This window comes from Vicia villosa, linkage group LG1, assembly GCF_029867415.1.
Source record: "Vicia villosa cultivar HV-30 ecotype Madison, WI linkage group LG1, Vvil1.0, whole genome shotgun sequence".
Classification (NCBI taxonomy): domain Eukaryota; kingdom Viridiplantae; phylum Streptophyta; class Magnoliopsida; order Fabales; family Fabaceae; genus Vicia; species Vicia villosa.
The window spans coordinates 242386228-242458316 of NC_081180.1; the positions used below are offsets into that span (position 1 = coordinate 242386228).

The 72089-nt window shown below is 35.1% G+C and overlaps 5 protein-coding genes and 1 pseudogene across 5 annotated transcripts; 1 reads left to right on the forward strand and 5 right to left on the reverse strand.

Annotated features, from left to right (window-relative positions):
- Nucleotides 1–28404: 28404 nt before the first annotated feature.
- On the reverse strand, nucleotides 28405–28926 carry LOC131645039 (basic form of pathogenesis-related protein 1-like). The gene has a single exon (XM_058915695.1). The coding sequence runs from the start codon at nucleotides 28909–28911 to the stop codon at nucleotides 28405–28407; it is 507 nt and encodes a 168-aa protein (XP_058771678.1). The 5' UTR covers nucleotides 28912–28926.
- Nucleotides 28927–30260: 1334 nt separating this feature from the next.
- LOC131597823 (uncharacterized) lies at nucleotides 30261–31388 on the reverse strand. The gene is made up of 3 exons (XM_058870489.1): nucleotides 31244–31388; nucleotides 30974–31147; nucleotides 30261–30760 (listed from the first exon to the last, which is right to left on the reverse strand). The coding sequence occupies exons 1-3, from the start codon at nucleotides 31386–31388 to the stop codon at nucleotides 30261–30263; spliced, it is 819 nt and encodes a 272-aa protein (XP_058726472.1).
- A 3814-nt stretch (nucleotides 31389–35202) lies between these two features.
- Nucleotides 35203–35804, reverse strand: LOC131645038 (pathogenesis-related protein 1-like). The gene has a single exon (XM_058915694.1). The coding sequence runs from the start codon at nucleotides 35790–35792 to the stop codon at nucleotides 35283–35285; it is 510 nt and encodes a 169-aa protein (XP_058771677.1). The 5' UTR covers nucleotides 35793–35804; the 3' UTR covers nucleotides 35203–35282.
- A 2732-nt stretch (nucleotides 35805–38536) lies between these two features.
- Nucleotides 38537–39505, forward strand: LOC131597830 (probable LRR receptor-like serine/threonine-protein kinase At1g53430). The gene is made up of 2 exons (XM_058870497.1): nucleotides 38537–38947; nucleotides 39035–39505. The coding sequence occupies exons 1-2, from the start codon at nucleotides 38537–38539 to the stop codon at nucleotides 39242–39244; spliced, it is 621 nt and encodes a 206-aa protein (XP_058726480.1). The 3' UTR covers nucleotides 39245–39505.
- A 1499-nt stretch (nucleotides 39506–41004) lies between these two features.
- On the reverse strand, nucleotides 41005–41521 carry LOC131624655 (pathogenesis-related protein 1-like; annotated as a pseudogene).
- A 29182-nt stretch (nucleotides 41522–70703) lies between these two features.
- On the reverse strand, nucleotides 70704–71210 carry LOC131597838 (pathogenesis-related protein 1-like). Its single transcript, XM_058870505.1, has one exon. The coding sequence runs from the start codon at nucleotides 71208–71210 to the stop codon at nucleotides 70704–70706; it is 507 nt and encodes a 168-aa protein (XP_058726488.1).
- Between the last annotated feature and the right edge of the window lie 879 nt (nucleotides 71211–72089).

Sequence of the window (72089 nt, forward strand, 5' to 3'; positions counted from 1 at the left end):
TGAGAAGAAAGCTTTTGAGCCGGTGGTTCAAGCCAACCCTAAGGATGATTTAGGGGTTGGAGGGAACAAGGAGGATAATTTTATTCTTCTACCAAACACCACTTCAGTAACACCTCCCCAGGTTGTTAATGGTTGGAATGATACAGATAAAGCTATTGTGGTTAACACAATAGTGGTTAACTCTCAGTCCTCGGAAGGGAGTGAAACAAAAGAATTTGTTAATGCCACTCAGGTGATGGAAATAGTTCTTGAAACTCAGGAAGAACAACTTAGGAGTGAGGCAGTAAAAAAATTCTTGGATGAATCTTGGGATAACATGAATGGATCTACTAGTGAGGAAGATCAGAGCTCAGATTTCCTACCTGAAAAGGACATTCAGGTGGTTTCCAGGAAAAGAAGAAGTAAGAAGAACAAAGTTGTTAGTAAAACTAGATTGAGGTCTAGTAAAAAAAACCTAACTTTATGAGGACCCTTTTCTGGAACATCAGAGTGGTGGCAAACAAAGCTTCGAGGCTTGCCCTTAGAAGACTGATCCAAAAACATTCTCCATGTTTTGTGTTTATTGTTGAGCCTTGGATGAACTTTGAGAATTTCCCTCAAAGATGGCTCAACAGGTTTGATTTAAAGTTTTTATCATCTAACTATAGAGCAGATCTTTTACCTAACATTTGGTGCTTTTGTAAGAGCAATCTAAATCCCTTCATTCTTTGCAAAGATGAATAACATGTCTCCTTTACTGTCAATATTTCTAACATTAACCTTGGCTTTTCTGTGATCTATGCCTCCACAAGCTACATACAAAGAAGACATCTTTGGAACAAACTTGGCATTGCTTCTCCAGGAACACCTTAGTGCTTCATTGAAGACTTCAATGCTATTATTAGCAATGATGAGTAGAAAGGCAGATGTACTCTTGCTAAGACTCCCTGATTTCTTTAATTGGTCTGACTCCAATCACTTTATTCACTTACCAACAATTGGTAATCAATTCACCTGGAACAATGGTAGGAAGGGCACTCATTTAACTGAAAAAGAATGGATAGAGTTGTTTGCACATTATACTTTCTTGATGTTTGTAGCTGTAATACGGTGAATTGACTTTTAAAGAAATGTCGCGGTAAGCAAGAGTCGCCATCGCCTTTTATTTTATCCAATTTTAGGAAAGGCTATAAGAACAGGAAAAAAAACCTTTTTTGAAAGAGATTGAGTTCGGGGGGTAAGTTATGCAAAGGGAAGGTGTAAGGCACCCTTTGCATCCATGGTTTTCCATGGGCTCTTAATTGCTTAGCTCACTTTGTTTTCAAAATGTTTGAATTTGTTTGAAAGGTAGGGTGTGAATAGAAAAGATTTCGAAGAAGAACTTTAGCTTGTAAATAAGCGTAGTCTTTTTGAATTTGATTTTGAAAAAGAGTGGGAAAAGCAATTTGAATTTTAGAGCAAGCAATTAGTAGCAACTACCTTAAGTTTGAAAAATTGTTCTTTTAGTCTTTCGGGGGAAAGGATCTATCCATACCATGAGAGGGCAGGAAGTCTTTCAATTGGATGTTTGAAGGGTCATCGAGATTATCGTTCGCCATAAGACTGTCCCTGCCATAACGAGGGCAGGTAGTCTAAGGGAAGGATGTAATAGTCATTTTATCTTTTTAGGCATCATGCGAGGATACCTTAGCAATTGGGAAAAATCATCTTTTATAAGGCAACCTCGAGGGAGTTTCAATAACTTTGAAGGCAACAGGCAACATTGCTTTAGGTATCCTCGGAATCGAGGGACTTGACTATTTTTAGGCAACAAAATTAAGGCAACAAGGAAACAACATAAGGCAACAGGCAACCAAAGGGATTACCCTAAAGGTGTGTGGATGCACAATCATGTGGTTAACTTCGATGACATTTATCTTGTAATTAAGTGACCTACGTTCGATTAATTATCTTGCACTCCCTAATTTACTAACCACAACAGAAAAGTAAAAACAGTTAAAATCCTACGCTATTACAATAAACACCTGCGGGGAAGGGGAATGAAAGCATAAAATAAAAGGGAACAATAATGAATTTTAAAATCTTTATCTTGAGCCTTGATCTCCCTTGAACCTTCGATTGACTCTGAACATCTGAGAATCAAACAGAAAATAATAGGGATGAGTGTAGGAGAAGTTCCTTAACCGATGAAGTAAACCCTAATTGAACCTGTAAGGCAAAAGTAAAAATAAAATTTAAATAAGAAAAGGATCGGAACTTAGCTTTTTGATTGGCATGGCGCGTAATCGGAAGATCTTGAGATAACCCTGAAAATTAGGCACAAAGAAGAGAAGTGTGAGTGCAATAAAGATTCATTAACTATTGGTATAAACCCTATTTTATCCCCAAAAGGCAAATAAAATAAATGAATGGGGTTGAACAAACCCTAAAAGGTTAATGAAATCGAAAGTTCGCCCAGATAGATAAGCCAAAATAAAATTTAATAATTATAGGGTTAATGGGCAACATCTACCAATAATGGATTTTTTTAGGGGAAAACAGTGATTAGTAGTCATGTTGAAAAATAGCTAGAATAAAATCAGGGTTTAAAGCAATTGGTTTCAAACATAAAAAGTGAATAATTTTAATATATTTGAGAGTTTAGGAAAATCGAACGTTCGATTAAATAAATAAATTAAAGAGTTCTGAAAATATTTATTTAACAAATAAAAGATTTAAGTAAAATGATACTTGAAAAAAACAAATAAGTAAAAGAGTTTATATAATAAAATAAAATAAAAATTGAAAAATTCTTAGCTTTTGATTCCATGTGGTTGGTCTGTGAGGCTCCATGGTGAGACTGCGTGCTTGGCGCGTTGGATATGATATGGCCATGATCCAATGGTGATGATAAGAGGGCGTACGATAACAGAGTGTATGTTGTAACACCCTTCTAAACCCCCGCGACAATTAAAATAAAAATCAGAGTAAACATAAAGCAAGGGTGCCACAATTAATAAAAATAATGAAAACCATAAGTCATTCGTCATGCTTTATTAGGAACGATTCACAAAATTATCAAAATACATCATCGACACAGCGGAATTTCATTCAACGGTATCGTAAGACATCACCAAAACATAAACCAAACGATACATAATCCAAAACAATAAAATAGAGTATCATAAGTAACTCTTAAGTCTATCGTTCCCCAGTGTTACAAATCAGAGCATGACTCGACACGGACTACGGACTAGCCTATGAGCTATCCTCACCAAATCAAGATGCCGCTACTCCTTAATCTGAAAATATCAACATGTAAGGGTGAGTCTCATTCGAATTAACAAGTATTATACAGTCATAAGTAATGAAACATCATAGCATTATCATTCACCCAATCACGACATGTATTCAGATTCATAACAACTGATCAAGCACCAAACACAAACACATCACCAAGTATAATGCACAATGGTTTGATCATACTATGTTATCATGCACATGAATGACTGAAACTATGCATGTGGTACCATACATGGGCTAAACCCATCCAACTGATCTTTCATCATTTAGATACAGTCCAACCGGCACAAATTCCACACAATGGGAATTATGCCCACCATCTGATCCACAACGTCACCGGGATCCATCACCAAAATGCATATGAATGAATGTTCACATATGACATACTTATAACATCTCCGATCCGATGCTTCGCATCGTCTCATTACAACTCACCATTTCATCACCAATAAGCATGCACATGTATTGACAATCATTCAGTCATATCATATATAATCATGTCAAAACACCACCCAATCAATTGAAATTCAAGTGGCTACACCACCACAACAACAACACATTGTTACATTCACACATATATGTACACAATGATATAGTCCATTAATTAAATTAAGTCACCATTTAAAATCAAATAGGACTACTATCCATTTCATCAACTCATCACATAAAATTTTAAATTAGCTTTGCAACACTCAAAACGGCGCTCAAAACGGATATACGGTTTGAAAGTTATGCCCTTTAGAAAATCTGTCAAAAATTTGCTGCCATGCGTCGACGCAAACCCCCCTTCAGGTCGACGCATTGGTTTTCTGTCACCCTCGGGTATGCGCACGCTGACCTTATAGGTCGACACATGCTGTCACCCAGGTCGACGCAAACTGATACTTAGGTCGACGCATTCATCGCAGATGCAGAATTTTTCTGCGATTTCAACAAGTTTCTCCTCCCAATTTCATCCAAATCGCACCAAAATAGTATCATACCAAAAACATCATCAAATAACATATTATAACACAAATATGACACGTTTAGAAGTCATTTAACACCAAACCACTCATCAAATTCATCAATTGCATCAAATCAACATTAACACCCTAAATCCCCAAAAACCAAAACATGCAATCGAATCAAACAACAATCCTAATCAGCTCACTACCCCTGATTATATAATAATCACTAACCCGAAGAGTCCCCCCTTACCTCTTGAGTCGAAACTTCGAAGGTCCTCTTCTTCCTTTTCTTCTCCTTTTTACGTATCTTCTCTGTTTCTCAGACTTGCTCTTTTGCCTCTAATCTCTTCTTTTTCCAATTTCCCTTATTTTATGAAAAATATAAAATATCTCAATAAGGCTTACATAGTTAACACCTCCCTTTTGCTAACCACTACACTAAGCCCAATTGTTTATTTTCTACAATATTCTTCAATAATTCGCCAAAAATGCCAATTAATCCAATTAAATAATTTAAAATTCAATTAAATTAAATAATGGAATATGGGGTGTTACAACTCTCCCCCACTAAAAGAGTTTTCGTCCTCGAAAACATACCTCAAACGAAGAGTTCGGGATAGGAGTCCTTCATCTGACTCTCCAGCTCCCAAGTAACATTCCCACCTGCTGCTCCTCCCCAAGCCACTCGGACTAAAGCTATTTCCTTACCACGCAGTTGCTTTAACTTCCGATCCTCAATTCTCATAGGCAAGGCTTCAACTGTCAAATTTTCTTTCACTTGCACATCGTCCACTTGGATTACATGGGACGGATCTGCAATGTATTTCCTCAATTGAGACACATGAAATACGTCATGTAAGTTCGCAAGTGTCGGTGGTAAAGCAATACGATAGGCTACCTCTCCTACTCTTTCCGTAATCTGAAACGGACCAATAAAACGCGGCGTCAACTTCCTTGACTTTAGTGCTCGACCAACACCCGTCGTAGGAGTCACTCTCAGAAACACATGATCTCCCTCTTGAAATTCAAGTGTCCTCCGCCTCTTATCATGATAGCTTTTTTGAAGACTCTGAGAAGCTTTCATCTTCTCCTGAATCATCCTAATCTTTTCTGTCTTCTCTTGAACAATCTCTGGTCCAATCACCGCACTTTCACCTGATTCATACCAACACAATGGTGTCCTACACCTCCTACCATACAAAGCTTCAAACGGAGCCATACCAATACTCGAATGGTAACTATTGTTGTATGTAAATTCAATCAACGGCAAATAACTATCCCATGTACCACCTTTTTCCAATACACAGGCACGCAACAGATCTTCCATTGATTGAATCGTCCTTTCAGTTTGACCATCAGTCTGCGGGTAATAAGCAGAACTCAGCCTCAACTTAGTACCCAAAGCCTTCTGCAAACCTTCCCAGAATCTAGATGTAAACCTAGGATCTCTATCTGACACAATACTCGAAGGAATACCATGTAGACTCACTATTTTCTCAATATACAACTGAGCCAACTTCTCCATAGGATAATCCATTCTCATCGGTATGAAGTGAGCAGACTTCGTCAATCTATCTACAATAACACAAATGGCTTCACAGTTCTTAGTTGTTCTCGGCAAACCAGAAACAAAGTCCATCGATATACTATCCCACTTCCATTCAGGAATAAACAAAGGTTGCATAGCTCCATACGACTTCTGATGTTCGATCTTTGACTTCTGATAAGTCAAACAAGAATAAACAAATTCAGCTATCTCCTTTTTCATTCCCGGCCACCAGAATAATTTCTTCAAGTCATGATACATCTTGGTAGTACCAGGATGAATACTCAATCCACTACGATGTCCTTCTTCCAAAATACTCTTCCTTAGTTCGGCAACATCAGGAACACAAACACGGTCTCCAAACCTCATTATGCCATTCTCATCAATTCTGAAATCACCTCCTTTGTCTTGGTTAATCAAAGTCAACCTGTCTACCATCTCAACATCAGTTTTCTGACCCTCTCGAATTTCTTCAAGGATCCCACTTGTCAACTTTAGCATACCCAATTTAATGCTATTAGGAGTACCTTCACATACTAAACTCAAATCTCGAAATTGCTTAATCAAATCCAATTCTCGCACCATCAGCATAGACATATGTAAGGACTTCCTACTCAAAGCATCAGCAACCACGTTTGCCTTACCAGGGTGGTAGTTCAGACCGAAATCATAGTCTTTCAGAAACTCTAACCATCTTCTCTGCCTCATATTAAGCTCTTTTTGATCGAAGAGATACTTCAGGCTCTTATGATCACTGAATACCTTAAATCGAGAACCATAAAGATAATGTCTCCACAGCTTCAACACAAACACCACAGCCGCCAATTCCAAATCATGAGTCGGATAATTCCTTTCATGAATCTTCAACTGTCTTGAAGCATAAGCCACTACCTGCTTATCTTGCATCAACACACCACCTAGACCCATCAGTGAAGCATCACAATACACATTGAAAGACTTCGCTGGATTAGGCAAAATTAAAATCGGAGCACTCGTCAATCTCTTCTTCAATTCTCGAAAACCCTTTTCACATTCTGAATCCCATACAAATACTTATCCTTTCCTTGTTAGCTTAGTCATTGGCAACGCCAACTTCGAATATCCTTCAATGAACTTTCTATAGTAACCTGCCAGACCAAGAAAACTACGAATCTCTGAAGCATTCTTCGGAGTCTCCCATTGGGATACCGCTTTTACCTTCGTTGGATCCACCGCGATACCATTCTTCGAAATTACATGGCCAAGAAAACTTACTTCCTCTAACCAGAATTCACATTTAGACAATTTCGCATACAGCTTCTTCTCCTTCAACAACTCCAATACCACTCTTAAATGATCTGCATGTTCTTCATCACTCTTCGAGTAAATTAGAATGTCATCATGTAGCAACCTGCCCTAAAAATTAAAGATTTAGAGTCGCCACCTATTCTGAAGGGCGAATAGGAAACCCTACGCAGTTTAGAGATTCGGGGTAATTTATTATAATCAGGTCGAGGGAAGGTATTAGGCACCCTCAACCCTTTCCTATTAGCTTTGAATCTAAGGTAGAGGTTTATGGCTAAAATATTGAATTAGGGGAAAAATTGAGATTTTAGGGAGGGGGACTCGCCTTGGTTATCCAAGTGCCTACGTATCTCCTTATGGAGAATCAGAGTCAACGTAGTTCGGGCTCAGGATTGTACGCCTTAGAATTTGATATGAATGTGTTGACGGTATTTTGAATTACCGTCGTAGTTTTAGAAGTTGTGATTTGAAAGGCATTTTGAATTGCCTGATTGAAAAGGATGAAAATCCGTAGTATCGCGGTTTAGTGTGTTTTAGGTTTGGGCGTACAACCCTGATTTGATATGGCACCGTTAGATGCGATGACCAATATATTTGGTCAGTATAGCTAACGGATTAAGGGGCATTGCTGGTTACTCAGATCGATAGATTGATCGTCGCGGGCAGCAAATTAGATGTGTTTTAATTTTGTGTATTTTTTATCTCTCGTCTAATGCGACTAATAGGTTTAGTCGGGTCGAGGAGAGAATTGATTAAAGAATTAATGTTCTTTGCCAAATGGCAATGGGATTGGGTAAACCCTTTATATTTTGATAAACCTTTTTTATAGGGTTTTTATGATTTTTTTAACAATTAAGACGATTAAAATCAATTAACTCGAATAATCGAGATCATCAAAATAATCGGAAAAATATTATAATCCTAAGTATATTATCCTAGCCTAATCCTAATTTAATTTCATTATTAATCTAGCTAAAATTAATTAATTAAACCTAACTAATCACATTTAATTTAAATAATAATAATAATAAAAAAATAAAAGGAACCTGGTTTCAATCGTGTATGGTCGCCTTGTGGAGGTGCATGGTGAGCCTAAGCTTTGTGTGCGTTAGATCTGGATCAGAGGAGATCTTATGGCTAATAAGTGAGGACACGTGGTGAGCACGTAGGATGGGGAGCGCTGAATCCTTTTGGAGATCATAGCATGTAAATTTCGTAAAAATAAATGTTTGGGCTGGGGTTCGAACAAAGCCCCTCTCGATGCACATCTCCACTGGTTAACCACTGAGCCATTTTCCTCATTTGATAAAAATAAAACAAAGACTCAATAAATAAAATAGAAGAGAGTAATAGAACCAGTCAACGTGGGCCCCTATGCTTCCTGCGCAGCCAATCAGAAAGAGAGGGAGGATCCGGATTTGTTGACTGTCCATTTACGATTCACCACGCGTCCTCCATGGCCCCAGGTGCTGTTCATCGTCCCTCCCAACCACATGCCTAGGATTTGCTGCACCATGCCTTCGATTTTGCTACGACGAGATTACCAGTTTCCGTAGCTAATCCCTAAAAGAACAAAGACATTCAAAACGTGTTAATCAAATAACCCAGCGTGCCCAGACCTTGTAATTCCGACGCCACGAATCCAATGGTGTAGTCTTTATGGATTAAAACAGCCTTGAACTGTGAGAACGATGAACCATCCTTGTTATGCCCTAGCCATGGCAAATCTTCACCCTTGCGTTAAACCTTCCATGTAATGACTTCATTCGACTCTAAACACCATCACAAACTCAAATATACTGTTAGCATGAATTAAAACACCATGATATGCAAGTAATAGAAATCAAAATATAAGTGAAGATGATGAACACGGGATACTCATCTCAGACACTACCAGGCTTGGTTCTTGCTTCAGTCCCATCCCTTGGCATCTCAGGGGTAAATTAGAATGTCTGTTAGAGATGGTAAATGGCTGCCACCCCCAAAACGAAAGTTTTTATCTTTTATGTCATTTTTGGATTTTGGAGGAAGCCTCAAGGCTAGGATTTCGTCCCCCCCCTCTGCTGCTGACTATTTTTAGCATATATATGTGTATTTTAGGGTTTCTATGGGTTTGGACTATCACTTACCAAGAGAAAAGAAAATTTGAATAAATAACATGTTTTTTTTCCTTATTTTTTCTCTAATATTTCTCTACCATCAACCCAAACAAATTTCAATGATATTATGATCATGACTTGCTTGAAAAATAATTCTTGTGCATTCTTTAAAATATCTCCATCATTTTATCTAATTTAAATTGAATTTAATTGACTAAAATTCAATATAAAAGAAATAACAATAATAAAAAATGGAAGAATGGATTTAGAGGTCTTTATATGTGTCATGGAGGTGTTTGAAATATGTGAGAGACCTTGAGATCCATTTAGGCCTTGGGGATTCAAAATCCTTTGATGAAATGCAAACCCTAACTTTGACACCCTCGATTAGGATATTGTTGCTTGAGAAGAACCCTTGAGCCTTGAGCCATTGCAGATGCATAGTGGAGGGTAAATTTTGGGGTATGACACATCAATGAACACTACCACGAACTTGTCAAGATACGGGTGAAATATCCTGATCATATACTCCATGAAAACACCAGGTGCATTAGTAACACCAAATGGCATAACAGAATATTCATAGTGTCCATACCTTGTTCGGAATGCCGTTTTCTGAATATCTTCCGCCTTCACACGAATTTGGTGATATCCAGACCTTAGATCAATCTTGCTAAACACACAAGCTCCAACCAACTGATCCATCAAATCATCAATCCTTGGCAACGGGTATCGGTTCTTGATCGTTACCTTGTTCAATTGTCTATAATCGACACATAGTCTCATTGACCCTTCTTTCTTCTTAACCAACAGTACCGGTGCACCCCACGGTGACACACTAGGACGAATAAACTTCTTTTCCAACAATTCCTCTAATTGTTTCTTCAGTTCAGCCAATTCCGATGCCGACATGCGATACGGTGCCATCGACACAGGACTAGTTCCAAGAATCAATTCTATAGTGAACTCCACTTCTCTTTCAGGTGGTAACTCACTAACATCTTCTGGAAATACTTCCGGATACTCATTCACTACTCGTAGTTCACCAGTATTATCGCCCCCTTTTACTTCCATTGAAGATCACAACATAAATACCACCGCTCCATCATTGACAGCCAAATTCATCTGTTTGACCGACATAGTCAAATCCTCAACACTAACCTCTTCAGGAAAGATAACCGTCTTTGTAAAACAATTGATATGAACTCGATTAAATTGCAACCAGTTCATCCCCAAAATGACGTCAAGTTGTTCAAGTGGAAGGCACACTAAGTCCATTCCAAAATTTCTACCAAATATGTCAACAGGACAGTTCAAACAAGCATAAGAAGTGGTCACTGAACCCGACGCAGGAGTGTCAATAACCATGCTTCTATTTATGCAAGATATCTCTAAATTTAACCTCTTAGCACAATCCAATGAAATAAACGAGTGAGTCGCACCAGTATCAATAATCGCAATCAAAGGTGTGTCATGTATGAAACACGTACCTTTAATCAATCTATCCTCTGGAGTAGTTTCTGATCCCGGCAAGGCAAAAACCTTTCATCCAAACTGATCCTTCTTTCGCTTGGTGCATTGCGGACTGATATGGCCTTCTTCGCCACAGTTGTAGCAAGTCACAGTCCTCATTCTGCAGTCAGAAGCAATATGACCTGCCTTACCACAGTTGAAGCACTTCTTCTCCCCACTCTTACACTCGTTCCTTTTATGCCCAGGTTCACCACAGTTGTAGCACCTAACGGGAGCACCAGAATCTCCCCCACTAGGCCTCTTCCAATCCCCAGCTCTAGGATTTCCTCTACCATATTGCTTACCTCTATCCATAGGCTTCTTACCTTTCTTGTCAACCAACTCGCGAGAGTGAGATGACTTCAGCTTAAGGTTATCCTCTTCGAAGATCCTACTACAGTCCACCAAGTCGACAAATCGCCGAATTCTCTGGTACCTGATTCCTTTCTTGATCTCATCGCACCATTCTCAAACTTGATGCACTTTGAGAATTCACTAGCTTCATCATTATTGTAGTGAACGTAGTACTTCGCCAACTCAACAAATTTCGAAGCATACTCTGGTACCGTCATGTTACCTTGAGTCAGCTCCAGAAATTCAATTTCTTTCCTGCCTCGAACGTCTTCAGGAAAATACCTCCTCAGGAACTCTCTCTTAAACACAGCCCAAGAAATGGCTACACCATCAGCATCCAGTTCAGCTCTAGTAGCCATCCACCAGTCATCAGCCTCTTCGGACAACATGTGAGTACCATACCTCACTTTCAGATTCTCAGCACAATCGATGACTCTGAAAATCCTCTTGACCTCCTTAAGCCACTTTTGAGCACCTTCAGGATCATGCGTGCCCTTGAACAATGTAGGATTGTTCCCCTGAAAGCTGTTCAACTGCCTGTCAGCACCAATCCCAGCTCCATTGGCATTCCCTCCCAGCACACCAGCAATCATGCCCAGAGCCTCTGCAATAGCATCATCGTTCCTTCCACCTCTGCCAGCCATTGTTCTGCTTATTCACAAAACAATTCCGTTAGAACAAAAGTATCGACAGTGATACACACACTAGTCGCATACAGGAAATAGTAACAAGACTCTGGTCACAACGACCGACTATGCTCTGATACCACTATTGTAACACCCTTCTAAACCCCCGCGACAATAAAATAAAAATCAGAGTAAACATAAAGCAAGGGTGCCACAATTAATAAAAATAATGAAAACCATAAGTCATTCGTCATGCTTTATTAGGAACGATTCACAAAATTATCAAAATACATCATCGACACAGCGGAATTTCATTCAACGGTATCGTAAGACATCACCAAAACATAAACCAAACGATACATAATCCAAAACAATATAATAGAGTATCATAAGTAACTCTTAAGTCTATCGTTCCCCAGTGTTACAAATCAGAGCATGACTCGACACGGACTACGGACTAGCCTATGAGCTATCCTCACCAAATCAAGATGCCGCTACTCCTTAATCTGAAAATATCAACATGTAAGGGTGAGTCTCATTCGAATTAACAAGTATTATACAGTCATAAGTAATGAAACATCATAGCATTATCATTCACCCAATCACGACATGTATTCAGATTCATAACAACTGATCAAGCACCAAACACAAACACATCACAAAGTATAATGCACAATCGTTTGATCATACTATGTTATCATGCATATGAATGACTGACACTATGCATGTGGTACCATACATGGGCTAAACCCATCCAACTGATCTTTCATCATTTAGATACAGTCCAACCGGCACAAATTCCATACAATGAGAATTATGCCCACCATCTGATCCACAACGTCACCGGGATCCATCACCAAAATGCATATGAATGAATGTTCACATATGACATACTTATAACATCACCGATCCGATGCTTCGCATCGTCTCATTACAACTCACCATTTCATCACCAATAAGCATGCACATGTATTGACAATCATTCAGTCATATCACATATAATCATGTCAAAACACCACCCAATCAATTGAAATTCAAGTGGCTACACCACCACAACAACAACACATTGTTACATTCACACATATATGTACACAATGATATAGTCCATTAATTAAATTAAATCACCATTTAAAATCAAATAGGACTACTATCCATTTCATCAACTCATCACATAAAGATTTAAATTAGCTTCGCAGCGCTCAAAACGGCGCTCAAAACGAATATACGGTTTGAAAGTTATGCCCTTTAGAAAATCTATCAAAAATTTGATGCCATGCGTCGACGCAAACCCCCCTTCAGGTCGACGCATTGGTTTTCTGTCACCCTCGGGTATGCGCACGCTGACCCTATAGGTCGACGCATGCTGTCACCCAGGTCGACGCAAACTGATACTTAGGTCGACGCATCCTGACGCTTAGGTCGACGCATTCATCGCAGATGCAGAATTTTTCTGCGATTTCAACAAGTTTCTCCTCCTAATTTCATCCAAATCGCACCAAAACAGTATCATACCAAAAACATCATCAAATAACATATTATAACACAAATATAACACGTTTAGAAGTCATTTAACACCAAACCACTCATCAAATTCATCAATTGCATCAAATCAACATTAACACCCTAAATCCCCAAAAACCCCAAAAACCAAAACATGCAATCGAATCAAATAACAATCCTAATCAGCTCACTACCCCTGATTATATAATAATCACTAACCCGAAGAGTCCCCCCTTACCTCTTGAGTCAAAACTTCGAAGGTCCTCTTCTTCCTCTTCTTCTCCTTTTTACGTATCTTCTCTGTTTCTCAGACTTGCTCTTTTGTCTCTAATCTCTTTTTTTTTTTTTTTTCTAATTTCCCTTATTTTATGAAAAATATAAAATATCTCAATAAGGCTTACATAGTTAACACCTCCCTTTTGCTAACCACTACACTAAGCCAAATTGTTTATTTTCTACAATATTCTTCAATAATTCGCCAAAAATGCCAATTAATCCAATTAAATAAAATAATGGAATATGGGGTGTTACATATGTCAAGCGTACTGGATCTGCAAGGCACTTTAGGTAATAAAAATTAAATTCGCAGGCATGGTTCGAACCGTGAACCCTTAAGTCCCAAAACTCTCCCTCTCACCACCTGTACTGTGTGTTTTAATTGTTATAATATACACCTGCAACAAATAAATAAAAAAACGTGAATGGTGGTAGTCAAAAGGCAAACGCGCGTGGGCCCCATAGTCTGCACAGACAGCCAGTAGTTATTGGAGAGAGGAAGTTCGTCTTTGACTGGCCAATAGCATGATTTGGTGGGGTCACACAAACAGCCAAATGGTCCTCGCCGGTCAACCGCCATGCTCCACCTTCTTCTCCGGCGAGATTGATTTCGCAGCCTGCAAAACACTCAAAATAAATACGAAAACCAGACCCTACCCCCCTATTTCGGACCCTGCGAATCCAATGATGCAATCCTTTTAACCTGAAAAAGCCTCTAACCATGGATACGAAGCTCGACCAGAATTATGCCCTAACAATGGTGAGTTATGTTCATGACGTTAAATCTTCGTTGTGATGGTTCTAACCTGCTCTAAATAAAGCCAAGAACTCATACAAATCATTAGCTTCCATTTAAATGCAACGGAACATCAAAAACGAAAACTCAAGGGTACTTAAAAAATATGAACATGGAATGAATGCTTCATACGTTATGACCTTTACCTGTTGGTGCACCCTTACCTATTTGCACCTCAGGAGTCGAATGGAAACGCTGGAAGGGCTTGAAAGTGATTGCAAAAGGAATTCTCACGTGCCCTAGTTCTCTTGATTTTTCTTTACTTGCAAACCCTATTATGCTTGGCCAAAAAATCGTCCTTGAAGAGCTGAATGTCTTATGAATATATAGGGGAACAAATTAGGGTGAATCTTGGACTTGAATCTTGAGTTTTTATGAATTGGAGATTTGAGAAAATTTGATTGAAAATTTGATTAGAAACTTTCTATTTTAGCTTCAATCTTGATTCAATCTCTCTTGCCACAATTTTGGTCCATATAGTTGACATATTGATTATTGGATTTGATTGGAAAATCAATCTTTGATTTTAAACAAATTATTTCATTTTATATAACTTATTAATATTTAATTGAATTAAAATCCCAATAAATAAAATAAATATTATAAACATGAAATAATTGGTCCAAGAACCTTCAAATAGTCCACAAGCACGTTTGATACCCATTATTCTAGGCCCATTAGTCAAAAAAACGAAATTGTGCAATTAGGGTTTTGTGTTTTTCTTGAAAATCGACCAACTTCTGAGCTTCGTATCTAGTTCAATTTTTATCATATGAACATGTTGTAGGACTTTTTGGAAATCTTAAAGAGTCCTCTAAAAGCTACTTTGGAACACATTTTGCATTTGAAGATTTTATCTTGAAGATATGGCTCCTGGAAGAAAACAGCTTTTTGCGAGCTTCTAGAAGGACCTGTAATGTTTTGACTTATATCTCATATGCGGAAGCATTTCTTGACCTTGAGCCCAACATCAAAGTTGTAGAGAATGAAATTTCCTTGAGAATAGGCTTTGGTTGGGGAATTTTTGATAAAGTTTGAGAGAGATATGATCAGTCAAAGTTGGGTTGACTTTCTCCTATGAAAACCCTAATTTAGAAACTTTTGGAATTGTTGATTTCTGATCTTTCCTTGATGAACCATGATCAATTATTGATCAAATGGTGAATGATACTTCAATATGAGGATGTTGACAAAAAATCAGGAGTTTTAACTGTACTTTGACCACAATTGATTTTTAAGTTAAACTAGTCGACTATTGACTTTCTGAGCAATTGATTGATCAATCTTTTGACTTAAGACCTGAAACTTGTCATGGAGGTAGTGTGGGATATCATAGACCATGTGGGATACCTTGGAGTCTTTTGATCCATTTGATTTTTCTCAGAACAACAAAACCCTAATTCCTTGAACCTTGTTTAGGAGGGGTGTCTTTGAGCCATGTGCCTTGACTTTGAATCTGAATAAGAAAATGGTATGGGCAAATTTTGGGGTATGACAGTAGCAATGTGGTGTGCAATACTCTCACTAAGCTTAGATCAGACCACTACCCTATTTTACTATCTTGTAATTTTGACAAAATTTGCTATGTTTCACAATTCAAATTTATGAAAATGTGGACCTTTGATGATGACTGTCACAAGGTCATCAAAGAGGCCTGGAACACTAACATTGTTGGTTGTCCTATGTACATTCTTGACAGGAAACTTAGAATCCTTAAAGCCAAGCTAAAGGATTGAAATAAGCACAACTTTGGGAATGTGAAGGCTAAGGTGCTAGAGACTGAAGCAAAGCTAAAGTTGCTGCAAGATGAGATTTCTAGGGCTGGTTATTCTGATAGTCTTCAGACTCAGGAAGCTCATGCTCAGAATGACTTGGACCTGGCTCTAAATTTGGAAGAAGAATTTTGGAAAGAAAAGGCCAGGATCCAATGGAATACTAAAAGGGATAGAAACACAATTTTTTTTCACACTTAAGCAAAAATTAGAAGGAAAACTAACACAATATCTTCTCTTATAATCAATGATTCTATTGTTACTGACAGGAACACAATGGAGAATCATATTGTCAATCACTTTCATATAGTGTTTAATAATAATGCTGTTGTGCAGGATAATGACATGATTCAGGAGGTCATTCCCAATCTGGTCACTGATCAGGCCAATGCTATCCTTACCATGGTTCCAAATGCTGAGGAGATAAAAAATGATGTGTTTAGTCTGAAGGCAGATTCTGCTCTAGGGCCTGATGGTTTGGGTGGTTTCTTCTTCCATCATTATTGGGAAGTTATAAAAACTAATGTAGTTAATGCAGTGATTCAATTTTTCTTGCAAGGCTGGATTCCTAACAACTACAATGCTAACACCATAGTTTTGATTCCCAAGATCAATGAGGCTGCCTCTATTTCTGACTATAGACCCATTGTCCTGGCCAACTTCAAATTCAAGACCATTTCAAAAATCCTGGCTGACAGGCTTGCTTCCCTTATTCCCTCTTTAATTTCAAAACAGCAAAATGGCTTCATTTCTGGTAGAAATATTAGGAATATCACTTGTCTTACCTCTGAAGCTATTAACCTCTTAAATAATAAGAGCTTCAGTGGGAATGTTGCCCTAAAAATTGACATATATAAGGATTTTGACACTATTAGATGGCCTTTTATCCTTAAAACACTAAGTTGTTTTGGATTTAATGATACTTTTTGTAATTGAATTTCTGTCATTCTGAACTCTGCTACCATTTCCATTGGCATTAATGGAAAACAAGCTGGTTATTTCAAATGTTCAAATGGGGTTAGACAAGGTGATCCCTTGTTTCCCTTGATTTTTTGTCTTGATGAAGAGGTTCTAAGCAAAGGTCTTTCAAGGCTTGTGCACACTGATAAAGTTAATCTAGTGAAAGCATCAAGAAACTGTTTTATGGATTCTCATATTATGTTTGCTGATGATGTTATGATATTTTGTAGAGGTGACCATAAGTCTTTAACTGCTATATCTTCCTGGCTAGATGACTATGCTTCTTGTTCAGGCCAATTTTGCAATAAAGCTAAATCCCTCATTTATGCTGGAGGGATGTCTAGTTCTAGGAACAAATGTCTTGCTGATCTTATTGGTTTCAAATTGGCTACCCCTCCTTTTATATACCTTGGGGTTCCAATATTTATAGGCAGAGCTAAAGCTATTCGTTTTCAAATTTTTGCAGATAGAGTTAGATTAAAATTGGCTGCTTGGAAAGCTTATCTCCTCACCATGGCTGGAAGAGTCCAACTTGTTAAAGCAGTTATCCTGAGCATGTTGGTGCATTTCCTTTCTATCTACAGTTGGCCAATAAGCATTATCAAAGACATTGAGAGGTGGATGAGGAATTTTATTTGGAGTGGGAACATGGACAAAAGGAAATGGTAACTGTGAAATGGAGAACCTGCTGCAAGAGTATTAAAGAAGGAGGTCTTGGCATAAAGTCTATCAGAACCTTCAATGAAGCAACAAACTTGCATCTGTGTTGTAGCTTTATGAATGAGGCTTGCAACTAGGCTCATATCCTTGCTGCCAGAGTAAAGAGAAACAAAGGCCTCATTACCTACTCTATTAAATCCTCCCTTGGGAGCAGTTTTAAGGATAAATACACCATTGTCAAAGATAATTGTCAATGGATTATTGGTAAAGGAACTAAAGTCAATTTCTAGATGGACAATTGGCTGGGAGATTCACTTTCCCAGAAATAAAATATACCTGATATCTATCATAGTCATCTCTCCACTAAAGTTTGTGACTGGTTGGATGATGGTGCATGGCTAATTCCTGCAAACATTCAAACTGCCTTCCCCAATCTTTTGCCTCTAATCACCAAGACTTTTCCTCACTTTGTGGATTATGAAGATTCTCTTGTCTGGACCAGTGCTGCTGATGGTATGCTCTCTATCAAAGTTGCCTATGATTTTATTTTGAAACCTATGGTGTCTGCTTCATGGTCCTCCTTTTCTTGGGACTGTTGTATTCCTCCATCTCATGCTATGCTAGTTTGGAGATACTTACATAATAAACTTCCTTCTGATGATAATTTGAAATCTCGGGGCTGCTTCCTTCATCAATGTGTTTGATTTTTATGAACGCTCCAAAAACTGCTCACCACATTTTCTTTGAGTGCTCCTTTTCCAAACTGCTCTGGAATTGGTTATCCAACAAGATTTATTGTCCTCCTTTGGCTTCGATAGAGGACTGTTTTTCTATTTTGAATGAAAATTGGTCTCCTCAAGCAAAGCTCACTGTTACATCTTGCTTCACAACCATGTTTCATCAAATTTGGAAGACTAGGAATTTGGCTAGATTTGAAGATAAGTATAATCTCGTGGGAAGGTCTCAAGCCGACTATTGTTTTTCAAGTCAAACTAACTGTCAGCAACATATCTAAAGCTTCAAACTCTGACATGAATAGTTTCCTTGTCCTTAAAGCTTTTGACATTGCTGTGAACTCTCGGCCTCCAAAAAGGTGTATTGAAGTGTTTTGGTCCCCTCCCCCAATGAGATGGATAAAGTGTAACGTTGACGGCCTCTCAAAAGGTTCCCCTATGACAAGTTCTTGTGGCGGTATTTTCACAAACGACAAAGCCGGTCATATGGGAAGCTTTTGTGCATATCTCCATGAAGGAAATTCTATTGCTGCGGAACTTTTGGCGACTGTTAAGGCTATTGAAATAATTTTAAATCAATGTCACTACTGCAGAAATACTTGTTAACTCAAATAAAATTTAACTCATAGGTCGTTTTTGCACTCGACTTACGAATAGGCATTATAACAAATACTTACAAATTATGACGTGTTAAATCAAACTTTTACATGACTTAACAAATAATTGTAAGCTCATTGCATAGATCAAATTTTGGTTGATGATAGATATTTAGATGTATTCAACATGAACATTCAAGTATATATCTATTTTTTATTTAAATATTCATGTTTGTCTATTGACATTGAATTCTGTCAAAAACAAAATATTTTATTATTGAATTAGGGATCTCCGGTTCTCTTTTACTATTATTTTTCATATTTTCAATTAATTAACTAATTTATTTAAATAATTTATTTTCAATTTTATAGTAACAAATCAGGATGCCATATTTCTTATTTGTTTTTTAAGAGGCATTTCTCTTTTGTTCAATTAACCACAATAAAAAAAAAGTAATATTACAATATATTAAACAACACAAAAAGTTAAAATCTTGATCTCAAATTTTATGATTGTATTTATATATTTTCATGTAAAAGAAAGTTCAACAATTGATTTGAGGTTAAATTTGTTGGAAATTATTAATAATAAATAATATTTAATCACTATGGGTGTGTTTTAAAATGACAAGAAAATATATATGTGAAGTTTGTATTTTGAATATGAAAATAGGCAACACTTCGTGAAGTGTTGCAATAGAAAGTTTGTGATTTGAATCAGAAATAGACAACACTTCGTAAAGTGTTGCAGAATGTGAAACAATACAACCTTTGAAAACTGTTGTTGTAGGCGAAACAATCCAACGGATGAAAAATGTTGTTGTAGGCGAAATAGTGCAAAAGTGTTGTTGAAAGTAGGGGTGGCAAAACAGGCCAGGCCCGCCAGGTCGGCCCGTTTGACCCGCCATTTTGGGCGGGCTGAGCTGAGGTTTTCGGCTCGGTATCTTAAGTTGGCCCGCTCCGCCTAACCCGCTTAAAAAATCGGGCCGATGCGGGGCGGATTTTGCCCGCGGGTTTTTTTGTTAAAAAAATTATTTTTTATTTAGAATTAAAACAACTTTAACTATAAAAACAACACTCTTCTCTTAGTATTATATTGATTGAATTGTATTCTAAATTATTATACATACAAATTGAATTATAATTGTAACATTCTTTCTATAACTTTCTAATACATGTGTTGATTGGAAAAGCTTGAAATAAAAGAATAGTTGTATAACATGCATAATTATTAAGTTGTTAATACATTAGCTCACATATTTTCTTTAGAAATAGATGTTGATTTTAAGAAAAGGAGGGATTTGATGAGTTTATAAGTGTGACAAATTTTGGATTTAACTATTATGGAATCGCTTAATACAAAAGTTTATATGAATTAATTAGTGAGAAAATTAGGTGTTGATATTTTATGCACTACTATTTTATGCACCGTGATGTATTATGCGGTGTAATTGTTATTACTGTCTGTTTTATGTAAATTCTTAATTGGGTTTTTTAGTAGTTAGTTTTTAAATAGGATTAAAGTGATATGTATTATTTATTTATTTATTGATTTTGATACGCTTTTTATTGTGGTTGAGTTTACTTTGTAATTTTTTTTGTTATAATTGATCTTTATTTGTTTTATTTTTTGAACTGTTTGGACTTAAGATATGTTGAAGTTCTATTGTGCGTTTTAAAAAAAAATATTTTATCGACCTTTTTGGTTATAATTATTTTTTTTAAATTATGTGGTAAATCAAATTGTAAAATAAAAAATAAATAAAAACTGGCGGGTCGGCCTCGTTAGTAAACGGGGCGGGCATGACTTTTGAGCTCGAACACCTAAGTAGGCCCGTCCCGCCCCACCTCGCTTTTGGACGGGCTTAAATGGGGCGGACCTAAGCGGGTCGGGCCGCCCGCTTTGCCACCCCTAGCTGAAAGTGTGTGTTTCATCAAGGGTCGCAACCTTATGAAACTACACTACTTTAGCCTATAAATTGAACATTCTGGATTCAGAAAAACAAATATCTGATAAGTCTATCATCTTCACTAAAATTTCATACACACTTCGCTACATCCGAGTTTTCGTCGGTCTTACGCAAACTCGACAAAAGGCTGAATTATCCTGGGTATTCTTGCGTTCCAACTCTAAGACAATATAGAGTGCTTGAAATACTTATAAGGAAAGTGATTTCGTTCACAATTTAGCCTCGAACCATTTGACTAAATTAATTTTCTAACAATCTTATAAGTAGTTCAAATAATGACAATCGAGACTTTCGTATCAAAAATTGTCATCATGAATATTCGGGTACATTTTTATTATTTCTCATAAAAAATTAGAGCATGTGATACTAGTGCATCGATTATCGTTAATACAAATTTTTACTCATGATTAATTTACACGAACAAAAGTTTAAATTGTAGTATAAATTTGATATGTATATATCATTCGTATTTTGTATTCATTTTGGTTTGTTGTGTACTATTCAGGTTGGAGAATCCTTAATTCTCCCTTTTATATAATTCCTTCTTTAAAAAAAACTATTACAAAGGAAACCACTATAAAGCATTTAGTGCATATATATGTTAATAAAAATTGTACGTGAACAGTTTATATATATATGAACACAGTAAATACAAGAATTTTCAGAAAAATATTGCATGAACAGGAACATATCATAATATGCTAGCAGTACTGTGTAAGAATTTGAAACATTGTTATAGCATTATCATATATACATGATGTACTCTGATGTCCCTTTTCTTTGATTATATGATGAAGTATTGTTACTGAATCATAAATCTTTTCCATCAATGGTTTGCATTTCATAAAATTACATCTTAATGGTTGAAGATATATATGTGTAGAATGATAATTTGTTACTGTACCGCAATATATATCATTCTACTGTATCGCAAGTTTTTTTTTTTGGTGTGTTGTATTGATTACTTAAATTTTAATTTCTAACGTTAACATATTTTTTTAAATGTTCAAGTAGCATTAAGGCTTTAGAAACCAATATCAGTATGAATTAGAAACAACTGCATCTGTTAATAGTGAAAATGTATACGAAACAATATATACTTGCACAATCAATGACATTTAATTTATGAAATTAAAGTGTATTACTCGATTAAATTTATTAAAGTTTATGATTTCAAATCATATAATTAAATTTTGATTTGGATTCTATGTGAATAACATGTTTGTGTTTAATGAGACTTATTATTATAAGACATATAAAGATGATACAAAGATGGATCAAGACTAATATATAGACTTATAAATTTAGAGTCTAATATATGTGGAATTCTTTCTTAACCTTATCGCAGAGGATAATGATTTGAGTTTCCAACTAATGAAGAACCCTGTGAGGAAGATTTTCATGAATTGTTGAAACACAAACCGTGTAACACCATTCTAAAACTCCCGCGGAATATCAAATAAATTCAGAGTAAAACATAAACAAGGGAATTACACCTCCAAAATATTTAGAACATTAAATCATGTCATGCCTTATGAGGAACTTCAAAACACCTTATTCAGTAATCATGTTAACACAGCGGAAAATACTTCAAAACTGAATAACATAAAACATCGGTATTCAACACCAAGACTTCACCGATTTAAAACCAACAAAACATTATCCCAATATAGGGAAAATAATCCATCAAACAACTCTAAAATAAATGTCCTCCAGTGTTACAAGACCAGAGCATGACACCGACACAACCGAACTAACGAAATGACTCTACGAGTTATCCTCACCAAGCACAAGCCGCTACTTCTTAATATGAAAAATATCAACAGTAAGGGTGAGTCTCATTCGCAATTAACAGATATTATAATCTCATAAATAATGAAATATCATGCATATTATTTCCTCAATTGCAATATATTCAGATTTACAACCAACATACATCGATCACAATAAATAAATCAATCACATAACATTATAACATTGGACATCTTCCTTCATGTTATAATAATATACATATGCAATGTACTAACACTATGCATGTGGTACCAACATGGGATTAATCCATCAGACCGATCTAAATATCACCGAGATACGGCCCTACCGACACAAATTCCACACAATGGGAATTATGTCCTCCACTGATCCAAAACATCACTGGGATTCAGTCACCAAAATGATCTATGAATGAATGCACTCATATAACATACTTACAACATCACCGATCTGATGAACGACATCGTCTCATCATAACTCACCATTATCATCACCAATAAAGTATGTACATGTCTCAGCATCATTCAAAACAAATCAATCATCACCACAATAATCACAATAGTATCCTCATCATATTACCACATTGTTACATTCATCAATATATGCACACAATGTATAAACTCACCAAAACCAATACCGATTAAAATGAAACATCATTATCATAACCAATTCACCAACATAACACCGAATAGTGAATTCATATTTTAACACCATTCAACAATCTTGTAATACTTACATCACACCAAACACATCACCAACATAGCAAATACATTGCCGCAACGCCACCGCATAAATACATTTATCACTTATGCATACAAGTATAATTCACCACCACAAATATCGGGTTTGTAAAATCAAATCGAGCTACTGCTCTTTAAGCTATTTTATTAGATAGAAAATTAAATCATCTTTCCAACGCACAAAACGGCGCTCAAAACGGACTTACGGTTCGAAAGTTATGAGTTTTAGAAAATAAAATATTTTTCCAAAAAGCTACAGCATAGCGGGTTACGAAAATAGTGTAACGGGTTACGCCTGAAAAAAATAATTTATTTTTCAAAAATGCTTAAACATAACGAGTTACGAAAATAGCGTAACCAGTTACGGTCACGAAAATGTTAATTTTCTTAAAAAAACCTTCAGCGTATCGGGTTACGAAAATAGCGTAACCGGTTACGAAATCGAAAAATGCAAAATTTGGAACGAAACACTCGGCGTAACTGATTACGTAACCGATTACGACCCTTCTGCAACAGGAACTTCACTTTTTGACAGCATTTCAACCCCTCAACTCAATCCAATCCATACAAGTTCGATTATAACACGATTTCAGAGCAAATTTCAGAGATTTCACACAAGGTTACCAAGCAACAAATCTATTTCACATCACCAATCATCCAACAACATTCATTTGCATAAAATCTATAAATTTGAGCCCTAACATCAAACCCCAAAACATAGCATACATCCCAATCGAAACAAATAATACACAATCAATTCTATCACCTATGAACCGATAATAGATATTAATTGGAAGAGTCTCCACTTACCTCAAAGGTCGATCTTGGGTTCTTCCTCTTCTTCGCTCTTCTTCAGCTTTCACGTTCTCTGCTTCCTTCTCTTTTGGCTCTTTTGCTTCTAACTCACAAATTTCCTCTTTTTCCTTATTTTATGAAAAATAAAATTCACTTTAGTAAGGGCCTACACTTAGCACCCCCCCCCTTTTACTACACACGACCTCAAGCCCAATGACCTCATTTTCCATAATTCTCCAATAAATCCAATAAAATGACAAATAATCCCAATAAATAATTTAAATTCTAATTAAATCAAATAAGAGAAAATATGGGGTGTTACAATCTGAACTTAGGATAAGCAAGAGAGCCCAAAAGGCTAAGGATCTACAATTGAACAAGGTTCGATTGTCGGCATATTTCTTATATGAAGTAAAAGGAAATAGTGAGAATTTTGTTCGAAAGATTCCTATTATTCTTCAAGTGGAAGATGATCCTAATATTTTCAATGAAGATGTAACTTCATGGGATTTCTCTTAGAATAATATTATCCAAGACGAAATGAATTCAATAATGTCAAACCACACTTGGGAACTTGTCGATATACCTAAAGGAGAAAAATCATTGGATGTAAATGAATGTTTAGAAGGAAGTATCGTAGTGATACACTAAACACCTGCAATGATAGATTAGTATCCGAGGGTTTTAGAAAAAAAAAAAGGTGTTGATTATTTCAACACATATGCACTAGAAGCAATCAAAATGAAAATTAGAGTTTCCTTTGCACAAGTTTCATTTCATGATCCTTTAGTTCATCAAATATATGTCAAAATGACATTCCTAAATTGATATCTCGATAAGGAGATTTGCATCGGAAAACCATAAGGTTATGTGTTTCCTGATGATGAATAAAATGTGTGGAAATTTGTTAAATACTTGTATGGGATTAAAACAAGCATCGAAACAATGACATTAAAAAAGTTTGACTTTGTCATTACAATATTTACCAATTAAGTGGAGACACCCACTTAGAGGAAGACTTTTCAATCCTATCAAAACAAGAATTCAAAGAGTTTGTCATCATTAAAAAGGGGGAGATTGTGAAGAATACATCTTATATCTAGTTTTGATGAAGACAAACACTGTCAAAGAAGAAAATGATCAAAAGTGTCATGCACATCAATGATGAAGTTGATCATGAAGATTGAACAAAGAAGTCCAAAACAAGATTTGAGAGAAGTGAACATAACTAAGGTACTCATTGCAATTCATACTGTTTACTTTAAATTGCTCATAATTTTATCTCTCACTTCTTTTAAAAACCTTCTTGCATCATCATGCATGATTATTTAAAAACCTTCTTCATCTAATTCTTGTGATAAGTGTTTGTACACAAAGTTGTGTAAGAATATTCTGATATTCCTTTGTCTCTATGTTGATTACATTTTGATCATTATCAACCAGATGAATGGAATCTTAGAAACAAAGAGATTTCTAGCTTCCACATTCAAGATGAAAAATATTGAAATAATGGACACTCTTTTCGATCAAAGTAAAGCGAAAGAGTGGGGGTTAAAAACATAGTCAAACATACTATATTGAGTAAACTTCCACATTAAAGATGAAAGATCTTAGACTAGTTGACATTCTTTTTGGGATCAAAGTAATGCGAAAATAGTGGGGGTTATGAACTTAGTCAAATACACTTTGTTGAGAAAGTTCTTGATAAGTTCAAACTGTCACATTTCAAGAAAGTGAATATTCAATTTGATCTTAGTGTTAAAAAGGTGGAAGAGTCATGGCCATATTAGAATACACAAGTGAAATTGGTTTTCTAATGCAATATACTATATCCGACATAACAGTTGCAATTAGTAAATGAGTAGATTTACTAGCAATCCAAATACCATCACAAAGATATTTCATTACCTTTTAAAACCAGAATTTTGATCTTCATTATGGTATGTTTCCTACCATATTAAAAGGATATACCAATAATATTTGGATATCGAGTGTTGGAGATCATAAATTTATAAATTTGTAGATATTTACACTAGCAGGGATCTAATTTCTTAGACGAGCAAGAAATAAACATGTATCACTTTCTAAACCATGGAATCAAAGTTTGTGGCTCTCGCTTCCGCTGGTCAAGAATTTGAATGGTTGAGGGACCTTAAGTTGGAAGTTTCATTGGCTAAAGACAATTTTTCAAAGGTGTTGACATATTGCGATTGTCAGGCCATTTTAGTTAGAGCATTCAACAAAGTATATAATGGAAAGTATAGGTACTAAGGTCTTAGATATTCTTTCTTTAGAAAATTGATTAAAGATATAATCATTTCACCCACATATATACGATCGATCTATAATTTGGGAAATTCATTTACTAAGCTACTGGCCAGAGACTTAGTAAAAACAACCTCGAGAGGTATGAGGTTGAAACTCCTTGAGCAAGAGTTCCGACAGCGGCGACAACCCAATATTACGTTAACAGAATATTAACCTCAAGATTCAATGGGTAACAACAAGTTGTTGATTTGGACAATTGTCAAACATTTCGTGGTAATGTTGACCTTAAAACAAGGATTGAGTTTTATTTCAAACTATTAATGAAGTTCAATACCGAGGGTACGTGTCTCATGGAAAAAGACACAATGTGAACTTCACCTATGTGAATTTCGAGATGGTGCCATCTCAAAGTGAGAGTTGGAGTTTATCTCATGAAAAATTCATGAAACAGGATTGCATATGGCCATAAATAAGTACTAGGCGAGAAATGTAGGCGAAGAACCCCTAAAGAATGTGTGTAAGGTAACGCCGGTCTATTCACATGGATGAATGGTTTAAAAGCATTTCTACCTAACATTCCGATTAGACTTTGCGTTGTCCTTACTAAGGTTAAGTTTTAAATCGAAAGATACTTAACTGTATTAACATTCTTTGTTTCCTTTTTCTGGAATTGATCTTGTCATGATTAGAACAAGTAGGGGATTGTTGAAAATATTAATAATTAATAATATTTAATCACCATGGGTGTGTTTCAAAATGACAAGAAAATATCTATGTGAATTTTTATTTTGAATATGAAAAGGCAACACTTCGTGAAGTGTTGCAATAGGCAGTTTGTAATTTGAATCAGAAATAGGCAACACTTCGTGAAGTGCTGCAGAATGTGAAACAATACAACCTTTGAGAACTGTTGCTGGAGGCGAAACAGTGCAACAGTTGAAAAATGTTGTTGTAGGCGAAACAGTGCAAAAGTGTTGCTGAAAGTGTGTCTCATCAAGGGTCACAATCTTATGAAACAACCCCCACTTTAGCCTATACATTGAAATTTTGGATTTAGAAAAACAAATATCAGATAAGCTTATCATCTTCACTAAAATTCCAGACACTCTTCGCTACATGCGAGTTTTCGTCGATCTTACGCAAACTCGACAAAAGGCTGAATTATCCTAGGTATTCTTGCGTTCCAACTCTAAGACAATATAGAGAGTGGTTGAAATACTTATAAAAAAACTGATTCCGTTCAAGATTTAACTTCAAACCATTTGATTGAAATTAATTTTCTAACAAAATTCAATTTTAGTATAAAATTATATCTCTCACAAAAAGTTAAAATCAATAAAATAATCATAATGAGAATATCAAGTTTATTAAAAATAAAAAGCTTCTAAATACTTAGGATTTTAGCTATTGATGAAATTATCTTTTTGTAAAGGAAAATATCTTTTCGAATTACCAAATTTCAATGCTAAACATTCTATATAAATATATCACTAGAGCTTCAACAATTTTCACTAAATACTTACAGTTCCATTCAGAATTTTGAAACAGATAAACAAAATGAGTTCATTTTCTGTATTAAAAGGACACAACCCCGTAAGAAAGGTGGACAGAACGCCATAAACATCATTTTCATTAAATATAAACACTTTTTGTTATGAATATATCAACACATCATTAATACCATTGACGTTATTCTTTTACACTAAGAATATTGTAAATATCATTCAAACTACAATTTTCTAGAATTTAATATAGTTCCTCTTAGTTGTCTAGCTATCATAAATTTATGTTTGGTTTGAAATTTATTTCTTCTTTAAAGTATTTTTCGGTTTTTTTGTAATAGGGTTAGAATACCTTGAACTATTTGAATAAATTTTTGTCTAATGAAAAATTAAATATATCGTGAGAAAATCATAATACAAGGAAATGAATAACTTAATATGGTAATTGGCCAACAATGTTACCGGGTGGATCATAATTGCAAGTAACAAACGTTCCTCCATTATCACATCTCACTTTGCCACATCCAACATGTTGTGAATCTCTCCAAACCACTTGAGTATAATGAAGGCATTCACCACCAACACAAGAGTTACTATTATAATCATAGTTGGTTTTCTCATCCACCCATAATTTCACTGCCTCTATGCCACTCAAACCCCCCTTGCTCACCGCAAGATTCTCGCCAAAATACTCACCGTATCGACCACCACTACCGGAGGGGATCAACTTACAATCCTTCCGTCGATTAGCATAATTTTGTGCGAAAGCAGCGAGATTGTTGTCCCATACAATATTTGGAATTCGAACATTGATATCAATTTTTGATCTTGCTGCATTGTGGGAGTTTACGTAATCTGCTGGTGAATCTTGGGCATGTGCAATGTGACTATCAACAATGAATATTAAGGCCAAGATATACAATAGAGAAAATGAACCCATTTTGGTAGCTAGGTGTTTGATAAAAAAATATTAGGGTTCTTGTCATGCAAATATATAGGGTATTTGAGAAGGTTGTTCTTTAGGTCAAGAAAAAAGGAAAAAGACATAGGTTAATGTTTTCTTGATTAAAATTTTTTTCCCAACCTCTGTATTTGCTTTGTTAAGGTGTTTCCCATGTCACAATTAAGTTACATTTGGTGATGAATGTTACCAATTGGATTTAAGTTACGGATTATTAAAAAAATATTAATTTAAAGTTAAAACAGTTTAGAGATATTTTCTTATAAATTTAACAAAAATTGGCGTTATTATTGTTTTTTTTTTTTCAAAAGGCAATTGGATTAAAGAAATCGCACTAGGGATGCAACCCTTACAACAATATTACACTGATTTGAAACAATCAAGAGGAGCCATGTACCAATCAAAGAAACTAGATGATGGAGAATACATGTCCTTACTAGCTAACCAACTCCAAGAACAGGGCCGGCCCAATCAATGCAGAGGCCCTGTTTTAATTTTAAAAATGAGCCCAATTTTAAAATATAAATAAAATTATAATAATTAAAAAAGACAAATAAAAAATACAATTATAATTATTTTGAGTTTTGATCTATCTCTATTTTTGTATACATTGAGTTTTTATCATCGCATTTTTTTGATTTATTGAATTTTTAATATAACATTTTATTTATTTTGATTAATATTTATGGAAAAAAATTAGATCTTTCAAAATTTGGGGCCTCCTAAAATTTGGGGCCCTGTGCTGTAGCACTTCTTGCACATGCACAGGGCCAGCCCTGTCCAAGAATAAAACATAACATTGAAAAACACGACATCGAAACTATAATGGCCTTGCTAAAAAATGATGGTGTCCCTCATACGCCAAAGACTCCACGAGGTAGCTATCCAAATAGTGTTTATCCTTCTCCTATCATTTAGCGATTTTGTTGGTGCACAAAGAATAAAGATGGTGACAAAGAGAATAATAGAATAACGGCGCAAAAGAGATGAGAGAATAAATGTTGTATTCTACTTGCGTTGTTTTTAAATGACAGCTACTACAAGGCTATTTATAAGAAAAGAAAATCTTGCCACATAAGCCCTAACAGACTAAACTTAGTGAACAAGTTTAGGGTACAAACAGTACAGTACTACAAAATACTAAAGTACCCTTACTACTAAACAGCTAAGCTAATGGGACCCAGACAACATCTTCTGGTCAATATTATCTTCTGAGTAACCATCAGAAGATCAGCCCACATCAGAATATCAGAAGCATCTTCTTCTGATTAACAACAACTTCTGAATATTGAATTACTCTTCAATACCATCCCTTAATTCATATTCAGCTAGCCAAAATCTACAACACCAACTCCATCCCTCAAACGGATAAGGTGTTCAGTCTTGACATCCTTCATCATAACATCTGCAAGTTTCTTCTGGTTGCTACAGTGTGCAACTTCTGATACTCCATTTAAAAATGCAGATTTCTCCTTGAAAACCCATCTAACGTTGATGGTTTTCTTCTCCTTTGGAAGCTTAGTTAACTTCCAAGTTTTGTTTCCTTCTAAAGCCTCAAGTTCTTCTTTTATGGCATTCAGCCAGCCTTTCTTCTTGAGTGCTTCTTCAATACCCAATAGTTCAGAATCTCCTTCTGATTCTAGAACCATATCTCCTTCTGGATTTTCTTCAGAAGTTTGATTACCACCAGAAGTTCCACCTTTAGAAGTTGGATCGCCTTCAGAAGCTCTGCCTTCAGAAGTTCCAACTTCATAATCTTTTCTTTCAGAATCATGACCACCGTCAGAAGCTGGACTACCTTCAGAAGCTCCGCCTTCAGAAGTTCCACCTTCAACGTCATGATTAACACCAAAAACATGATCATCTCTAGAAGCTTGTCCTCCAGAACCTATGTCTTCAGAGTTTTCCCTTCCAGAAGCATGACCACCACCAGATTCCTGATCATTATCAAAATCTGGATTAGAATCAGATTCACCATCTGACTCATCTTCAGAGTCTCCAGAAGATTCTTCATCTTCTGACTCTAACTCTTCTTCAGAACTTTCAAGTTCTGACTCATCATCAGAAGCAGAATCTTCTTCAGATTCTGACTCATCTTCTGATTCTCCTTCAGACTCAGAATCACCTTCGGATTCTGACTTGTCTTCAGCTTCAGAGTCATCTTCTAACTCTGACTCATCTTCAGAAACCTCAGATTCTGACTCTTCTTCAGAATCTTCAAAGTCATCTTCTGATTCTGAATCATATAAAAATACTCCTTCAGAATATTCAGAGTTATCTTCTTCCCCTTCAGCATCAGAAAATGACAAACTCACAGGTTCCTCATCAGATTCATAAGCCATTAATAGCACAGGTTCATCATCAGAATCTCCTCTGGCTATTTTTGCTTCTTCTTTGTTTGACCAACAATCTTTAGCAAAGTGGCCAAACCTATTACAACAGTAACACTGAACCATTCTCTTGTCATACTTCTCCTTTCCCTTCTGATGTTTCTCCTCATCAGAATAGAAGACTTCTGACTTCTGCGACCTACCATGTTTTTTCAGCTTCTGGTCCTTCTTGACAAAAGAAGCCTTCAGAGCCTGCTCAACTTCCCTCTCAGAAGTTCTTTCAGTCAGACGCAACTCTTACGCCTCTAGACTACTTTGCAGCTCTTCTATTCTCATGGTTTCTAGATCTTTAGAATGTTCAATGGATACAACAATATAATCAAATTGAGGAGTAAGTGACCTCAATATCTTCTCTATGATTACTTGTTCAGAAAGAGTTTCTCCACAAGCCTTCATCTCATTAGTGATCACAATCACTCTAGAGATATACTCAGAGACTTTCTCATTGTTCTTCATGTTGAGATTCTCATATTGCTTTCTCAGGGATTGAAGCTTCACCTTCTTCACTGATACGTCACCACCGTAACACCTGACCAGTATATCCCACGCCTCCTTTGACGTCATAGAATCAGCAATCTTCTCAAACACATTCACATCCACACACTGATGGATGAAGAACAACGCCTTTTGGTCTCTCTTCTTCGTCTCTCTCTGCGCTTCTCTTTGTTCTTCCGTTGCATCCGCTGCAACCGGAATATACCCTCCAGTGACAAGATCTAGAACATCTTGAGCACCAAATAATACACGCATTTGAATCATCCATCTATTCCAGTTTTTACCATCAAGAACTGGAAGTTTGGTATTCAAGTTGCTTCCACTCATCTTTAAACTTGTGCAGATAAAAAACTGATTTCACTCACACTCACACAGTGTTTCCCAACCCACAAACAATCAAGAAAAATGTGATTCAACACAACTTTGTTTCCCCGAAACAAAATCAATCACACAGTCACACAAACTCACGTTCACTCGTGTTTCCCTGTGTTTGGAACCGGAGCTCTAGATACCAATTGTTGGTGCACAAAGAATAAAGATGGTGACAAAGAGAATAATAGAATAACGGCGCAAAAGAGATGAGAGAATAAATGTTGTATTCTACTTGCGTTGTTTTTAAATGACAGCTACTACAAGGCTATTTATAAGAAAAGAAAATCTTGCCACATAAGCCCTAACAGACTAAACTTAGTGAACAAGTTTAGGGTACAAACAGTACAGTACTACAAAATACTAAAGTACCCTTACTACTAAACAGCTAAGCTAATGGGACCCAGACAGCATCTTCTGGTCAATACTATCTTCTGAGTAACCATCAGAAGATCAGCCCACATCAGAATATCAGAAGCATCTTCTTCTGATTAACAACAACTTCTGAATATTGAATTACTCTTCAATAGATTTCACCTTAGATTGTAAGGTTCCAAAATCCATGAATTCCTCCAACGTAATAACGAAAGCGTTTCCCACCCACGAATGGATCCTACTCCACATCGTTTTGGATAAGTTGCAAAGAAAGAACAAATGAGCCAACGATTCCGGGTGATTCCCGCAAAACACACACAAAGGGTCGGAAGAGATAAGAGCGATACCCCTTGATAACAATAAATCCTTTACCGGAAGCCTTGCTATCAATAGCCTCCATGCGAAGAATTGAATCTTAGGAGGAATTAACAGCTTCCACATATCGGTCAGCAATTATTGTTTGTGTATATATATAGTAATAAAAATTATCATTTTGAAAATCTACTAAATAAAAAAAATATTTTTATTTGATATAGTTTTTTGGATGTTTTTTCTTCATATTTTAAACTTTTGAAATTGTAGCCTATGGATATAAACTTAAGTAATTCTTTTAAAGGAAATATAATTTTTGAAAAAATTTCTAACAAACAAAACTTTGATTTTAACTTGTTTAGAAATTTTTTTAATATAGTTTTTTTTTTTTTCTAAATTGATTCTAACTTGAGAGAAAATATGATGTTTTTGTTTTCTCTAGTTAATTTATAGCCTGAAATTAATGGTATAAATCGCTTTTAAGGTGAATCTATCCATAACAACCCACTAGGGGCTGATAGTTGTTTGATTGATTTTTTTGTTTTTTTGAATAGCAAAACAAGCAAGGAAAAGTTGATAAAATAACAGAAACAATGCTCAGAAAATAACTAAAATAGCAGGAAAAAAAAAAAAAAAACAAAGATAGAAAGAAAGTAGAAACACCAACAAAAATTCAAACTCAAAATAAGCAGGGGCTTAACGATGGGCTTTATTGAGAGATAATTCGAATCGTTGCCTATTGTTTCTTCAGTACTTTAATAATCTTTGGTTTCTTAAGTCTTGTAGGGTCAATAATCAATGACTTTTGTCAAAAGTCTTTGCAATGAGATACATATTAAAAGTTGAAAAGCCTTTGTTCATACAGAAAACCATTTGTTCTAAATGAAACCTGAGTTCTTTTGTCCCAAACTCTAACAGTATAATAAAAAGGGGCTTCACTGAATTGTTATTTTGAGAAGGTTTTTAAAAAAATTTAAAATCAGTATTAAAGTAATTTATGGCTGACAATGTTGTTTCTAGAAGTTTGGACCACTATTAGAAATACACGATTTTTATGTGGAATTCCGACAGATTATAGCAAAATAAGAAAAGTACAAAAATCGGGATGATGCATGTATAAGCATGTCAAAAGGTAGGGTTGATGCTCTAATTAGAAAAATACACTCAACCTCAACTTCATCTCTTATATCCCAGATGCACTTCTTCTACAAGGTTGAAAAAAAGTTAGTAGATAATTAAAACAAGAAAGTAATTAACACAATAGTTACTTAAGATGAATGCATTCTACCTAAAATTTAAAATCTATCCTTATCCTTTTTCACAAGTTATCCAAATGTTTTCCAATTTTTTTTATATAAATCTTGAATTACTTCCTTTATGCTTGTTACAGCAAGCCTACTCAACAAAAATGGTAACATGTATACTTAAAATATATAAAAGAAACTGATGAGTTTCCTTCAGACATAATAACCCATCTTCCATCTATCTTCAAATACTCATTTTCCATCCCATCCACACTCTCCTCCTCCAAGTAATCTCTTTCTCATAGGTTTGTTCAATTTCTTCATACCTCTGTTGATCTAAAACGAATTTTTTTATGTTATTATGTTATGTTAGTCAAAAGTCTTTGCATGAGATACTTTTTAAAAGTTGACAATATTATAATTTTAATTCGATAATGATCAATTGAACATACATACAACATATCATTTAGTGTGAAAACCAGATAATCATACAAACATATATATAATTAAAGTATCTCCAAATTGATATTAGAAATACTTGGATCCATTGAAAAAAAACCTTTTGACGGTAATTCTTAAATTAGAAAAAAAAAATAAAAGCAAGAAACGCATATTTAAAATTGAAAAAATGACTCGCTTTTCAAGTATTACAGATATCAATTGAAAATAAAACTTAAATTCTAAGTTTTACAGATCTAAAATTGAAAACAAATTCATTTACATATTTGAAATTACAAAATGCAAGCAAACTCGGATCTATATGGATCTATATGTATCTGAGATTTTAGAAAACTCGGATCTAAAAGTTCAGATCTATAAACATCAAATTTCAAAATTTTAGATCCGAGTATTTCTCAAAAGTAATCCAATTGTTTATCTCATTTTGAAAAAAATTGGATGAATAGAAGAAAAATAATGTATATATTTGCTATCTCATATGTTTGTCTATCAAGATCAATGGAACTTATTATTTTGGAAATTAATAAAGAGCATCCACATGAATATGAAAGCATGGTTGATAATTTTAATTTATGAAATTGACTTAAAAAAATACCACAAATAATGTGAGTTGACATGATCATTGTTTTATTATCTGGAGACATTACAACACACAACTTAGTATAAGTTATAAATAAATGATGATGATGAGCAAATAATGAAACCCTTAGTATGGTGATTCACTACCACCGGTGGCAGGAGGTGTATAAATGCAAGCAACGAGTGTGCCTCCATTATCACATCTCACTTTAGCACATCCAAGTTCTAGTGATTTAGACCAAACCACCTGGATATAATGACGACATTCTCCACGGTGACATGTGTTTCCATAGTGATCATAATATGGTTTTTCATCCACCCACAATTTCACTGCATCCGCACCACTTATGTTCTTCGTGCTCACCGCGATATTCTTTCCGTAAGCGAATATATCACCCTTACCAACGGACACGTCCACCTTACAGTCTTTGTGTTGATTAACATAGTCCTGGGCAGCTTCAGCAGCAGTGGCATTCCAAAGAATATTTGGAATACTGAAACCGTCAAGTGCTACTGCTGATCTTGCTGCGTTGTGGGCGTTCACGTAATCGTCTGCGGAGTCTTGGCCATGTGCAACTTCACTACTACCAATAATAAGTACTAAACTTAAGATACACAATACATAAAATGAACCCATTTTGATTGTCAATATAAAATTTCTAAGTGTTTGGTGAAAATTGTTGATGCTCTAGTCATGTTTTTATATTGATTTTTTTGGTAACATAAACTTCTTTATTTACATCAATAAAATAATATATAGAAAGAATATTATTATTAAGGTTATATTATATGAGTAATGCTAACGAGTGCCCTAGGGACACTGGTTAAGAGATTAAAAAGATAAGTTAAGCATTTTTTAATAAAATAAAAAGATATGTTTTTACCCAAAATATATGTATTAAATGCATTGAAAATATAAATAATTAACTTTTTTTAAAAGAAGATTTGGTGTATTCAATGCATTGAATCTAAAATATTTTCTTAATTTGGAATGTTTAACCAGTACTCCTGGGACACTTGTTAGCATAACCCGTATATTTAGATAATTGGAATATTAATTAAAACTTTATTCGAATATGGAATATGGAATATGAAATTTGAATTAGAATATATACCTACTAAATATACATTAATTTAATATTTGGAATATATTTTATATATAAATTCATAATTGTCTTTAAATTAAATTAATGTTTTGAATTGAATTTTCAAAACAAATTAAATGTTTTACCGTGTATTCATTATAATTTTTTAAATACTTGTAGATTTTACCAAAAAACATGTAATAATCTTATATATAAACAATACAAATTAGATAATTAATTAAATAAATATTTTAATTGGGACACTCGTTAGCATAACCCGGATATTTAGATAATTGGAATATTAATTAAAACTTTATTCGAATATGGAATATGGAATATGAAATTTGAATTAGAATATATACCTACTAAATATACATTAATTTAATATTTGGAATATATTTTATATATAAATTCATAATTGTCTTTAAATTAAATTAATGTTTTGAATTGAATTTTCAAAACAAATTAAATGTTTTACCGTGTATTCATTATAATTTTTTAAATACTTGTAGATTTTACCAAAAAACATTTAATAATCTTATATATAAACAATACAAATTAGATAATTAATTAAATAAATATTTTATTATAATTACTATATTTTATTAAAAAAATTATTATTTAAAATAAAAAAAAAAAGGTTATGAACTATTGAAAATAAAATATAAGTTTTTTTGGTAATGGTAGTTGTTTTTTATACCATTTTCAATCAAGAAAGATGAAAAAAACATGAAACAAATAATCTTTTCAAAATAAAAAATGCTTTTCAACGTCATAAATATTAACTTACAAAAAGTAATTACCAAAAATATTAAAAACAAAAAATTTGGTTCCAAAATTGTTCGGTGATGGCCCGTTTTATCTTGATATTCTTTTATGGTAGATTTTTAACTGGAAACCTTCTCACCGGACAAGTGCCTGCCTTCACAAAGAAAACTAACTTGGACATGTGAGTCATCTTTCTAATAGCATTTGTAGATCGATGCGGTTGCAGAGGCTACCACATTAGTAATGCTGCTGCATTCGTGGTTGCAGACTGCATTTTAAAACATTGACTACATATTGTTAGCTGAAGATTTCGTTTTGCAAACATGGTCCTTCGAAGGATAAAAAATCGAAGGAAGGATGGTTACTGATGACCATCTTTGAAGATAAAAATGGCTCCTGATGGCCATGCTTCGAGAACGAAGATTTCTAAGTTATAACGAAGATAATGAATGCTAAAGCTAGTAGGAGTGTATATCTTCGAGACTTAGACAAATTTTACGAAATATGTTAAGTACTGATGCTTAGTGTATTTCCGTGGTATTTTAATGTTAAGTTATATTGCCACGCGTCGAAGGAGGATTCGGGCGGGAGGATTTGAAATTCGAAGAAGTTTTCATAACTGCCCAGAGACAGATGGCTTTCCGAGGATTCTCATGAGAAACGTGGCATTAGATTAGCGTAGGACCGTTAAGGTCGAAACTAGTATAAATAAGGGTTCTAATGTTAGGATTCAGTGTGTATATTACTCAAGTATCAAGTGTTAAAGAGAAAGAGTTCGCTGAGAAATGTACGTATGACACCACCATTTTAATACATGTGTATTTTCCCTTTATTTTCAAGTACCTTTCAATATTATTGCATTCCATTTACTTCTTGCCATTTACGTTTTCATACTCATTATTTTCATGTCATTTATCTTTGAAGTATTTAAGATTTCTGCACTTTTACAGTTTGTCTCATATTTTATCTTGACTTACCTTTCGCTGAAGTTATACTCACGTGTATAACGAAGTGATTGCTAATTTTGTTTGTTTCGATGAAGTAATTTTTATTGACAAGATGAATCGTAGATATGGTTCGAATGACCATCAAAAACAATCTTTTTGACTATGTCCTAGGATCAATCTAGTCGATCCTGCGAGTAACCAAATCATATTTATTATAGTTTGGAAGACTAGCGGTTGTTTACCGGAAATCACCGTAAACACATATATTAAAATTTTAGGTTACTTTATTAGACCATATTGTTGCAATATTATGATATTCTGAATAAAAATTTTATGATTGATATATAAAGATCTTTCATACAATAACATCAGCATCATCAAAGGGAGTCAAAATGAAAATGGGTAAGAATATTTTCATTTGTACGTTCATTTGCTTGTAAGTTACTTGATAACTTTCTTGACACCATTTTGGCTATTATGTACAGGAACTTATTTTCTTCCTCAAATTCGAGCTTTACATGTCTCAAGCGTGAGTTTCTTATCTGTGAAAACCTAATTATGAATTTACATTTGTTTTAAACATGATTTGCTCACATGATCCGCCAAATTCAGCGTCAAAATCACTTTTTATAAACTGTGGTGGAAGTCAAGAAATAGTCGATGGAAAAACTTATGAAGATGATTCAGGCTTAGGTGGACCAGCGAGATTCCATGCATATCCTACAGGAAACTGGACATTTAGCACCACTGGTGTACTCCCTGGAAGTAAAACTGTTGGAGAATCTTATTCTCCACACAATATCTCTAAACTTACTATGGTAGATTCCAAATTATACACGCGTGCACATGTTTCACCTATTTCTTTGACTTATTATGGATATTGTCTACAAAAGGGTAGTTACATAGTGAATCTACATTTTGCGAAAATAATGATCCCAGATGATCAAACTTATGCTAGTCTGGGAAGGCGCGTATTTGATATATACCTTCAGGTATATAAATGGTTTTAACAACAAAACTTTTTAGGTAAATTATAATCATATTTAAACACTAAGAATTTTTTGATTGAAATGTTGTAGGGAAAGTTAGTGCAAAAGGACTTTAATATTGCGAAAGAAGCCGGAGGAGTTGGCAAGAAAATTGTAAAACAATTCAATAATATTGTTGTTAGTAGTAATACTCTCGAGATTCGCTTGTATTGGGCAGGTATAGGGAAACAGAATCTCCCAATTAATTCTATATATGGTCCTCTTATATCTTCTATATCAGTCGAATTATCTGGTGCGTAAAACTCTTGCATATCTGTAGGAGCAGTAGTTGAATTTCTAATTACAACAATCACCAACATTGATGAATATCAAAGGAGGTGTGACATAGTATTGGATGAATGGATCATACTTCAATATATTTCTTGAAGTTATAGAAACTGTTGATATGTGTAAATATAATATTAAGAATATTTGTATATAAAATAGTCTCACATATACATTATCATGTAATTAGATGTAATTTCTCTACATATAATAAAGTCTCCATAGTGCTTTTCAAAACATACAGTTTATTCAAATGTCTCATAGTCTCTCGTATTTTAACATGGTATCAGAGCCTTGTATTGAAAGTCTTCCAACAGCTGTGCAAGAGAAGACCCATAAACTCAATGTATTAAGGTTTTGGGTTAATATGTGGTGTTCAACTCATTTAAAGTGAATGCTGAAAGCCCAATGTGATGATTCCCGGACCTTCTCATGACGCAAAAATCGACATCTTGTGGAAATCACTCGGACCCTAATTCTCCATGATAATTTCCCACTTCAATTTAGGGGGAATGATATGGCATATTACCTTATAAATTGCATGCCCTCACTTGTCCTTCACAATAAAATTCCTCATTCAATCCTTTTTCCATACTACCCATTCACCCAATTCCTCCTCGAATCTTCGGGTCTACATGTTTTGTACACAATCTCTCCCCTGAGCTTGGTAAACTATCAGCTCGATCACTAAAGTGTGTTTTTCTTGGTTATCATCGATCCCAAAAAGGTTATTGTTGCTATTCACATACTCTGTAACGATACCTCGTATCAGCTGATGTTACCTTCTTTGAGTCTGTTCCATTTTTCGAGTCCAGCCAAGAAACTCTGGAACCCCTTCAGGAAAGTACTCCCACACCTCTTCCGAATGTCTCATCTACCATTGTCCCCTATAATTCTAGGGAACCTGATGATCGGTCACCAATTCTACTTAGTTTTTGTCAATCAGTCGGCAAAAACCTATCAAATCGGTAACACATTAGTTGGTCTTTTATTGTTTTCTCTTAATTTATTTCATATTCCATCTTTGGTATTCTTGCATTGCATTAGTTTGAATTTTATGTCAGTTGAGAGGCTTTTGATATCTTGGTTTGGTATTATTAGTGTTTTCATGTGCAAGTGAGTAGTCTGAGGAACAGGTGCAAAGATGAGAGGAATTATGGGAGTTCAGAGTTGATTTTGCTCGATAATAGAGATCATTTATTTCTCCTTTCGTAACTCTAATTGGTTTGTAATTTTTCTCTTTTTTTGTCGGGGCTATCCCCATTTTGCTGTGTAATAAGGTTGCGAGAACTCTGAGTTTTCTTATTAATATAAACTTGCTTACTCAATATATATATATATATATATATATATATATATATATATATATATATATATATATATATATATATATATATATATATATATATATATATTAAATCTCATTTTCTATATATATAAACACTTTTTGTTGTTATGAATATATCAACACACCATTAATACCATTGACGTTATTCTTTTACACAATAATAATATTGTACAAACATCATTCCAACAGTAATTTTTTAGAACTTCGTATAGTTCCTCTTAGTTGTCTATCATAAATTTATGTTGGTTTGAAATTTATTTCTTCTTTCAAGTATTTTTCGGTTTTTGTAATAGGGTAGGAATACCCTTGTACTCTCTTTCAATGAATTTTTGCTTAATGAAAAATAAAAGATAACTTGTGAAAATCCTGATACAAGTAAATGAATAACTTAATATGGCAATTGGCCAACAATGTTACCAGGTGGATCATAATTGCAACTAACAAACGTTCCTCCATTATCACATCTCACTTTGCCACATCCAACATGTTGTGAATCTCTCCAAACCACTTGAGTATAATGAAGGCATTCACCACCAACACAAGAGTTACTATTATAATCATAGTTGGTTTTCTCATCCACCCATAATTTCACTGCCTCTATGCCACTCAAATCCCCCTTGCTCACCGCAAGATTCTCGCCAAGATACTCGCCGTAACGACCACCACTACCCGAGGGGATCAACTTACAATCCTTCCGTCGATTAGCATAATTTTGTGCAAAAGCAGCAAGATTGTTGTCCCATACAATATTTGGAATTCGAATATTGATATCAATTTTTGATCTTGCTACGTTGTGGGCGTTCGTTCACGTAATCTGCTGGTGAATCTTGGGCATGTGTAATGTGACAATCAACAATGAATATTAAGGTCAAGATATACAATAGAGAAAATGAACCCATTTTAGTAGCTAGGTGTTTGTTAAAAAATGTTAGGGTTCTTGTCATGCAAATATATAGGGTATTTGAGAAGGTTGTTCTTTAGGTCAAAAAAAGGAAAAAGACATAGGTTAATGTTTTCTTGATTAAAAAAAATTTCCCAACCTCTGTATTTGCTTTGTTAAAGTGTTTCCCATGTCACAATTATGTTACATTTGGTGATGAATGTTACCAATTGGATTTAAGTTACGGATTATTAAAAAAAAATTTAACTTAAAGTTAAAACAGTTTTGAGATATTTTCTTATAAATTTTAACAAAAATTGGCGTTATTTGTGTTTGTGTATATATAGTAATAAAAATCATCATTTCGAAAATTTACTTATTAAAAACATATTTTTATTTGATATAGTTTTTTAGATGTTTTTTCTTCATATTTTCAACTTTCGAAATTGTAGCCTATAGATATAAACTTAAGTAATTCTTTTTAAAGGAAATATGATTTTTGAACAAAATTCTAACAAACAAAACTTTGATTTTAACTTGTTTAGAAATTTTTAATATAGTTTTTTTTTTCTAAATTGATTCTAACTAGAGAGAAAATATGATGTTTTTTGTTTTTTTCTAGTTAATTTATAGCCTGAAATTACTAGTATAATTCACTTTTAAGGTGAATCTATCCATAACAACCCACTAGGGGCTGATAGTTTTTTGATTGATTTTTTTGTTTTTTGAATATCAAAACAAGCTAGGAAAAGTTGATAAAATAATAGGAAAAATGCTCCGAAAATAACAACAACAAAAAAAAGAACAAAGATAGAAAGAAAGTGGAAACACCAACAAAAATTCAAACTCAAAATAGGCAGTGGCCTAACAATGGCCTTTATTGAGAGATAATTCGAACTGTTGCCTATTGTTTCTTCAGTACTTTAATAATATTTGGTTTCTTAAGTCTTGTAGGTTCAATAATCAATGACTAGTCAAAAGTCTTAGCATGGGATACTTTTTGAAAGTTGAAAAGCCTTTGTTCATATAGAATATCAATTGTTTTTAATGAACCCGATTTCTTTGTCCCAAACTCTAACAGTATAATAAAAAGGGGCTTCATCACTGGATTGTTATTTTGAGAAGGTTTTTAAAAATTCTCAAAACCAGTATTAAAGTAATTTATGGGTGACAATGTTGTTTCTAGAAGTTTGGAGAAATATTTTGAAAACATTTTTTTTTAAAATAAATAAAAAAGATGAGATAGAAACAAGTGAGAAAGTTCCACCTTGCTTTGGTTTCCTGTGAGTTTTTTACATTTTCTACCGGCTTAATCATGGAAGGTGAGTGGCGCACAGTTAAAGGGAAGAAGAACATAATCGGGGTTAGATCAGTTTGGGATATTCTGAGGAAGGAGATTGAGGTGATTAATTAGGAGGGATGTGCTAACCATTTTTATTACTGACTTTGGGGACAAATGTTGTGCTAGAGATCTGTTCATAGAATTCAAGGAGTTGGGGGTGATTGAAGAAATTTTGATTCCTCCAAAAAGAGATTGGCAAGGACAAAGATTTGGGTTTGTAAGATTCATCAACGTGGCAGACAAGAAGAATTTGGAGACTAAAATGGACAATATTTGGCTTGAAGGTACTAAACTAAGTGCCAACATTTCAAGGATAAAAAGGAAGGAAATGAAAAACAATTATAGTTCAATTAAGTCAAAGCATCAAGAGAAGAACTCAACAACAGATTTTTCAGTAAGAAACATGCTTAGGATCACTAAGGTTAGGGGTGGAGCTAGTTCTTCGAAAACTTACGTAGATATTATCAGAGGAGACGTAGTGAAGAATTCTGAGGAGGCAAAAGAGGCTAGTCAATCGTTAATATTCACAACCAATAGAGAAAATGAGATTCAACAAAGCCAAGGTTGGTGTGACCAGAAGGGTTGGAGATGCGTTTGCTGTAGTAGACAGTTTGTTGGAGGAAGGCATGTTCACCATAGCGGAAATAGCTCTGGGCCCTAATTTGTGTCTTTTAGAGGAGAGTGAAGAAGGAGATTTGGAAACCTTAATCCACTACCCCTAAATGTCTGTCCCCCAACACCTTCTGATATCCCTTCTTATCTATCCTCACCACAGAATCCTCACCTTCTGCTAATCCATCCTCATCAACCACAGAATCTACACCTTCTCTATCCTATCCCTTACCTTCCAGAGAATCCAACCCATTCTGTCTTTTTTACCCTGACTACAAATTCACCGTCAACCCTCCTGAACCTGAACCTCATATCTACCTTGAGTTGTTCAAACATGACTTTGTCTGTAGGCTGGATATCTTGAAAGATGTCTTCTTCAACGACCTTGATGATATTTCTACTCGAAATCTTTGGAGAAGCTTTCGACAGGATTTTTAGGTTGAAGCTATTGAAGTCCAGAGGAGACTCGTGGCTGCTGCACCTGGTTCTGCTGGATATTTTCTAGAAGCTGATGATGGCAGATATTATCATCCCATCAGAAGCTGGAGATCTCTTGAGAAAAAGATGTATGTTGATGAATTGGACGACAACCCTTGTAGGGATATTGTTGTTTGGTGGCCTAAATATCCAGTTTTGACTGGAGACTTCAAGTGGTTGTTTGACTTTCTGAGGGAGAATCCTTCTAAGAAGTTCCCTAATATGGTCATCCCAGAAGTTGTTTATCCTCCAGAAGTTGATGCTCCTACTTCTCCTACTGCTCCTAGGAATCTTGCTGCCATTCTTCAAGCCCTTGAGAATGGAGATTCTAATCTTCCTTCTCCTGAGTATGAAGAAGATGCTTCTAGGGAAGAAGCTGATGTTGAGATTCATCCTGCTGGGAATATTCCTGCTGAGGAAAATCATGATGATGATCTCACAATAGATGCTGCTGTTGAGAATGCTGTCCCTCTGAACAGAAGTTGTGAAGCTTCTTCTGGAGAACCCTATCTTCTGGAGAAAACTTTAGAGGCTATTCCAAAGAATCAAGCTGAACTAGCTTCTCGCATGGACAAGCAAGAAGATACCAACAATGAGTCTCGCTCATTCATGGAGAAGCAGGCTGAGAGCAATGTTGGGATTTAAGAAATTCTGGCGAAGAAAGTTTCCAAACTAGGCCAGTCGTAGTCTGTTGTGTCTTAGTAGTCTCTTTCTTTTTGCATCTGCTTTGTGCATCTATCTTCTCATCCCTTGTATCTTCTGATTAATTCCAATGAATGAAATCCTTTATCCTTCTCACATATTGTTTGTTTTTCATGTGAATCTTTTATGCTTTTTGATGTTATGACAAAAAGGGGGAGAAAATGTGATAAATGATCTGATTTATATTATCAGTTGCTGGGAGTATGTCTCCATATTTCTAATAGAATTTGCAAGTTCTATGTCTTTGAGTGTTTTGTAGGATTGAAGACATTCTAAAAATCTCAACATGAGAAGAAAAGACATGGGGAAAAGAAATTCTATATAGAAACAAGCTCATGGAAATTGAAGCAAGCGGAGTGCTATGAAGCTTCAAGATCAGAAGCAAGAAGGAAGAATGTTATGATATTCTGATGATAGAATATGCTCTAACACATTCTTATTCCTTATATATTCTGATACATTTGTTTCTTAATATGCTCTGAAACATTATTTTTATGCTCTGATACATATTATATGTTCTGATACATATTTTATGTTCTGATTCATTCATGCTCTGACTTTTGTCGTTTAGTTTTTTCTGCAACATTTCAGGATGTAGAGATGCTCTGATGATGCTCTAGTACATTCAACAATATTCTGATACAATCTAGCATGCAATGATTCAAGAAGAAATTCAAAGCTCTGAAGCTGTTCTATGGAAGCAAGAAGCATAAGCTATGAATGTTCTGAAGAACTAAGCATATGTGATCGTCTCAACTAAAATGAAAAATAGTCAGGGAAGTCCTTATTTATAAATTTCTTCCAGTATTTATTTCAGGGGGGATTGTTAATCTCAGGGGGAGACATATTCACACACTATGTTTATATGCTTATGATATAAATGTGTAATTGTCTTTAGCCATCTGATATTCTGATTGCAAATTCATATCATTTATATATGTTTTTGTCATCATCAAAAAGGGGGAGATTGTTAGAACAAGATTTGTTCTGATCAATATTCTTAGTTTTGATGATAACAATGTATATGAATTTTGTATGAGATAATGTGGTACTCTAATACTATGCAATTTCCATTTCAGTAATCACATAAAAAGTATGCACAAAATCAGCGCAAGAAGCACTGACTCAGAAGGTTCAGCATGCAACATCAGAACATGCTCTGGAAAGACATCAGAAGATGATCAAGCCGAATCAGAACATGGTCTATGGAAGCATCAGAAGAACTTGAGATCAGAAGCAGAAGCACTGAAGTTCTCATGGTATCACCCTAAGAAGCACTTCAAGGTCAGAAGACAAGAAGATGCTCTACACCAAGCTGTTTGACTATGATGATATTCAAACGTTGTTTACACAAACATCAGATCAGAAGCAAGTACAAGATGGCAGGCTACGCTGACTGACAAAAGGAACGTTAGAAGCTATTAAAGGCAACGTCAGTAGACACAGCAAAAGCAAGGCTCGAGGTAGTTGACAAAAGAGTGAAACATTAAATGCAACACTTTACGGATCACGCAACGCATTAAATGCTCCCAATGGTCATCTTCTCAAACGCCTATAAATGGTGAAGTTTGGATCCGAAGCAATGTTACGAATTTAAAAAGAACACTTTGCACAAACTTACAGAAACGTTGTCAAATTCAAAAGCTCTCAAACTTCATCTTCAACCTCACTACATTGCTGTTGTAATATCTTAGTGAGATTAAGCTTAAACTTAAGAGAAAAATCACAGTTGTGATAATTGCTTATTCACAAGCATTGTAACTCTTATAAGAATTTGTTTACATTAATTTGTAAGAACTAGAGGAGATCAAGTTGTGATCGGATTCTCTAGAAAGTCTTAGAGGGTATCTAAGCAGTATGTTCCTAGAGTGATCAGGTTGTGATTAGAATACTCTAGAAGACTTAGAGGTTATCTAAGTGGAAAACCATTGTAATCTTGTGTGATTAGTGGGTTAAATCCTCAGGTGAGGTAAATCACTCCAAGGGGGTGGACTGGAGTAGTTTAGTTAACAACGAACCAGGATAAAAATCATTGTGCAAATTGTTTTTATCTTACAAGTTTTAAAACTACAGTTATTCAAACCCCCCCTTTCTAAGTGTTTTTCTATCCTTCAAGAAAGTCGTCTTGCAGTTCTTCCATGATAATTTTTCTTAATCAGTCTCTCTTTCATTGGTTCCCACACACATTTTCCATGCAATGTTGTATGACATTAAAATAAAAGTTAGATAACTGTAGTGAAAAAGTCATTTAAATAACAATAACTTAAACAATAAATTAAGTATACTTGAAATTGCTTAAACCAATGTTCTCTATCATCGCCCTGAACATCTTTAAAAGTATTTATAAGTGTTTTATAATTCTGCTGAATTATATAACTTATAACTTTGGCAGCAGTCCGACACGGCGGGAATCTAAACAACATTAATTGAATTAACATTAATTATAAAGTTATTAAAAATGGAAACATATACTTAAATAAAAATTGATAAATAAGAAAGTTACGAGCTTCCTTCGGGCCTAATAAAAAATCTCCCGTCAATGATATGAATCTTGCTCGGATCATCATCCCCTCGAAGATTGCTCCCATCCGACTCATCATCCGCAGTCTCATCCTCCGCCTGATCATCATCCTGTGGGGGCACATGTGGGGGATGTTGGGTGCGACCAGTCTGTGTGGTAGGTGATTCACTAGATCCTGCAGTCTGCTGGAAAGATGGTGGGGTGGGACCAGTCTGTGTGGGAGGTGGAAAACTAGATCATACAGTCTGTGAAAAATGGGGGACTAATTTGTGTGGGAAGTGGAAAACCAAATCCTCCGGTCTGCGGGAAAGATGGGGGCACATGTGGGGCAGGTGGAAAACTAGATCCTCCGGCATGCCGAAAGGATGGGGGCACATGTGTCTAATGGAAGGATGGAGGCATTTGTGTATACTGGAAGGATGGGTAACCAGGTGGTGTTGGGGTAATAAAAGACGGTCTGTCAGATGGATACGAAGACAAGAGTAGTGGCAAAAAAGCATGAGTACTGGCAATGGACATACGATTAACCTGACTCTGTGGGGGAGGACACGTGGCCGACTAAGGTGGCTGACATACTACTTCTCGTGGGCCCTGAGACTTCTTCTTACCACTATCACCTACACCCTTACCTTTATCAATTCGGGGTGGCATTTTACCTATTTATAGAGATTACACAATTAATATAAATATATTCAACAAATGGTTCACTAAGTAAAATTATAAAAATATAATCTCAACAACACATATTCATTAACACATTCAACACATAGTTCATTAAGTGAAATTATAAAAATACATTTTCAATAACACATATTCATTATTCTAAATCTTCATGCTCGTCATCCACATCATTCTCATCATTTGATGTGATATTTTCCTCAGATACAATATCTTCATGCGCTTCATCCAATATAGACGAATCATCTAGATGCTCCTCAACCATTGTATCAGACAAACTTGTAGTTTTGTTCATCTGCAATCACATCATTAATTTGTTCCACTTCATTAACTTGGAAAGCAAGATCTTCTTCCACTAGATCATCAAATTCAATATGACCATTGGTTTTGTTTTTATGATAATACACCATCCTCGTTTACATGTCACAAATGAAGGATAAGGAACATAATAAACTTTCCTAAAAATATGTGACATTATGAAAGGGTCATACTATTTGTACCTCCGATCCATTTGAATCTCAACAGTACCATTTGTCCTATATATTTTTGTGCCTCTAGTTGGATCATACCATTCACAATAAAACAATACAACTTTATTTTCTGAGTCCAAGTAATTGTACACCAACTCGTAGATATGTTTTACAAAACCATAGAAGTCATCTTCACCACCATCTGTAACTCCTTTCACAAAAACACCACTGTTTATGGTCTTTTTCCCTTCAGTCCATTTATGAGTGTGAAATTTATATCCATTCACGAAGTATGTATGCCATTCATTTGCGCTTTGAATAGGGCCTTGAGACAAGTTTCTCAAATTGAGTATTTCTGGAGTCGGTGCAACAATGCTATGCAATCTCTCCTTAAACCATGCTGGAAATTGAGCATGGATGACACCAGATGTTGATTGTACATCGGTAGTATGAAAATAGGCGTTGTTGAATTCCCTAAAGAGAAACACATTATAAGTTTCAGAGTAATGTGCTTTATGATTGTAAAGAAAATTAAAATTTAGGGGTATGTATGTATGCTTATTCAAGAAATGGTTTAACTTCAACGCAGTTGATCAAGACATGAACATGGGCATATTGCATTTTTGTTGGGTCAACCAATGCACACCCTTTTTTCCAGATGGACGGCCTGGAAGCCCGAAGACCCATAAAGTGATTTGACTCTGTCATACCCCAAAATTTGCCCACTATATTTTAATATAGCTTGGCTCAAGCAGTCTCTTCAGGCTCACATGATATCCAATTGCAAGCATGTATACTCTCCTCCTAAGCAATAAAAGCCAAATTAGGGTTTTGATTTAATCAAGGGAAGTGGGATTTCTGAGACTTCAAATGGACTTCATAGAATATCATATGATTTAAACCATACTCATACTAAGTTTCAGGACTCGATTCATGAGATTGCTCGATCAATTGTTCAAAAAGCCAATAGTCGCCCATGTTGGGCCAAAAGTCAACTATGATCAAAGTACAGTCAAAATTCCTTATTTTTGGTAAACATCCTTATTTTGAGGTTACATTCATCATTTGATCAAGGGTTGATCATGATATACCAAAGAAAGCTCAGAAATCATCAAAAGGACAAGTTGTTAAATTAGGGTTTCTAAACAAAGTCAACTCAACTTTGACCAGTCATATCTCTCTCATGCTTTCTCGGAAATTCTCCAACCAAAGCCTAGTCTCAAGGAAATTTCATTCTCTACCACTTTGATGTTGCGCCCAAAACCAAGAAATGTACCATTTGAGAGATATGATCCAAAACATCACAGGTCCTCCAAAAGTCATTAAAAAGTCATCTTTTTGCAAAGACGTGTACATGAACATGGAAACTTCAAAATTGTTTAGAGGACTCTTTTAACTTTCTAAAAAGTCCAACAACACCTAAAAATGTTTAAAATGGAGCAAGATACGAATTGCACAAGTTGAGCCTTTTTGAAGAGGTGCATGAAGAAAAATACTTGTCAAATTTGATTTTCTTCCAAAATGGGCCTAAGTTCTTTTAATTCAAATTTGTTCCTAAGCCCATTCATGATCCCTAAGGCCAAGAACACGCCTCCTTGCTATTTATTCGACCTATTTTGGAATTATTTCCATTAAAATCCAATTTAAATAAAATAAAAATGCAAAAACAAGGAACAATTGCATATGGGCTTTGTTTTCATTTGTCTTGAGGACCAAGGAAGCCCATAAATACTCCCAATTTTGTGCACAAGCTTTAAGGACAAGAAAGGATCATATTTGGAAAGATTTGATGCAAAAACTTCAATCAAATATTTTGGCATTCAAGCACATGATTCCATTTGATTCTTTCCATGTTTTCTTAACCTAATTCACCCCATATATATGCATAAAAACTGCAGCCTCCAGGGACCACGAAAACCTTGCCTCACAAAAGCTCTCCAAGTTTCCAAAATTTCAAAGAAACTAGGGTTCACAAGATTTTCGATTGCAGCCGTGTTTAATCCAAACCAACGCCACAACTCTCTTTCTGAGGTAATTTAGAGTGAGTGTGAATTGATGCATGACTCCCATAACACGTATATACTCATATCCCATTATCCATATTTTCATATGTTTCTTGATTTTTCGTTTTACACATATTTGGATGTTTTAATGCAGTTTGATGGTTTGTATGAGGTTATGGAAGGATCTAGACAAGACCTAGCCTTTTAGATCGGAGCTTTCACGCATGAACCAAAGGTTACCATGGCTAGGGCTTGAAGATGATGACTTTCGGTTCTTATAATACAGGCCGTTTTAATTCAAAACAATTGCACCATTGGATTCTCCATGTTTGGTTTATGGGATCTGGGCACTTTCTTTGTCTACTTAACGTCATTTTTTTATGTTTCATATGAGCAGGTTCAGCTACAATTATGTTGTAGCAGTTTCGTAGCGAAACTAAGTCTATTTTCGTAGCAAATGCGATGGCTAGAGGTGGAAGGAGATGAATAGTTTCCTTCAGCAATAATCCCCCAGGCGGCGCGCGTTCATTGGCTTGTCACACAAAGTCTTTCCTCTCTCCAATTATCATTGGCCGCAACGTGATACATGGGCCCCATCTCTGACTGTCTTTGACTCTTCCCATTAAGTCATGCGTTTGTTATTTATTATATCCGATGCATTATACTAACGACTAATAAACTGCAGCACGCTTGGCTAAGGGATTGTGAGTATGACAATTGAAACCTGGGTTCGATCCATACCCAGTACAAATAATTTTTGTGCGATTGTGTTTTATGCAGCGTCCACAGATCTTGTGCAACCAGACAACGAATACCCACGATGCACCCTCCATCATCAGCCATTGGATTTCCAAGTCCCCAGATCCAAGGATCGTTGTAACGCCAGTCCATCGTGTACTCTCCTTGGATGCATGCACAGAATCAAACGAAGACCCTGGGCCTTCAATATTGGGCTCATTGATTTGCTCTTAGCAGTATTCCATTCAGGCTACACCCCCAGGCTTCCCTTTTTTATTTATTTATTATTATTATTATTATTATCATTTTTTTATTTATTATTTTTAAAACTAACCAATCAAAAGATCAACAAAAATAGTAATTAGGTTTTTTTAATTATTGGTTTAACTTTATATTTATAATTAACTAGTAATTAGGTTATAATTGATTTAATTAATTTAGTAATAACAATTTAGGTTTAAATTTATCTTCACCTATTTTTGAACCTATCACGATTCTTTTCTCACCTCCAATCTATGAATGTCGCATGGTTGTTTAATTCCCGTTTCTTGACTATTTATATTATTTATTTAAATTTCTAGAAATCATTGTATAGGTCGCAAATGTTTTTTTTTGTAAAAGCGTAGATTTATTTTCTCGCACGTTTATTTTCCAAACTTTCCCCGGTTTTTTGGTTATGTACTCCCCATCCCCGAAGCCTTGTAATAGCGTATGATTTTCTTTTCCGCACCTTTACTTTCTGCAGTCCTATATCTGTTTAGATGCATGCTTAGGATTGTATGGAAAGAATAACAATCAAACGCTAGCTAACCTAACTCCAGATGATTAAATACTTGAATACAACACACTTGCACGCACTCACCTTTAGGGTTTCCCCTCTTTTGTTGCCTTCGATCAAAATAGTCAAGTCCCTTCGAGCGTAGGGATACCTTAGCCTATGCTGCCCTCGATTCAAAATCACCATGTCCCCCCGATTTAAAGATCATAGTCCCTTCGATGTCGCCTTTCGGTATAAATGATCTTGTCCCTCGATTAAATGGTGACAGTTGTCGCACCCCAATTTTTGCCCTATGTATTTCATTCATTTGGATGTGTCGCACGCATTCATCGTTCAACTATCACATCGTTGCATATCGATTAAAGTCAACAAAAACACCTTGCATTTTGTATATTTTCATATTTTTCATTCTGGTTAAGTATTTATCCGAAATTTCTTTTTTTAGACGGTAAATGTATATATGTGTTTATTACTATTATCATCTTTTATTATTTCAAAAAAAATTATTATGTTTAGTAATTTAGTTTAATTTTGTTCATTTTATTAGTTTTATTTTTTATTTTAATCATTTTTATTTTTATGATTTATAGAATAGAATTTATTGTGTGAAGCCCAAATCACATATATTTTTAGGCCCATTTCATATTAAAAAGTCCACTTGACCGTTTTTTTTACAATAGAACAAAACAAAAAAATAAAAATATTGTCTTTCCCTCTTTGCATCATCACCATCATCTTTTCAGTACTCTGTCTTTGTCGTGCTGCTACACACAAACCAGTCCACTACTAAACAACAATCTTGCTGCTACAAGCCATACATAAAGCTCCAAAAAACCTGCTCTATACTGTCCCAACAAAGCCAAATGTTGCACTCTTATGTTCATACCAAAACTTGCATAGAAAAAGCCATAGAGAAGAGTATCAAAAATGTTCAAATCTGATTCCAATTTTCACCCCAAACTCATTCGATTCATCTATAAAACAGAACAAACACTACAACAACATGGGGGAGAAAAACTGAACAAAGAAAACCTCTGCCAAAATATCTCTAGCCTTCAATCCCTAACCAACCTTCCGACCACACATCTCAGAACGCATACCGCACTAAAACCTTTTCACACACTCTTTCACCCATCATTCACAAACCTCACACGAACTCAGCCAAGCAACAACAATAACGCATCTACACAGCAGCTTCGCTTCAACAACAACCTGCACTTAACCGCAACACAGTGAAATACGTTTTCACCAGCAACAACAACCAACGCGAAGCCTTCAATTTATGCAAATCCGGATTATCTTTGCAACAAGCTTTCATCAACAAACTTCAAACACGATTCGCAGAAAAGAATGAAGCTTATATTTGGGATTTCTTCACTCTGATAACTTTCAGATTGGTAATTTCTAACCATAATTTCACGTTGCTTTTCCTAGATTGGTGATGTTAATAACTTGAGCATTTGTTAATTCCTGGTATGTGTCATAATTTTTTCCTGTGATATCTTTGTTTGATTGGTGATGGCTATCTGATTTGAGCTAGGTTTTGACAAGAGATTGAGAGGAGAGTTATTGTTGTAATGTTGTCTGAACCGAGAGAGAACGAGATCGAGAGAGTGAGAAAACCGAGATCGAGAGAGTGAAAGTCTGAGAGTTGCTTTTGTCTGTTGTTTTGCAGTGAGAGAGAAACATAGTGAAAGTATCGTGAGAGAGAGATGAGGAAGGAGGCGGACCCTCCAACTTGTAGTCTAGGGTTTTTTGCTCTTTTTTGTTGTGGGCTCATGTGTGGTTAAAAGCCCAATCGTTTTTACTTGCATACACCCCATCTGCCATGCGCACCCCCTCTTGGCATATATTCAGCTTTTCTTTGGGCCACACCTTATGGGTCGTGCACCCAGCTTTTATTCACACCCTATTTTAATGCTGTAGTTAGCCCATTTTAATTTAGTATGTGTTTAGTCTTTTTTATTATTTCATAATCTAAAAATACAAAAATACCTTTTTTTTTATTTATTAAATTAGATTGATTAGATTTTATTTTCATTATTAAAAACTCAAAAAATATTTCATTAGACTTTATTTTAATATCAAAACATCAAAAATATGTTAGTTTTATGGTTCTTATTGAAAAAATACTAAAAACGTTATATTCATCTCATTCAAAAAATCAATAAACCTTGGTCCAACGCCAAGTCGTTACAAATAATTCTCGATCCAACGTCGAGTTTTCTTTTTCACAAAAATATTTTTAACCATACCGAAAGATCAAGTGACAAGGGGCGAACGCCTCTTGAATACCTCGATTCTTTTGGATTAAAACATTTTCTTAAAACTTTTCTTAACCATACTGAAAGATCGGGTGACAAGAAGTGTACACCTCTTGAATACCTCGATTCTTTTGGATTAAAACATTAAAAATTCTTTCTTAATTAAATCAAAGAGATTAAGTGACAAGGGGTGAACACCTCTTGAATACCTTGATCTTTTGAATCTAAAACACATTAACAAAACCAAAAGATCCTGTGACAAGAAGTGCACACCTCTTGAATACCTTGGTCTTTTGAACTAAAATACTATTAATTAAAACCAAAAGATTGAGTGACAAGAAGTGCACACCTCTTGAATACCTTGATCTTTTGAATTAAAATACACTAATCAAATAAAGAGATTAAGTGACAAGGGGTGAACACCTCTTGAATACCTTGATCTTTTGAATCTAAAACACATTAACAAAACCGAAAGATCCCGTGACAAGGGGTGAACACCTCTTGAATACCTTGATCTTTTGAATTAAAATACATTAATCAAACCGAAAGATCTTGTGACAAGAAGTGCACACCTCTTGAATACCCTGATCTTTCGAACCAAAATTAATTAACTTGGACAACAAGTGACAATGGGGCTAGCTCCTGTTCAATACCTTGGGTAAAGACGCGCTAGGTGAACACCTATGCTCAATCCTTTGCTAAATGTCCATTTAAAACAATCTCAAATTCATTTAACCTTTTTTTGCCTCATGGCTTTTTCACTTTAAAACTTTTTCTCATAAACGAGACACTTATCTAATTTTCAATACGAACATACTTCCACATGTGAAGATCGAATATCTTCCACTCGAATGCGATGATGGCCAAAATCATGTCTTATCTTGATTTAGTCATCCATTCTTGTAGTGATATCATATCCATGTGCGCGTAGTATTTCCATTTGAAAGCGATCGAGTACCTCTCGCTAAAATCAATTAACAAACATTTCGTGGTTCCCAGCCCGAACTACGATTGCTCTGACTTTCCCATTGCACTAGGGAATACGTAGGCACAAGATACAAACGTCTTGGCGAGCATAATAATAAAAAATCTTTTCTTTTTCTCAATAATAATAAAACCCCTAAAAAATATTTTCTTTTATCTTTTCTCGATCAATAAGCTAAAGAACGCAAACAAAAACATTAACACTCAAACACAAAACTAACTAAATGGGTCCCATCGAGTACGATGGAGGTGAGGGGTGCTAATACCTTCCCCTTGCTTAACCGACTCCCGAACCCTAATTTGGTTACGACGACCATCTTATCCGTTTCTTTTCTCTTCGTGGGTTTTATCGATATTTTCCCTTTCCTTCTTGGAATAAATAAAGTTCGGTGGCGACTCTGTTGTACTCCGAGCGTGCGAAAACGCACGAGTCACATTTTTACCGCTACAGAAAGTGGCGACTCTGCTGGGGACATCCTAAGAGGGTCAACCCTAGTTTAGTTTGTTTTATGTTTGAGTGTTTGATTTTGTTTGTTTATTCTTGTGTTTTTAATGCTTATGTTCTTTATATTTATTCTTGTATTATTTATGTTTCTTTACTCTTGTTTTACCGCTTTTATTTATTTCTGTATATACTCAATTGTGGGTATGGGAATGATGTTTGAGTGAAGCTCTCAACCCGAGCTTTGAAAAACAAGAGAAAAACATAAGTTAGGAGGCGGTTGTGTAGTGCTAGTCCCCAAGGTGAACACCTTGAATGGCTAATATGAAAACCCCACTTGGAGGAGACTTAGTCATGAGATTTGTCATAAGATGGTTCGCCTGTCGCATGACGAAAATCTGATTTTGTCGTTAACTCCAAGGACCTTTAGAACCCGTTCCATCTATGGTGATGTAGGTATCTCTACTATCAAAAACCTTAGAGCTAACCTTGTGAGGGAATTTTTGGGTAAAGAACTTAGAACTATCCTAACTTAAGGAGCCTTCCTATAGGTTGTTTTGTTATCATGCTTTGCATTGCATGGCATTGCATATCATTTGCATCATGCATGTTGTCCAAGCACCTCTTTCCAATTGTCTCTTTCATTCAGTTATCTGTCAACTGTCAAACTGGTTCCTCCACACGAGTACGAGACTAGAGCCAACGTCAGACGAAGAATGGCAGACCAAGAACAACATAATGTTGAAGTTAGAATGGAGATTGAAGATTTGAAGTCAGGAATGACTAAGCTCACTGAGATGTTACAAGTTCTGATTACTAGAGGAAAGCCACCTCAAAGGACTATTACTCAAGAGGTCGTCGACAATGTTGAAGACCTTATTCTTGTTCAAAGGCCCGCCACTACATGGCCTGAGTTTGGTTTACCTCCGGATTATTTTCCACCTCACGCCTCTACTGCTATGGTTGGTCAATCTTCACGACCAATGTTCCAAGCTCCAGTCATGACTGAATGTCAACCAATTGTGCACGCTGATGGCCAAACCACTTATGAAAATCCTCTCTTTAAGCACCAAGCTGGTGACATTGATGAAGTCAAAGAACAATATCAAATCCTGGAGAAAAGACTAAGAGCCATGGAAGGTGCTGATTACTTTGGGGTTGCTGCTGAGAACATGTGTTTGGTTTCCGATCTGGTCATACCTTCCAAGTTCAAAACTCCTGAGTTTGAAAAGTACAAAGAGTACACTTGTCCAAGAAGTCATTTGACCATGTACTACCGCAAGATGGCTGCTTATACCAAGAATGACAAATTGTTGATTCACTGCTTTCAGGATAGCTTGACTGGTGCTTCCTTGAAATGGTATATGGGACTTGAGAAGAGCCGTATTCATTGTTTCCAAGATCTGAATGATGCTTTCATGAAGCATTACAAGTACAATATGGACATCGCTCCTGATCGCCGTCAACTTCAAAATATGTCTCAAAAGGAAAGAGAATCTTTCAAAGAGTATGCTCAACGTTGGAGAGAGCTAGCTTCTCAAGTGGAACCTCCTTTGGCTGAAAAAGAATTGACTGGCATGTTTATGGACACTCTCTCACCTCTCTATTGGGAGAAGATGATTGGAAGTGTGTCCTCCAACTTTACTGATTTGGTGACCATTGGTCAAAGGCTAGAGGAAGGAATTAAGAAAGGCAAGGTTGCCAATGCTGTTGAATCCTCTAATGACGCAAAGAAACCTTATGGAAACTTTTATAAGAAGAAAGATGGTGAAACCAACGCCGTTTCAAATGATGATAGAGGACCTCACTATGATCAACCACTTATAACTGCTTTTGCTCCTGCTGTCAAAACCCAACCATTTCAAGTTCCTCAACGTCAGAGCCGCAATAGGACTCACTTTGATCCTATTCCCATGACTTACACTGAGTTGTATCCAACTTTGATTCAGAAATCATTGGTGACTCCTAGACCTACTCAACCGAGGATAGCTCCATTCCCTCCTGGGTACGATCCGAATGTAAAATGTGACTTCCATGGTGGGGTGGTGGGTCATTCAATTGAAGATTGCAGAATTCTGAAAGAAAAAGTTCAAGATTTGATTGATAAGAAGATTCTGTCTTTCAAGGACGTTGGTCCCGATGTTGTCAACGATCCTTTGCCAAATCAAAGTGGCTGAAGACAAAGAAATGGCAAGCTACTTTCCTAAAGCCAAGTGTTTCAGACAGGATAGCTCCTCCTCGACACTGATTAGTCACTAGGCCTTGTTTCTTTCTGTTTGCAATATCCTTGTTTTGTTTTGTGTACTGCATTAAATTTCGTTTGTTTCTGAATGTTTAATTTTAATGAAATGAGCACTGCGTATTTTGATTCAATCCATTGTGTGCTTCTTTATGTTTTTCAAAAAACAAAAAAAAAATCTATATCTCTTGTTCACTTTCTTCTATCAAACTTGTGTTTTATGCAAAGATTGGAGGGAGGATGATGACAACGAAAAACCCAAATTGTTGAACTGTACGCTTTTAAATAAAACTTTGCTGATGATGTACAAGCATTGTTTAAATCCCCAAACACTGGAGTAATAAGGAAGTTAATCCCTAGTCAACCCCCTTTGAGCCTTCGAAGTTGGAGTTTCTTTTTAAACGAAAAAACCGCAATTTTAACCTGGGGCAGGGTAGTTCTCAGTTAATTTGTTTGTGCATTCAATAACAAGTAAATCATTAAGTACACCTTTCAATAAGGGTTTCAATCAAAAGTGATCAAGATCATTAATCATTATCAAGGCAGTCACTATCTTTCCAATATCAAAAGAAAGTTCAAAGAAAAAGCCCGCTAAGTCAAAACCTACGAAGGAGACTTAGGCAAAACTGGGGCATCCCGCTGGCTGTAATTTCAAATGAAACAGTTTAGGCAAAAATTAGGGATAAAAAAAAAAGAGGATAAGTCGATAAATTCTTGAATAACAATAAAATGTTGTGACTATCAAATGGAAGAAGTGACTGCCATCTCAGAGATTCCATTGGCCTTTAAACCATCACATTAATAGGTGCAAATCCGAAAGCCTTTTGGAACCTGAATGCATAATTTGAATTAACTGAGCGTAGGATTGGGAGATCATCACGAAGAATGGGATGGGTACAAATATATTTTGAGCCTGTATCCTTTGTTTCTGAAACCGTGAACCAAGCCACGTTACAACCTTCAAAAGACCTAATTGAAGCAAGGTTTATTTTGAAAGCATGCTACAACAAGGTTGCGTTAACCTGACTCCTAAATATCTTTGCAAATTGTTTGTTTTACCATACCTTTTTCTCTATCCATCGTTTTGAATGTCCAGACCATTGTGTTTGGACCTTTGATTACTTTGCTTTACATCTTTCCAGTAAATGACTGTGGTTTCAAAATATGCTTTGAGCATTGCATTAAAATTACCATTTTTGAATGAATATTTTACTTGCAAGCAAGTACTTATCTTCAAGGAAGTTCAAACAGTCGAGAAACTTGATTAGTGATCCTATCAGGGGCACGTTACTTCAAGATCATGTTATTCAAAAGTTATACTAGGGGCAAGTATTACCAACATTCATTTCAAGAACTGAAGCAACAATCAGGTAACAATCAGCCAGTCAGGGGCATTCTTCTTCAACGATCCCCAAGCAGTTTATCAGTCCTTCTCAAAAGGATCATCAGTATTACAAGACCATGTTGACAGTGTTCTTGTGTTGAGGAATCAGAGTTCCAATCTTCCTTCACAAAAGAGTTTACCTCTGCTTTCATAACCAATTGCATTACATTGATCATTCATAGAAAATTCATTGTCATGCATAAAAACCAAATTCATGCTCATTTACATTCTTTCGAGGTCTCGTTGTTATCAAACATCTTACCTTGAGATCAAAGTCTAACTCACTTGGCATTTACCAAAGCGGTTTCGTCTTATATTCATCAGTACACTAGCTGATAATGTCAACTCACTTTTATTCATCAGTACATTAGCTGATGTCATTCACCACTTGTTGCTATTATCAGTACATTAACTGAAAATATGCACTTTCATTTCCTGTCGTTAGTACATTAGCTGATGTAGGACTTTCATCAGTACATTAGCTGATATCAGATGTCTCCTATTTTCTCTCGTTAGTACGTTAGCCGATGATTGATCATGGTTGTCTCATCCTTATCAGTACATTAGCTGGTATAGGGCTTCTCTTCGTCTGTACATTAACCGACATCGACCTTTTTCTTCTTGCCTAATCAGTATATTAACTGGTATAGGATTTCCTTTTATCAGTACATCAGCTGATGGAAATTCCCCCTTGTTTCCCTCATCAGTACATTAACTGATGCAGGTCGATTTATTTCACATCTTCAGTACATTAACTGATGATATAATCGTTTTTCCTTCTTTAGTACATTAACTAAAGTTGTGTATCCTTTTCATCTTTTATCAGTACATTAGTTGATAAGAGATCTCATTTCCATCTTTAGTACATTAGCTAAAGCCAATGGTCTCCCTTGCCTTTACCAGTACATTAGCTGATATGGGTCGTTGTTTTCATCCAAAGCCAATAATTGGATGTCACAATCCACAATAAGGTGTTTTTCTCCGTCTAATGTCACTCTTAGACGCTTCTACTGTCTTTTTACACCGAGTTTTATCTCTCTTTTCCAAGTCTATCTAACATTAATTTATCTTATTCCCCACAGAGAATCGAGTGTCTCATATCATATTGCATTCAAAAAGTGTCCATTGCATTCATGTCATAAGCATTGTTGTGGCGATCTTAGGAGAAAAATTGGGTACTTTGTATTTAAGTCTCGTCACATCTTCGATGGAAGAAACTTAAATAGGGGCATCTGTCGCACCCCAATTTTTGCCCTATGTATTTCATTCATTTGGATGTGTCGCACACATTCATCGTTCAACCATCACATCGTTGCATATCGATTAAAGTAAACAAAAACACCTTGCATTTTGTATATTTTCATATTTTTCATTCTGGTTAAGTATTTATCCGAAATTTCTTTTTTTAGACGGTAAATGTATATATGTGTTTATTACTATTATCATCTTTTATTATTTCAAAAAAAATTGTTGTGTTTAGTAATTTAGTTTAATTTTGTTCATTTTATTAGTTTTATTTTTTATTTTAATCATTTTTATTTTTATGATTTATAGAATAGAATTTATTGTGTGAAACCCAAATCACATATATTTTTAGGCCCATTTCATATTAAAAAGTCCACTTGACCGTTTTTTTTTTACAATAGAACAAAACAAAAAAATAAAAATATTGTCTTTCCCTCTTTGCATCATCACCATCATCTTTTCAGTACTCTGTCTTTGTCGTGCTGCTACACACAAACCAGTCCACTACTAAACAACAATCTTGCTGCTACAAGCCATACATAAAGCTCCAAAAAACCTGCTCTATACTGTCCCAACAAAGCCAAATGTTGCACTCTTATGTTCATACCAAAACTTGCATAGAAAAAGCCATAGAGCAGAGTATCAAAAATGTTCAAATCTGATTCCAATTTTCACCCCAAACTCATTCGATTCATCTATAAAACAGAACAAACACTACAACAACATGGGGGAGAAAAACTGAACAAAGAAAACCTCTGCCAAAATCTCTCTAGCCTTCAATCCCTAACCAACCTTCCGACCACACATCTCAGAACGCATACCGCACTAAAACCTTTTCACACACTCCTTCACCCATCATTCACAAACCTCACACGAACTCAGCCAAGCAACAACAATAACGCATCTACACAGCAGCTTCGCTTCAACAACAACCTGCACTTAACCGCAACACAGTGAAATACGTTTTCACCAGCAACAACAACCAATGCGAAGCCTTCAATTTATGCAAATCCGGATTATCTTTGCAACAAGCTTTCATCAACAAACTTCAAACACGATTCGCAGAAAAGAATGAAGCTTATATTTGGGATTTCTTCACTCTGATAACTTTCAGATTGGTAATTTCTAACCATAATTTCACGTTGCTTTTCCTAGATTGGTGATGTTAATAACTTGAGCATTTGTTAATTCCTGGTATGTGTCATAATTTTTTCCTGTGATATCTTTGTTTGATTGGTGATGGCTATCTGATTTGAGTTAGGTTTTGACAAGAAATTGAGAGGAGAGTTATTGTTGTAATGTTGTCTGAACCGAGAGAGAACGAGATAGAGAGAGTGAGAAAACCGAGATCGAGAGAGTGAAAGTCTGAGAGTTGCTTTTGTCTGTTGTTTTGCAGTGAGAGAGAAACATAGTGAAAGTATCGTGAGAGAGAGATGAGGAAGGAGGCGGACCCTCCAACTTGTAGTCTAGGGTTTTTTGCTCTTTTTTGTTGTGGGCTCATGTGTGGCTAAAAGCCCAATCGTTTTTACTTGCATACACCCCATCTGCCATGCGCACCCCCTCTTGGCATATATTCAGCTTTTCTTTGGGCCACACCTTATGGGTCGTGCACCCAACTTTTATTCACACCCTATTTTAATGCTGTAGTTAGCCCATTTTAATTTAGTATGTGTTTAGTCTTTTTTATTATTTCATAATCTAAAAATACAAAAATACCTTTTTTATTTATTTATTAAATTAGATTGATTAGATTTTATTTTCATTATTAAAAACTCAAAAAATATTTCATTAGACTTTATTTTAATATCAAAACATCAAAAATATGTTAGTTTTATGGTTCTTATTGAAAAAATACTAAAAACGTTATATTCATCTCATTCCAAAAATCAATAAACCTTGGTCCAACGCCAAGTCGTTACAAATAATTCTCGATCCAACGTCGAGTTTTCTTTTTCACAAAAATATTTTTAACCATACCGAAAGATCAAGTGACAAGGGGCGAACGCCTCTTGAATACCTCGATTCTTTTGGATTAAAACATTTTCTTAAAACTTTTCTTAACCATACCGAAAGATCGGGTGACAAGAAGTGTACACCTCTTGAATACCTCGATTCTTTTGGATTAAAACATTAAAAATTCTTTCTTAATTAAATCAAAGAGATTAAGTGACAAGGGGTGAACACCTCTTGAATACCTTGATCTTTTGAATCTAAAACACATTAACAAAACCAAAAGATCCTGTGACAAGAAGTGCACACCTCTTGAATACCTTGGTCTTTTGAACTAAAATACTATTAATAAAAACCAAAAGATTGAGTGACAAGAAGTGCACACCTCTTGAATACCTTGATCTTTTGAATTAAAATACACTAATCAAATCAAGAGATTAAGTGACAAGGGGTGAACACCTCTTGAATACCTTGATCTTTTGAATCTAAAACACATTAACAAAACCGAAAGATCCTGTGACAAGGGGTGAACACCTCTTGAATACCTTGATCTTTTGAATTAAAATACATTAATCAAACCGAAAGATCTTGTGACAAGAAGTGCACACCTCTTGAATACCCTGTGTAAATACAAGCTTCTCAAGCATAGTGTGTTTTGATGAAGACAATATGGACATCAAGCTTTTTATAAAGGATGTGCAAAAAGAATTTCAAGTATCAAGCAAAAATACATCATTTCAAAGTCTTGAAGAAATTGTGAAGATTCAAGAATCAAGCTAAAATGTCAAAGGTATAAACAATACTCACTTTGACATATAATTGTTCACAAATATATTTTCATGCATATCATAAACATACTACAAAGTGTCATCCCTCAAAAGTTCATTTAAAACCTTTTTCAAAGTTAAAATTCAAAATAAAGGTTTTAGGAACCGGGTTGTCCCTATGGGGGAACCGGTTCCCAGCATTCTCAGATTTCAATTCTCTGTATTTTACTATGGGGAACCGGGTTGTCCCTAGGTGGGAACCGGTTCCTCAGTTCAAAATTTGAAATTTCTACTGTAACGTTCAGCAGGAACCGGGTTGTCCCAGGTAGGAACCGGTTCCTACTGAACCAGTGTGTTTTTTCATTGCATGATCTTATTCAAACGAATCCATTTTCTTACCACTTGATCATTGCATTGTTTCATGGAAAAATAACCATTCAAAGAGGTGTTTGACACATTATAAATACTGCATATTTCAAAATCATTACTCACCTTCTTCATTAACAATTCATAACCATATATTCTTCATCTTTCAATATTTTCAAGTGTCCACAAACCAGAATTTTTATATGAAACTTTCTACACACATTTTTATTGAGAATTCATTTAAAGTTTCATGCATACATTGTAAACACTTATATTCATTTTGAGAATTGTTTATTTGAAGAAGAAGATCAATCCAAGATTGATAGTGCTATACAAACTTCATCTAAATCTCTTGTAAAAATTCAAAGAAAATTATCTCCTTACTATCCAGGATTGTTGGAAGTAAGTGGTGTGTTTGAAGAGGATTGTTCTTCATCCACATTAGTGTTGTTTGATTTTAAAGGTGTTAAGAACCTTTGATCACCCTATAGGTTAGATAGTAGGCTTAGGCTTGTACAATAATTCTAACTATAGTGAAATCTCTTTCGTATTTGAAAGGGGACTGGAGTACTCTCGGATTGTGAGGGGAACCAGTATATATCGTTGCGTTCTTTACTTTTCCGCACTTTATTGCTTTCATCACCATTACCAAAGAAAAGAAAAGAACCTTACAAAAACCTTCAAACACTTAACCAAAAATTATTAGAAGTATTCTCATAAAACCGATTAAATTTTTGAAAACCTAATTCACCCCCCCCCCCCCTCTTAGGCATATCTGATACTTACACCCTGATCTTTCGAACCAAAATTAATTAACTTGGACAACAAGTGACAATGGGGCTAGCTCCTGTTCAATACCTTGGGTAAAGACGCGCTAGGTGAACACCTATGCTCAATCCTTTGCTAAATGTCCATTTAAAACAATCTCAAATTCATTTAACCTTTTTTTGCCTCATGGCCTTTTCACTTTAAAACTTTTTCTCATAAACGAGACACTTATCTAATTTTCAATACGAACATACTTCCACATGTGAAGATCGAATATCTTCCACTCGAATGCGATGATGGCCAAAATCATGTCTTATCTTGATTTAGTCATCCATTCTTGTAGTGATATCATATCCATGTGCGCGTAGTATTTCCATTTGAAAGCGATCGAGTACCTCTCGCTAAAATCAATTAACAAACATTTCGTGGTTCCCAGCCCGAACTACGATTGCTCTGACTTTCCCATTGCACTAGGGAATACGTAGGCACAAGATACAAACGTCTTGGCGAGCATAATAATAAAAAAATCTTTTCTTTTTCTCAATAATAATAAAACCCCTAAAAAATATTTTCTTTTATCTTTTCTCGATCAATAAGCTAAAGAACGCAAACAAAAATATTAACACTCAAACACAAAACTAACTAAATGGGTCCCATCGAGTACGATGGAGGTGAGGGGTGCTAATACCTTCCCCTTGCTTAACCGACTCCCGAACCCTAATTTGGTTACGACGACCATCTTATCCGTTTCTTTTCTCTTCGTGGGTTTTATCGATATTTTCCCTTTCCTTCTTGGAATAAATAAAGTTCGGTGGCGACTCTGTTGTACTCCGAGCGTGCGAAAACGCACGAGTCACATTTTTACCGCTACAACAGTCCCTTCGAATGCTAAGGTATCCCTACATGTTTCCTTTATGACTATTCACATCTCATAGGACTTCCTACCCTCCCTATGGTATGGATAGTCCCTATGACGATTCGATGACCCTTCGATGACCCGCACATCCAATGTATAGAACTACCTACCCACAAATGGTATGGATAATACTATCGATCAAGGAAAGTCTTTAGAATAGGAAAGACCTTATGAATGTAGGGTAGGTTACTCTTAAGTGCTTGCTCACAATTCAAATCAAAATGCTTTTCACCCCATGTTTTTTAACATTGTCTTTTCGGACATTTCAAAACAAAAGTGTTTTTCTAAACACACACTACTCTTTCAAACAAATCAAACATTTCAAAACAAAAGTGAGCCAAGCAACTAAGAGCCCGTAGATAACTACGGATGAAAAGGGTGCTAACACCTTCCCTTTTCATAACCTACCCCCCGAACTCAATCTCTTTTCAAAGAAGGTCTTTCCTGTTCTTTTATACCTTTCCTAATTGGATAAAATAAAAGTCGGTGGCGACTCTTGCTCACCGCAACATTGTTGCATATAAAAATAAAAGTCAGTTCACCGTGTTACAGACTCCTTTCACTAACATTGACAGGATTTCGAATGATTCTTCGAGTTAACATCAAATGCTTGAAATAGTGACTGCAAAAGTGTGATGTTTCTCGATGCAAGTAATGTGCACATATCGATCCTTCAACTCTAGCCTAATTTTTCACTGATCGCTTTGAATCACCCATGAACCTTTCAAATGAATACATCCACCTATATTGAACAAGTCCTCCAACATAAGCTTCATAGGCAAGACACACAGGTAGATGTTCCATGGAGTAAAAAAAAACAGGCGGAAATACTTGTTCCAACTTGCATAGAATGACTGGAATGTTTCGACCCAACTTAATGATGTCATCTACTATTAAAGATGAAGCACAAATGTGTCTGAAAAATGGACTAATTTTAGTCATTGAATTAAGCACATGTTTAGGTAGAGAACCAAATGAAATTGGTGGCAATTGTTCCATAAAAAAATGGCAATCATGACTTTTCATACCATGCAACTACCCAGTGTTAGCGTCAACACACCTTGCTAAATTTGAAGAATAGCCATCGAGCATTCTCCATTCTTTTAACCATCGACAAACCGCTTTAGCTTCTTAGGAGTCAGACCTTTAACAAGCCTTCAGTTTCAATAATTTTCCATTTGGTTGAGACTTCAACTCCAACTCTTTTCGATTGCACCATTTTTCCATGTCATGTCTAGCCTTCTCATTATCTTTCGTCTTGTCTTTAACATCCATGACGGTGTTAAATACATTATCAAAAAAATTCTTCTCAATATGCATAATATCTAGATTATGGCGCAACAAATTATCTTTCCAATATGGAAGGTCCCAAATATACTTTTTTTGTCCAATTGTGATCGACCCCATATCCTTCAATTCTACATGCCTTTCCAGTATCTGTAATTTTTGGTAGCCCACAAACTTGGTCCCATACAACACCTGGTGACAATCGGGGCGGAGGCATATCTGTTACCTGTTTGTCTTTTATGAAATTTTTCTTGTTCTTTCTATAAGGATGATTTTTTGGTAGAAATCTACGGTGACAGTAAAACCACGAGCTTTTCCCCCCTTTATCCAACGTAAACGCCTTGGTGTATCTCATACAATGCGGACAATCCATTCTGCCATGTGTACCCCAACCAGACAACATGCCATATGCTGGAAAGTCGTTGATGGTCCACATCAAGGCAACCCGCATAGTAAAGTGTTTTTACGTGATATATCATAAGTCCATTATCCACCAATCCACAACCTCTTCAAATCATCAATTAAAGGTTATAAATACACATCAATTCCGGCTTTTGGACTCGAAGGTCCTGGAACGAAGCACGTCAAAAACATGTATGGTTTTGTCATGCACATCTCGAGAGGGAGGTTGGAAGGGGTTACAATAACTAGCCAACAAGAATACGCACTTCCCAACGCTTGAACATAAGGATCAAAACCATCTGAGCATAATCCAAGCCTGACATTTCTAGGTTCTGCAGAAAAATTAGGATGTATTCGATCAAAGTGTTTCTATGCCTCGCCATCAGATGGATGCCGCATAGTGCCTGGACTTGTTTTGTTTGTTTGATGCCGTATCATTTGACTTGCACTGTGCATTGAAGCAAACATTCTTTTTAACCTTGGAATTATCGGAAGATAAAACATGGACTTTACTGCTACACGGTCTTGATTAGTGTTAATGGCTCTACTGCGAACTTTATATCTTGGACTCAGACAAAATTTACATTCCTCCAACAATCCATCTTGAGTATCAAACTCATTGCCATAAAACAACATACAACCATTAATGCAACAATCAATCTTTCTTACTTTTAAGCCCAACTTTGACACCAACTTCTTTGCTTCATAAAATATTGTAGGTACGTTGTCTTTCATTGCAGTTGAGTTCAACATCATTTTTATAAAGAATTTCAAACATTGATCAGGAACATTCCAATTTGACTTGGCGGCCAATAATCTCACACACATTGATAACTTTGAGTCAGACGAACCGTCAAACAACGGCGTATTTATCTCATTCAACAACTGATAAAATCTCTGCGCTTCTTCATTCGACATCTCTTCCCCATCAAAATCTTCGAGATGCTCATAGGCCACATTCACACCAAAAGCATCCTCAACCATATTAGGGATACTTCACACTATATTAATACTTCACACTATATTAAACATTTTTTTAAAAAAATAATATATTATTTTTTAATAACCATGTAATAACCTTCTTTTAAAATGTTGTTTAAAAAATACTACTTTACACTATTTTGTAACTTAACAAACTTATTATTCCTTTTAAGAAATATAAAAAAAATATATAATTTTATTCTATTTTATTTTAAATATACATACCTAATATATTTCATTTCTAATAACATTTTGTTTATAATATACACACTTATTATACCTAATATATTTCATCAATTTTTCATTAGCTCTAATCATCAAAATTTAATATTCAATCTATTTTAACAATCTACTTTCAGCTCTAATCATCAATTTTTTAAACCTTCAACTCTAATTTTCTACAAAACTAACATTCATCAATTTTTTTAACCTTCAACTCTAATTTTCTACAAAACTAACATTCATCAATAAAATAAAAACTAAAAAAAATAAAATGGCAAAAAAACCTATATCTTCCTTTATTAATCTTTTAATAATCTTCAAATATCTTCTTCAAATGCTCATTCAATCATAAATATTATACATAAAAAAAATTTAAAACACAAAGAAATAAAATATACCAAAATAAAAATATTAAATAAAATAACATAAAATTATAAAATATTTTTATATTATCTTAAATATTTTACGATTGGGAAGGAAGAGGATGAAATTTAGTAAAATTTGAGAGAATGGGAGAAGAAAATTTGAGAGAATGGGAGAGAATTGGTTGAGAGGAGATTTTTTGTGTTTCTAGAACGAGAGAGAGGAAGGCTGGGAAGAAGAAGCGTTTTGGGAAAGTTAGTAAACATTTTAGCGACGTGATTTCCACATCGCCACGTTGCGAAATGAAATTCACGTCGCAACAAACCAACGGTTACAAGCCACCTGCTCCTTGTCAGTCAAATCTGGCATTGAAGTTTTTGGGTTTTTGCAATTTTGAGTTGCGACGTGATTTACACGTCACAACTGAATTTTGAAAAATCTAAACTTCCCCACATGTGCATATCTGACGCCAATTGTTTTTCAATTTTTTTTTAGTTGCGACGTGTTTTACACTTCACAACATTTTTTTAAAAATCTTTCTGACTCTCCTCCTTGATTAACGTTACTTTTTATTTTTAAATATTATAAATATGTTGCGACGTGATTTACACGTCACAACTGGTTTATTTTACACACGTGAAAATTACGTCACTATTTCACGTGGCTAGGAAGCACATTCCTTGTAGTGGATGGAGGTGGGGTTGATTTCAGGGTTTCTGTGAATTTGGAGGCGAAGAGGGGTGTTTCAGAAGGAATAGTTTGGTTGAAGGCGGTGTTGGCCGAATTTGGTGGAGTGGGGGAAGGGAGAGATGTTGTTTCATGGAAATTTAATTCCGATGAAGTTTTCTCGGTGGCATCTTGTTACTCTTTTTTGGGAAAATTTTTCATTCCGGATGGGCCTCCTAACAAGTATGATGGGGTGTATGGGCTATTGTGGAAGGCGGGGGTGCCTTTCAAAATCAAGGCGTTCGGATGAAGACTTCTTCTTGATAGGATTCCGACTAAGGACTGTTTGGTGTATAGAGGTATAAATATACCTTTAGATGATTTAAAGTGGATTTTTTGTGGATATGAAGTAGAAAGTAGAAACCATTCTTTTTTTGGTTGTCGGGTGGTGAAGACTATTTGGAATGAGATAGCTCTTTGGATGGGTAAAGAGGGTGGTATGGAGGATGGGTGTTTGTCGAATTTTATGAATTGACATTGCTTCTTCCGGGATAAAAAGGTTAAGAATAACAAGGTGGACATCGTGTGGCTTGCTACTAATTGGACGTTATGGTTGGTTCGAAATGGTGTGTGCTTCCGGGAGGAAGATTGGAATTTTAACGATACGGTTTGGAACATTAAGTACATGGTTTGGAAATGGTCTTTTTGCGGGAAAATTACACACTCCAACTGTTCATTTTATGAGTTCATAAAAGATCCGTTTCTTTTTTTCTCATAAGTTTATTTGATCGTAATTTTCTCTTTTTTGTGCGGATTTTTCTTGTGCAATCAGGTTGGAGAACCCTTAGTTCTCCCTTTCAATATATCTTTTAAAAAAAATCTGGATGATGCATGTTAAAAGATAGACTTGATACTCTAATTAAAAAAATACACTCAACCTCAACTTCATCTCTTATATCCCAGATGCATTCTACTTAAAATTTAAAATTTATCCTTATCCTTTTTCACAAGTTATCCAAATGTTTTCCAGGTTTTTTATATAATTCTTGAATTACCTCATTTATGCTTGTTACAGCAGGCTTACTCAACAAAAATGGCACTTTAGACATAATAACCCATCTTCCATCACTCTTTAAATACTCATCTTCCATCCCATCTGACTCCTCATGATCATGCAAAGTAGGATCGTTTGACTCATTATCATACAAAGTAGCTATTATGTTATGACGTATTTTCCTACTTTATTGTCGAGATTGAAAAGTTTTCTAGCGTTTCCCCGTACACCATCACTGAAGTGTACCCCTAAACACCACCGCACCACATATTTTACTTGACACTCATTTGTTGAAATATCGTGTCGCCGCTGAAAGTATTTCTTGTCTTGCCGTCAAAAGTGTGAAAACCTGATAATCATACAAACATGTATATAACTAAAGAATCCCCAAATTGGAAAATAGAGAGCATCCACATGAATATGAAAGCATGGTTGATAATTTTGATTTATGAAATTGACTTAAAAAAATACCACAAATTAATGTGAGTTGACATGATCATTGTTTTATTATTTGGAGACATTACAACACACAACTTAGTATAAGTTATAAATAAATGATGATGATGATGAGTAAATAATGAAACCCTTAGTATGGTGATTCACTAGCATAGGTGGCAGGAGGTGTATAAATGCAAGCAACCAGTGTGCCTCCATTATCACATCCCACTTTAGCACATCCAACATTTTTTGAAGCAGACCAAACCACCTGGATATAATGACGACATTCTCGGTAACATGTGTTTCCATAGTGATCATAATATGGTTTTTCATCCACCCACAATTTCACCGCTTCTACGCCACTTATGTCCTTCGTGCTCACCGCGATATTTTTTCCGAAAGGGAATATATCACCCTTACCAACGGACACGTCCACCTTACAATCTTTGTGTTGATTAACATATTCCTGGGCAGCTTCAGCGGTAGTGGCATTCCAAAGAATATTTGGAATACTGAAACCGTCAAGTGCTACTACTGATCTTGCTGCGTTGTGGGCGTTCACGTAGTCGTCTGCGGAGTCTTGGCCATGTGCAACCTCACTACTACCAATAATAAGTACTAAACCTAAGATACACAATACATAAAATGAACCCATTTTAATTGTCAATATAAAAATTCTAAGTGTTTGGTGAAAATTGTTGATGCTCTAGTCATGTTTTTATATTGATTTTTTTTGTAACATAAACTTCTTTATTTACATCAATAAAATAATATATAGAAAATTATGACTATTAAGATTATATGTATAAGTATACTCAAAATAAATGTTATATATATATATATATATATATATATATATATATATATATATTTTATACTATATGTAAATTCATAAATTGTCTTTAAATTAAATTAATGTTTGAATTTTCAAAACAAATTAAATGTTTTACCATGTATTCATTAATTGTAATTTTTTAAATAGTTGTAGATTTTACCAAAAACATGTAATGAATTATTTTTAACCAGATAAATATATGAAATGATGTATAGTCAATGTCTCCTTTGTTAATGGATAATAACTAGACAAATAAACTCGTGTCAAAACTATAATTTTAATAATATTAAGGTTTCTTTTGGTGCATAATAGTAACATATCTTATCTCCCTGTTGAAATTCTTTTCCTAACTAAAAGATGACTTGGAAACTAGTAGGACAAGATTTGACCAGGATTTTGAGTTCATCTTTAAAAATGTATTTTAAATTATAAAATAGTTTTGATATAAACAATAAAAATTAGATAATGAATTAAATAAATAGTTTCTTATAATTACTATATTCTATTTAAAATTATTATTTTTAAAATAAAAAAAGCTTATCAACTATTGAAAATAAAATATAAGTTTTTTTTTGTAATGGTAGTTGTTCTTTATACAATTTCCAATCAAGAAAAAAAAATCTGAAACAATTAATCTTTTCCAAATAAAAAATGCTTTTCAACGTCATAAATATTAACTTACAAAAAGTAATAACCAAA

Excerpts from the sequence above, each read along its gene's own strand:
- LOC131597838 (XM_058870505.1), bottom strand. The coding sequence starts at position 71,210 with ATGGGTTCATTTTATGTATTGTGTATCTTAGGTTTAGTACTTATTATT.
- LOC131645039 (XM_058915695.1), bottom strand. The coding sequence starts at position 28,911 with ATGGGTTCATTTTCTCTATTGTATATCTTGGCCTTAATATTCATTGTT.
- LOC131645038 (XM_058915694.1), bottom strand. The coding sequence starts at position 35,792 with ATGGGTTCATTTTATGTATTGTGTATCTTAAGTTTAGTACTTATTATT.
- LOC131597823 (XM_058870489.1), bottom strand. The coding sequence starts at position 31,388 with ATGGTTCAGTGTTACTGTTGTAATAGGTTTGGCCACTTTGCTAAAGAT. Across the intron at positions 31,148-31,243 it reads ATCTGATGAGGAACCTGTGA|ATTCTGAAGAAGAGTCAGAA; the intron begins GTTTGTCATTTT and ends ATGACTTTGAAG. Across the intron at positions 30,761-30,973 it reads TGATGAGTCAGAACTTGAAA|GTGGAACTTCTGAAGGCGGA; the intron begins GTTCTGAAGAAG and ends ATGACGTTGAAG.
- LOC131597830 (XM_058870497.1), top strand. The coding sequence starts at position 38,537 with ATGATTTGCTCACATGATCCGCCAAATTCAGCGTCAAAATCACTTTTT. Across the intron at positions 38,948-39,034 it reads TATTTGATATATACCTTCAG|GGAAAGTTAGTGCAAAAGGA; the intron begins GTATATAAATGG and ends GAAATGTTGTAG.